The following is a 62,058-nucleotide window of genomic DNA, read 5'->3' as shown; positions in this document are numbered from 1 at the left end:
GATTAAAGTGCTCCACGCGGCTCTAGGGGTTAATAAAGGCCTTCTGAAGCAAAGCAATAATAATGATAATTTGTTACATTTATATAGCGCTTTTCTGGGTACTCAAAGGGCTTTACATGAAACCTGTGAAACCTGGAAAACCACCAAATCAATCATTGATGAATTACAAGTGTTCATTAACAATTGTGTCGGATGCATACTGAGGATTTGGTGGCCTTACAAAATATCAAATGTAGACCTGTGGAGACGCATGAACCAGGAGCAAATCCACATTGAAATCAAATCTAGAAAGTGGGGAAGTATCCGAGGAACATCGCAAGACAAGCTCTGGAGTATAATCCCCAAGGCTAGAGGAAGCTAGGGAGACCTAAATCCAACTGGAGGCGGTCCACGCTTAATGAACTGACCAAGACGGGGACCTCCTGGCAAGAAGTAAAGTCATTGGCACAGAGGAGAGTGAGGTGGAGATCCATGGTGGACGCCCTATGCTTTCAAGGGGGCCAAGAGGATTAAAGAAGAAGAAAGGGCTTTACATAGAAGAGGGGGGGAATCTCCACTCCCACAAACCACGTGATGCGTTCGTGTAAGAAAAATATTCTGATTTAAAACGTTATCGACTAAAATAACTAGCTTCCAGTCTTAGATCTTCAAGTCTTACTCTTTTTAGCATAAGTCAACTTGCGTACGGCCGTAGTAATTTAGTCGAAGTTTCGATCTCTTTAATCAGGGATGGATGCACTTTGATGGACATCCAAAAACAAAAACCCATTCACTCCCATTATAAAGCTTGGAAGAACCATTGTCTTCGTCTGAAAGAAGAATGGCATATACACACCTAGGATGGCTTCAGGAAGAGTAAATCATAGGCTAATTTTCATTGTTGGGTGAACTGTCCCTTTAAGGGCTATTTGCATGGTGTAGTTACAGCATCTACCAGAAGGGGTTAACTACTGAAACCAACCAGCCAATCCGTGGTGTGGATGCAACATGCAAATTTCCTGGAAACGGTACCTGTGTCCGAATATGCCTAATCCCCTACTTTACAGTAAACATTACATGAGAAGCATGTAATTCACAGTATTTCTAACTATTCATAAAACATTTGGGTACTGTACTATTTCCACAAGGATTCTGAAGTGCTCATCCATTGGACACTTTACTATCCCGTGGGGTTGTGAATGGCAGTGAAGGAACACAACTGATGCCGTAGGTCACATGACAAATGTGGTCCGTCTGGATTTACTGCACACATTCAGACGATATATTTAATGGTTGTGAAGTTCTTTTCTCATCAAATGTAGTACTAACTTCAGCATGCGATTTTGGATTAACTTCTTTTTGGACAAATGGGTTGAGAAAAATGTATAGGCCTCTATTGCGTGCCAAAAACAAAAGCTTAACAAGCCCAGTGAAGTTCTGGACTGAAGAACACAAAATTACATTAAAATGGGCAAGTAAGGTAAAAAAAAAAAAATCCTGCCACACCTTTTCATTAATATATCTTTATTGCTTGAATAGTTTTGATACAGAACAGCTTACATTTCTGATTCTGAAGCACTCATTCAAAGAACAAGAGTAGTGTACCAAAAATGTTCTGGTGATTCTGGTTCCATTCAAGTCCAGTAGAATTATTTTTGGGGATGTAGCAGCGACACGAAACTCCCTTTTACATCGGTCAACACGTCAAACAGTGACAGGTCTCCATTCTTCCAAAGAGACAGGGAGGATTAAAACAAGAAAAGAAAGAAAAACAGGGAAAAACGTGAACATATCTCGTAGAAAACCTAAGAGTGGAATGTGGATTTGATAACTCCACCCTGTTGATTTGAATTCACAGTCAAGTGCTAAAAAAGTAGTGATTGACGATTTAATATATTCAGAAATCATAGGTGAAGAACAATTTAGCAAGGAAATGAGGATTTGAGAAAGCCTTTTTGTACGAACCCTGAGAGTGAGACAGAGCGAGGCGGCAGGTGGGGCGAAAAGAGAGAAAAAACCCACATTTATAACTCAACAACATAAAAGGTTATCATGCAAAACTACCCTACAGATTCACCCATAGCAGAACAACAGTAAATTTCACAGTTTTACACTTAAAAAGAATATATCAATGAAAACAACTTGTATCTCTCTGTCAAACTGAAATAATCATCATCATAATAATATAATAAAGATAACAGAAACCGACCACACATTCTAAAAAATAAAAATGCATACAAAGGTCTACATAAAGCTTTCAGATCAAAAGTGATTTTTATCATCGAGAACCCAGATCAAAGCTGGGATGCTAAGTATTGAATTTGAATAATTTTTTTAATGCAGCATAATTGTGTTAATACATGGCTTCTCCACATTTACTTCTTCACCTGCACTGGGTCATAATAAATACATTAAAAACAAGTCTGTGAGCATTCTTACCAGAAAACCAACCACTTCCACGCACAACCAACACAAAACACACTCACATGAACCCAGGAAAAGGCATCGGGAGAAGCAGAAGTCCCGGAATACACAGATTGAGAAAGCGATTGCAATTGCATTCAAGTTCATCCAATACTAGAAGTCTCCTGCCTGAGCAGAGATGTTAGATCTTCACCACTAGGGGGCGCACACAACCTGATATCCAATCAGGGGCAAATTCTCTCTGTTCAATATTCCTTCTCACTCGCTTGCCTTCTTATATCATCCCGCAGGTCAACAGTCATTCGGTTGCTCCAGGAAATCAGAAGACGCTTACCAGTCCATGCGATTTCAAACAGTCTTCATGCCCTTTGAGGTTTGCTTTGTTTGTGTCTGAGGTTTTTTTTTTTTTTTTTACAACATGAGTTCATAAAACTGAGAAGAGATCCAACTCTACAAAAGAATGTGATTGACATGGGGTCCTCCTAGTTGAGGCACATCCCGACAGGAGGCAGCAGGGCGACAGGGTTCAAGTACACCATGAATTTGAGTTCATGAGCCCGGCAGAAAGTGAGACACCTGCCTAAAGCTCAGAAGAAAGAGTAAGGCTTAAAAAGTGATGTTTTTGGAAGACGGGTCACCCTGGGAACAGGTACACATTTTGTCAAGTACATCAGATTTACAACTTATGGGTTTCCTGTAATTCCTTATTGTTGTTTTGTGTGTGTGTGTGTGTGCTCATAAGTAGCTGATACAGGGCTTGAGGGACAGTAATTCATGAGCCCTTAAGTTAAAAACATGCCTTCCCTCATTAAAAACCTCCCCTTTGTGCCAAAAAACAAAACGCTAATGCTAAGGACATCGGACACAATCAGCACAGCTGGACATTCATCACCTATTTTTGGGCAAACATTGCCCATATACTTTACGTCATAGCTGTTGAACACCTTTCCAAGTATGACCCTCAGATCTTTGCTGGGCTGTTTCCACCAAATAATCTCTACATGTGACACAGCACCCAGAACAACAGAGCTCATTATTGTAATAAAACAATCACTCTGGAAGCCTTTGTCATTAAAGGATTTACACAAAATGGGAAACTACAGGCAAATAAAGGGAGGACAAACAGCCACGAAGAAGCCCTGTGGTGAACAAGTCGTCTTTGCGTATTCCAGTTATGCACTTGGGTGCGAGCCTCTCAGTAGAAATATCTCCTCTTGTTAGTCTCAGCCTTCGCTGAATAGGCTATAAACCTGCTTTTCATAAGACAGTTTTCACTGTCGCTGAACTGTACAAAACGATATGCAAATTTGTTCATATATTGCTTATTGTAGTTCTCTCAGGATTCCACAAAAAAAAAAAAGATCATTGTAAAATACTATAAAAATCAACTTTAGATCATGATAAATGCTGATAAAGATAATAGCAAAAAAAGTAGAAAGGCACTTGGAAACAGTCATCGCTTTTTTCACCGCAATGTACTTTTGTTATATGGCACTGCTTCTTGTTGCAGCACAATGTTTCACAACGTAAAGATAAACCAGGAAAGAGTCGCTCTTCACTTCACCCCAAGCATTGGCGGTTCGGAGGCGGGCAAAATGTGCTCAGTAGTGGGCTTGGTGTGGATCTCCAGTAAACCTTGGATGAATCCCTCCGACGGCTCTACGTCAGATGTGTTGGATGAATCTGATGCTTGTTCCTCTGCTGAAGGTTCTTTGGGTGTTTCTGGTCCAGTCTCGGAAGTTAGTTTAAACTCTTCAGTTTCCACAGCGGGTACACAGTCCTCTTTATCCATCAAGGTTGGTTCCCCCTTAACAGTGTCTGTTATTTCACTTTCATTCTCAGAGGGTGGATTGGTGCTGGTGGGGGTGCACTCGCCTTCGCTAGCCGAACGCCCACTGAAGCCCTCCTCGTCGGGTCCACCTGCGGCCCCACAAGTCGAACCATCACTATCCACTCCACGTAGTTTCTGGTGGATGCGCTGATGCCGGACCAAACTGTGCTTGAGGGTGAAGGTGCGCTCACATGTCTGACACTTGTAAGGCCGCTCACCTGGTAGAAACAAGGCATTTAAAACATTGAGCTTTTAATAAGAAACATTGGTAACACTTTATTTTACAGTGTCCTTGTTACATGTACTTACCATAGTAATAACAGTAAATTATGCATAATTACATGCAACTAACCCTCAACCAAATCATAACCCTACCCCTAAAGGGCCGTTCACACCAAGGACGATAACTATAAAGATAACGATAAAGAAAACTATATATGCGTCCACACCAATGACCGATAACGGTCTTTTTATGCTAAGCACGAGCGCCCGCGCTGCGGTTTCAAAGTAGCGAAAATGGCGTTTTTGGGTACACGATATCCTTAAAAGACGAGAGGAGTTGGGAGAATCCGTCACTCTGATTAGAGAGTTGTCATCTTTTGAAGACAAAATGTTAATACTTCTCACCATTTATTCCCAGGATACGACCGATTGCTTTCCATATATCCATCTTTTTTAACGCATCCTTGAAAAGCGGGTTTGACTTGTCAAACAGTGAAGGATTTTTTTGTACCTCGACGATTAACTTCTCTGCAATGTCATCTGACATTTTAAATGCGCGAGACCTTTAAATTAGAATGGATTCTGATTGGCTGTCAGTGTTTTATCGTTCGACAGCTGGAAAAAAATCGTTCTGAAAGTGATCCCAACGATATTGTTCCTCATATCTTTATCGTTATAGTTGTGATGTGAACTCTGTTATTCTTTAATATGGAGAACGATTTTTTGAATTATATCTTTATCGTTATCGTCCTTGGTGTGAACGGGCCTTAAAACCTATAGCAAGTGCATGTAGTTAATTAATATTACTCAGTACAGTAAATGTATAATTACACTGTAACAATGACACCTTAAACTAAAGTGTAACCGAAACATTTAGTTATCAAACAAGAGCTGTCAGTTCTTTTGAATGATTTACCAATCTAAGTATGTTTTCAGATTTGTCTTTACCTGTGTGAGAGCGCATGTGTCTGGTGAGATCCTGAAGGCTCCAGAAACGTTTGTTGCATATATTGCACACCTTTTTCCTCTTGTCTGGCTTGCTGCCAAGTTCTTCACTTTCTCCCTCGACACTCTTTGGTTCAGTTGCAGCTCCCTCTTCATCACTCCTCTCCTCCTTATCTTCCTCCGATCCACTCTCCACCACACTGCCCGTTCCCTCGTTCTCAGATGTGCCCTTCTTTAAGCTCTCCACCTCTTCGTCTGTAACCTCTTTCTTTTTTTCACAAGGCACAATTGGATCAGCCGATTTTGTGAGGCTTTGTGCAAGTCCGTTAGTTGAGTCTGACGCTTCATCCTGCTGATGAACTTTCTCATGTCTGGTAAGGGTGGCAGCGTAGCGGAAACTCTTCTTGCAACTTTTGCAGGTGAATTTGGACTCATCCTGAGGTGTTTTATCAGACATGTCACCATCTGCTGCAGGGGAGGACTGTGGCTGGTCTTTCTCAGTGATCTTGAAGTCCTTTGGCTTAGAGACAAACGTCAGGTCAAGGGTCTTATTGCTATGGGAATCACCATCCTCTTTTTCTGAGTCACTGTTCATCAATGACTCAAGGGCTGTTGGGTCCTCCTCCTCTTTGTGAGGAATAGGCTCTACAACAGCTGCTTCTGTCGGCTTAGCTGGTGAGGGTTTTTCAGCATCCATTGCTTCAGGCTTCTCAGGGTCTGATCTTGTGAGATCCATTGCCTCACTCCCAGGAAACTCTGTCTCAGATGTGCTCTCTAAAATATAAATTGACACATCAGGTAATAAAGTGCAGTTTTAACCTCAATGGTTAATCAACATTTAAAAAGATACCACCGTCTATAAGCAATTTAAAGTTAGTATATTATTTTTGATACCTGCACTCTCTTGTGAGCCTTCCTCTGCGTCTTTAGACTTGGGTATTCCACCATTGCGCCTAAGCACTCGGTTGGAAACGCCATGCTTGCGTAAAAGATGTCGCTCACAGTTGGACTTGGTCGAGAAGAAGGCATCACATTGGGCACAAGGATATGGCTTCTGACCTGTTTTAAGAAATTCAAAATAAAAGCAAGAAAATAAATTACACACATATTATGAGGGGTAACATAGCAGGTGTAAATTAACTCTGTACACCCTTGTAGTGCTGTAGTCTGTAAAAATGTACATAAGAGTCACCTGTGTGTGTTAACATGTGGCGCTGAAGCGAACTGGCCCAAGGGAAAACTCTGGGACAAAAAGGGCAAGTCATCTTTTGCACAGAATTTGAGTATGCATTCTTCTTCCCTTTGGACTGATGGGGTTGAATAGTCTGCCGGGCTGGAAAGTGTTTCTCATCTTTCACCTCTTTCTCGTCACTAGCACCTGGCTGCTGCCCGTCTTTTCTTGCCAACTCAATTGTGTTGGTCTGAAGATAGGCACTGAACTTGTTGGCATCAGTGTTCGCCAACATCCTCTCAACACTTGCAAACTCGCCACTAGACTCCAAATCAATACTCGGGTCTGTGGCATTTATCACAGTTTTCTCTTTCGTTATGCTTCTGGAAGCCCTTTTCCTGGACCTCTTTTTGGAGCTCTCTACGGAGAGCTCCTCTATCAAGGTATCTGTTGACTCTTGCTTGCCATGTGTATCAGAATCAGCCGGAAGGCTATTAGTGTTGTCCCGTTTTAGAAGGTCAGGGGCACCGGAAACAGAGGAAATGATCTGAGCAATGGATGCCAGTGGTGGAAGCTCCTTCACGGCAGCAGAGGAAGGTTTAGGAAGCAGTGGCTTTAGACGCAAGGGTCTTCCTGCAGAATTAGTGCTACCAGTAAGGGAGGTCAAGGCTACGGGGACCTGGTAGCATCCAAGCGGTAGGGGCTTCTCATCAATGGACTTATCAGTCTGAAGAGCCTGTGCAAGGATGCTAATGGTTGAATGTTCTTTCTTAATCTCTCTTGGAAATACAGCCTCAATGTTTTGTTTAAGCTTTTTCAGAGGATTCTTGGGAATAGAGAGGTCAATGGGTTCCATAGAAGAGTCATAGGAGACAGGCTCAATTTTGATCCCGGGTGATCCACTCACACTTCCAACACTGCTGCTCCCACGACTTTTGTTAGAGAAGTCCAGAGGTTGATCCATATCCAAGCCGTAGAAGTTGAGGTCTTCAACCTTGATAGGCTGCACCACAGTGCTAGGAGAAACCCCATTAAGAGGAGATGGGTTTGGGCTATTTTGGGTTGAGGCAGCTAGAAGAGTGATTATGTGCTCTTCAATATCCTGCTCTTGGACCTCTGGATGTTGTTTGAGAAGGTGATGAATACAGTTACGCTTGGCAAGGAAGGCTGCTCCACAACGCTTGCACTCAAATGGCTTTCGCTGGCAGCCATTATGTGTTCGCAAGTGAATCTGCAGGGCCCGGAAGGTCTTTAGTTCCTCCCCACAGAAGCGGCATGTAGTTTCACTAGTCCCAGCCTGCTCCAGTACATCTGCTGTGGACGTGGACGAGGTAACATACTTGATGTTTTTCTCAATCTCCCTGCGATTGTTTTTCATGTGCTTTTTGCGAAGATGGCGCTCACAGTTAGCCTTGACAGTAAATGGGTAATGACAGAGACGGCAGACATAGGGCCGCTCACCACTGTGCGTTCTCAAATGACGGATCAATGTAGCCTTGTCTGGAGCAACATAGTCGCAGATATTACATTGGTGGGGTAGGATGCCCAAATGATATCGCATGTGTGCCTGCAGCACACCAGAGAACGAAAAGACCTGGTCACAAAATCGGCAGGGGTATGAGCCTTTTTGAGTTCCTCCCTTCTTTACAGTGGTCTCATCTAACTTGCCATTCTCCTGCTTGATATGCCTTTCATCCATGTCCATTGGGGTATGGGCATCTCCCATGCAGTCTGCCTCCATTTGTATCCTCTCTGCAGAAGCCTGGTTGTTGGCAGAAGAGGGAGAGGAAGATGACGAGAGATCCCTTGCTGTCTTAAGAGGATGGCTGGCAGGGGGTGGGAGGCTAGGGCTGATGCAGCCCAGTGAAGCTTGCTGGGTGTTTAATAGGGGTGGTGGAGTTGAAGCTATCATACTGGTTCTAGGAGCCACCAAGGGCTTTGGCTTGAGAGGAGGCATCTGCTTGTAGCCCGACTGCACAGCACTACAGGGTGCCTTGGATAAGGGTGGGAGCGAGATTTGGTTAGGAGCAGCTGAGGCTACTTTGAGTATTTGCTGTATATCAGCAAGTTCCATGCCGGATTCACCACAAACAGGCTTTACCACCATACCACCATCTGGCTGTACCAGAAAACCGGTCTGGAAAGGCTGAAGGGACAGCAGTTTGAGAGCTTCTTGATGGGACAGTCCTTGAAGAGTTGCTGGGTCTACAAGAGACAGGTTAACCCCACCAACAATGCCAGCCTCTTGAGGTACGGTGGACTGATTCGGATCTACATGGATAACCCGGATGCTATCTAGCTTGGCCTGCTGGATATCCTCTTCTGAGGGGGCAGGCTTGATCTGAGAGATGTGCTGCAAGCCCAGGGAGTCCATGAAGCTACTTTTCTCAGGAGTGGGAGGCTCATCTTTCATAATTAAGGGTGAAGTGGTCTCTTGGGTGCCACTTGAAGTCTCATGTGAGGCTTTGTGCAAGTCCAGAGCTGAGCTAAGAGGGAATGCCTTATCACATGTGTCACATACAAAACGATGGAATTTGCCAGTACATCGGCGGAGGTTTGTTTCACACCAAATCTGTGGGTCAAAATAAAACTGAAACTTAACAAAATTTGCATATTACAGTCGAGACAAAGAACTTTTACAAACTGTGCAGATTAACCAAAGAAAAGTTGATAATGGCTTTTACCTGGGCAATACGAGGGAACTTCTGGCATGAAAAGTCAATGAAAGCCAGATCGTTAAAGCCAAGAGGGATGGATGGGTTATTCTGAATAAAGGGTCGTCCATTGGGGTCTGTGGGTAGCTGCTTATGGATGGCTGCATTGTGGCGGAGCAAACTTCGGTGTGTCCGGAATGAAATGCAGCATAAATCACATCTAGGAATAAGAATGCTTATGTAAGGTGTTGATTTCAAAGATACACCACACACATTGTTTGTATCTATTTGTAGATAATCTGCATGTTGTATATGCATAAATTCATGCTCAATAATTAATATTACTATCATTGCCCAAATTCTTCAAGAAACACAGTGCCCAATCTACAGTGTGCAGTGGAAATGCATCCTAGACATCCTAAATATATCTAGGTGAATTTGAAAGTCAATAGTAATCACGCCCTCGCCTACAATGGCTCTCGTTCAGTGTTTATTGGGTGCTGCAAAAGACAGCTGGTTAATGTCTGTGCACTGGTCTTGTCACATGTCCTGCCCCTGATCATGGTGATGACGCGTCCATAGGGACTATAAGCAGCTTTTATCTCAGCAGACATACACAATGCAATGCAAGGCAGGGCATAGCAGCGCATCCACCTGAGAAGCATAATGAGCTAAAGTGCTAACAGGTTAAAGATTACTGCTCGTGAATGATTTAATACATTTGGTTTGAGTTGTATGAGAAAATCATGTAAATCAAAAGCAAAATTTAGCTGTCTTGTTACAAAGAGCAAATTCCCTGTCGAGGATGCTGTTGTTTCTATTGGCTATTTTGCAATGGCTTCAAACGTGGCTTGCATGTATGGGAGTGTCTGCCTTACTTGGAAGGGCTGTTAGGGTGAGACAGATAACATGTCTGTATCTTGAAAAGCATTCTTGTGTCTGTTTGTACGTGTAAGTGTGGTTATTTAGCTGCTTTTAGAACTCTTCAGAGTGGAACCCAATTCACAGCAGTCTAGATCCTCTTAACTAGCACTCTTAGCTCTTGTGATTACACAGGATTAGTGCTAAATTTGCAGCACTTCCATACAACAATAACTCTGCTCTGAAACTCAGACAGGCCCTGCCAACTTCCTTTACCCAGAGCAATCCCATACAGCTATCCATTAACTAGAGCTAGCCATCGGTTGGGTGATTTTAGAGGGATAGTCTACAGACTGATGTCTCCAAGGATACAGATACCACCTCACACACATGCATGCACACACACACACACACTACTACAGAGATGTCCTGCAGAATGCATCTTGCTAAAGTCTCCTCCTGTGTCTCATTAAATCCCCCCCCCCCCAGCCACACAACCTCTGTGGTCCCTCCCCCCTCCATTTTCCCTTCTTTCCTCTACATGCCACTCCCTTGCCTTAAGCCTGGGGGCCACATGCGGAGGGAGGGGGGGTTAAAGCCTCTCCCGAGTGGGAGGGGGACACGTCGACAGGATTACACTCATGTAGGTATGATCATTCTCAGCCAATTACACTTCAGCATAACATTTCAACAAGCAAAACAAATATAGCTCAAAATCCAAACTCTGACACTCAGAAGGCCAAACCTGTAAAACAAGATTTCTATCTGAACCAAACAACTGTTTTTTTTAACTTGTAGCACGATATAAAAAGGCAAATCCCACTGGGAAAAAAAATCCCTTGCTTATATAGTTAATAAGCAAGAGGAGTTGCCCCCTCTGTATTCGGATGTGTTAAATTATGACTGTACCAGCACAAAGCATGCCACCATATCTCCCAGCAACTGCAGGGATCCAGCCTAAAGCCCCAGCTATTGGCGTCTCCCTGCAATACAACTCTAACCTCAAACAAAAGGGACAACATTCCTGTCTGAGCTTAATGGACAGCTATAATATACTGAACAGAAAACCGAGTGTAGGAAGGGCCAAAACTGTTCCATTGTCAAACTCTAAACATTCCTTTGTTATCAAGCCTGAAATACATTCATGCCTCTTCACAACAATACATTTACTATACTGATGCATGAGTTTGTACCTCAGTGTAGTGTCAGGATGGGTCTCCATGTGGGTGTCAAAGTCGTTTCTGCATGTGAGGTTCTTGAAGCAGATAGGACAGGTCAAGACTTCCTCCTGTCCTTTGTTCAAAGTCTGCTCATCTGCCCCACTATCCTCCAGGACCTGCAGCACACAGGTCACTGTCAGCTATTTGTAGCTTAATTTGAGAGCACCGTCCTGGGAGCACTGGGTAAGATGGTGGATCTACACTTACCTTTTTGCTGGATGGCTCCTCTGTCTTCTCTCGGTCTTCATCTGGGTTTAGTTTGCGTTTGGCTGCAGAGGGACGTCGTCGCTTAGGTGAAGAAAGAGTTGGACTGTTGGGGATGGAGCTGGCAGAGTCCTTCTCGTGGATCTTCATGTGTCTGAAAACAGATAAATGAGTCCTTTAAAAGTTAACAAACCAGCTGTCACAGATTGTTTAGCGATCATCACAAATGATTCTGATCTCTTAAAAATGTTTGGGAAGTAGTTGCATCTTGAGGACATTTCCAGCTGCCTCCCACTAGTTTGATGGATGAGTAATTAATGAATAATATTCTAGAAATGTAGGGTTGAGGAACCCCTGTTCATCCCATTGGGAGCCAACAGAAATTACTGTAATGGGAGGATGCTAATGGGCTGGAAACTCCTGCAATTATCCCACAGACTCTATATGTGCATATGTAGAGTCCAAGATGGCGGGTTGAGATCAGCGGAAGAGAGCGGTAATGTTGCATGGAGAAGGCCATGAGTTGATCCTCTATTTTCCAGAGAGATCCTGAGGAAACCAGTGAGGATACATGGGAAGTAAAGGCCCAAAGAAATCAGGATGCCCGACTTAAGTAATAGCTTCAAGCCCACTGTTGGCTTAAATATCACACACACTATTCGTTTAGTCTTTCACTGAACTCACACAGATAGTTTTATTGTACAATCAAAGGTTAAAATTAAAATGAAACATGTCTGCCCCATCCAAAGTTTATATATGTGTAGCTATACAAGTTAATCTATTGAAAGTACTTTGGAAGTGTACATGCATGTGTAAGTGTAAAAAAGGTCAGACATCCCATGGACTTGCAGGTCTCAGTTTTCACTCTGCAGTCAGTGGTTTATTAATAGCAAGCAGCATGTTGGACACTCGTGTGAGGATCTGACAGGCTGTTATATCTCTCTGCTCTGGACTCTGACCTTACCTTTGACCAATCACAGAAAACCAACACTGCCAAGTCAGCAAAACTGTGATTGGATGGGAATCGCCACCACTGTAACCTCATACACAGGATGACAACTTATCCACTGAAAAATACTAATTAGTTCAATATTGCTAGTTTATAATAAGGATATGACTGCATCTGAGTCATGCAGAACAGTTTCAATTAACTTGTAATGAGTAATGTGGCGGTAATGTTTTTTCAAATTGCACTAGACTGAAGTTTCCTCTCCTTGAATGAAGGATGTCAATATGGACATTTCATGAGCAGGCTGGCTAATCTGTAAAGGATCATAAAACTTGTTGATGCATAAACAGGTTCATTCCATCCAATCCAGGCATTCCACGGCGTTCCCGCAGAGCACAGACAGAGGGCACTGTGGTGTCAGGAAGTTTCCTCTTTTCCAAGCAATGTCAAAGCAAGGGCACCCCTTTAAACCTATGGCTGTTCAGTGGAGTAGCTAAGACTGGAGGAGTTAAAGCAAATAAAAGCAGCCAATCAGAACGCACTTTGACTGTCTTCTGTGAAGTTGTGACCTTTCTCCATGGCAACAGTGACTCCCTCCTTCTTCACCTCCCCCCCAACCAACCATGTGATGCTTTGGCACAAGATGGCTGATTCCTTGCCAACTACATGGACAACTTCCGTGGTCATACATGAGACATCATAACTATTAGTTAACTTGTGGAAAAAAAAAAACTTTCTCACACTGTATTCATGAACACCTGAAAAATATTTGAGTAATGAAGAGCAAAAAAAAAAGAAAAATGGGGGGAAACCTATGAAAGAAGTGAATGTAGCCAAATATTCTAACATACATTATCTAATTCATAACAAATCACAATTAAACTTTGGTATGTACCTTGTCCAGCACTGTTTGTGCTAAAGACTTAAGTGATGGGAAGTTTTGTTTGTTTGTACAACAACGGGCAAAAGAAAGAAAGAAAATCCAATTAGTAAGTAACCACCCAGAACACCCTAGCAACTACCCAACTACACACTAGCAGCATGGCCGTAATTTGATTTTGCATAGGCAGACAAGTGTTTACATTTTCTTTATACTCGTCAAAATTAAAACAGATTATGAAGACCACACGACGATGAGAAAGATGAGGAAATGTTATCAGGACAGTAACAGCTGATGTAGTAAATCCAGATTCCCTTCACATCCGTCACAGCACATTCCATGCATATCAAAGGTGGTGTAGTTCATCCAATTCCCCCCCTACAATTTCACTTTACTTCTGCTTACTACCAGATAACTGCAATTTACAGAGTCTCTATTCAAGCCATCCTACCCTGCAGGCCTTTAAACAACTTACTAAGAGCTGTCCACACACACAGATTCCCCATATGCACTTCACCATCAACCTCCACAACCTTGGGAGGAAGTTCATGTTTACCTCCTCCATCAGCAAGGCCTGCTGGGAGAAGATACCATGACCAAAACTGGGGAAGCGACGGGTGGGGGAGGTGTTTTAAAGTCACCCTTCGCTTCCTGCAACTCTCTATCTCTCTCTCTCTCCTTAAACAAGAGCTACATAGCTGACAAACCCCAGCGGTAGCACAAGTATATGACCACCAACATACACAAACAAACCAACGCCTTTTCATTTATCTTAGTGGCACACTCATCCTCTGGGCAACTCTTCAACGCAGGGCCAGGCAAAGGCAGGGTGAGGCCTAAAGGATGTAATCAACCAAAAAACTTTCACTTCTCTAAAAAAACAGCATGTATACTTGAGAAGTTCAACTTCTCAAATTATTAGGGCTGTCAAAGATAATTTAGGTCATTTCAGTGTTCAATATTTTCTATTTAACGTGTACAAACATTGAATGTAATTAACACAGCATGCCTAGCGCTACAGTATACGATCACATTAGAGCTGCACGACTCTAGATAAACTGAGAATCAAGATTTTTTTTTGTTTCATCATGATCCTCCCACGATTCTGAACAGGCACCTTAAAAAAAGTAATTTACCAGAGGTTCTGACAAATGTTAATTGCTGCAGGCAATAATAAAAAAAAAAAAGTATGAATCTGAATTAAAAAAAAAAATTTTATGGATTGAAATAGAGCTGCACTTTTAACGAATTAACATAATTTAGCCTATTCAGCCTCCCAGGTTAGGGTTAGTTAGCATGTTCTTTATGCTATTGTGCAGCTGAATAACTTAATGTGTTATGTTAACATACCGGACGCCTATTCAGCCTGTTGTTCTGTGCGCTATTGTGGAGCTGAATAACTTGCCTTTCCAGATTAAATGTCTGTTCTTGGTCTTGAATTTTGTGAAATAAATTTCTAAGAATGCGACTTATAGTCCAGTGCGACTTATATATGTTTTTTTCCCTCTTCATGACGCATTTTTTGACTGATGCGACTTATAGTCCGGAAAATACGGTAGTTACCACTTGGGTTTCCTTGTTTTAAATTTGGATCAGAATGAAAGCAATTAAGGAATAAAATAACTGCATATGACTTATTTTGCTTGCTCACAAACATATTAAATCCACTAAGACACAAAGTTAATGCTAAGCTTGGGATTACAGCTCATTGTTGAGTATTTAAGCAGAAGGTATGACGACACATTAGGGCGGATACTCCTGCACATCTCCCTTCTCTTAAATCACACACACATATACAGTGACACATCTTACTCAGAGCTATCTACAACTGCATTTAAGACACACTGAATTTTAATAATCAACCGTTCACAAAGGTGTGTATGAAATTATAAACTAAAACATGTCAATAATAAATGGATAATTACTCTATTAGCTGAAAGTCAGCATGAAATTAAAATTAACTTTCTCAATAAATGCTCAATTCATCAGTTTGAATTACATTTTTAAAAAGCATTTAAAAATTAACTAATCGTATTACACCCAAAAAATCTAAATCTAATTACTTCCCGATGTAAAGTCCCAATCCTACGTTAATTTCCACTGAATCTTCAATATTTCTCAGAAATTCATTGCATTATGGAGGTTAAATGTGAGCAGTGTCATGTCGTCTTTGAGCAATGCGATCTCCTGTTAAAACAAGATCAATTCTGGCGTGCCGTTCAAAATCTTCCACCTTAGGGACACCTCTTGGCTCCTAAAAGCAAAATGCAAATATTTTTGTTTGGAAACCAAGACTCACCTGTGCATGTTGCCATTGGTAGTGAAAGTCTGAAGGCACACACTACATTTGTAGGGTCTCTCTCCACTGTGCACTAGCATGTGACGATCCAGAGAGCTAGCCGAGCTCAGAGACTTCCCGCAGATACTGCAAGAGTGGTCCGCATTCCCACTATCGGTGTTGTGCTGGAAAAAGGAAATTTGGGTCAGCTAACTAACACTAACGGCCAGGTTCTTCAATATGTTGTCTGGTCTAACTCTCCCAGGATGTCTAACGAGGCAAATACTTGGACAAATGGTACTAGTCTTTATTCCATCTTTGCTGACTTGCATACAGACTTTAAGAAATCAACAGGTATGCAACAATATATCGAACAAATGAATTAGCTGTGCATGTTACCTGGCGGATGTGCATGGTGAGCTGGTGTTGGGTCTGAAAGCCTTTATCACACAGCGGACAGACAAGTAACCCGCTGTCATCTTTGGCTTCCTGAAACAAATATATACAAGGCAAGATGTCTGAGTTATAGATCTCCATAGTATACATGCAGCATTGTGTTATATTATGTGACAAACGGTGTTTTAAGGCAATTTCACAGCAGAGATTTGGTGCGGACGCAAATCTGATGTCTGGTCGGCACGAGAGCTGTTTTCAGGACTCGGATGCACACCAGAGTCTGTTTAAAAACAAATATTTCAAGAGGATATCTGCTAAAGGTTTGTCAACGTTTTCTGAGTACACTATTACCATACAGTAACACTGAACAATTTGGGGATGGTAAGATTTTATTGATGTTTTTGAAATGCTCACCAAGGCTGCATTTATTTGATTTAAAAAAAACTTAAAATTGTGAAACATTACCATTTAAATAATATAAAATATTTTAAAACGTAATATATTCCTGTGATGGCAAAGCTGAATTTTCAATTTGACGCAATTTTCAGCATCATTACTCCAGTCTTCAGTGTCACATGATCCTTCAGAAATCATTCTAATATGATATTTGAAGAAATATTACTGAATATTATCAATGTTGAAAAAAGATGTGCTGCTTCATATTTTTTGGGAAACCGATACATTTTGCAATAATCTGTTCAAAAGAACAGTATTTTTATTATGCAGTTACTGTCCCTTTTGATTACTTTAATGAGGCTTTGCTTAATAAAAAAAATATAAATTTCTTTATTAAAAAAAACTTTTGAACTGTACACACTTTAAAATAAAGGATCCAAAAGGGGGTTTTCACAGTGATGCTGTTAAGAACCATTTTTGGTTTGGCAAAGATCCTTTCTTAAAATAACCTTTTTTTTCTTTTTCAAATCTCATTTTGATTTAATTTAAGAACTTTTTTCACAATATAGAAACTTTTGTGCAAATGGAAAGATTCCATGGATGCTAAAGGTTCTTCATTGAACCATCAATGCCAATAACAAAAAAACAACAACTTTATTTTAAGAGTGTAGAGTAGATTAACTTCAGTTGCTAAAAGCCACAAAACATATATTAGAAAAATTAATAAATCTTATCCTTCAATGATAAAAGCCAGTCTTTTTGTATAAACCCCAAATGCCATCGTTAAAGCAACACTAAAGCACTTTTCCTCTTCGGTCCCCCTACAGGTTGGAAGTGGAATTGTCCATTAATAATTTAGCCTACCGTCGCACGCCGTTTATCCAGCGCCGGCTTTGAAATGAACGATGTCCACAGACAAGGTAGAGTTGCATGATTTCATGAAAGTATGATGTATTGCGACATCAGAAACGAAGAAAAACTAAATAATGACTATAGAGAGCCTAAGTCCCTCCCCTTCCGGTGCACCATGGGACCTTATTTCGGAAAAATATTGTATGGTAGTCAATGGCGAGAGACAACAAATATTTTGATCTCGTTTGAATTGTGCCCTGAATTACACATATGATGTTTGTTAATTTAAAAGATACATTTTAAAGTCTAGAAAGTCGCAGTTTGATGTAAAACTGTTGAGGTATAAGACTGTGAAAAAACGTAATTACAAAGACTACAAACCCAAAAGGCGCACGTGACGTCATACCTTTTCACTCAATAAATGAAGCTAACTTTACTGATGCTAACTTTACTGACGCTAACTTTACTGACGCTAACTTTACTGACGCTAACTTTACTGACGCTAACGTCTGTCATGTTTTCTATAGTCTTACGTTATAATCGTAACGTGGCGCCGTGATGCCGAAGTGTGTTGTACCAGACTGCACACACGAGAGGAACGGTGACGTATAGTGCGAGACGAGAGATGTAGTTCATTGAGCGATTTTCACATAAAACTAAACGTTACTCTTCTGTTTTTACACAAACTGCGACTTTCTTGACTTTCATAATTATCTTTTAAATTGACAAACATCATATGTGTAATTCAGGGCACAGTTCAGACGGAATAAAAAGATAAGTTGTCTCTCGCCATTGACTACCATACATATTTTTTCCGAAATATGAGCCGGAAGCGGAGGGGGCGGGACTTAAGCTCTCTATTATAACGCTTGACGTAAAGCAAGCCAAATTTGTAGTTTTCTTATGTCTCCTGTCTCCGATCTGGCAATCTCACATAGTGTGGTTATAGCAGATAAAGGACGTCCAGAAGTGACGTTCACCCTGTTACGACTTGATGAACCACTGATACGGTTTTGGAAACATTATTTTAAGGTAAAACAAATTCTTTAGTGTTGCTTTAAAAGAGCGTGGGTAAAACCCCATATGCAGGAGGCAGGGAGTGAGGCCTTGTCTTCTGACCTTGAATGTCTTGTCAGAACATGTTGTGTGTGTGAGATACTGAGCTAAATTCACTCTGTTAAATAAACACTTGCTCAGCCCCAGGAGCTACATCAGTCCCTGCTGCACAACCACTGCACTAATACTAATATACCACCAGAATACAGTTACACTTTAAAGTGCTCACGCCTTTTAAAGGGATAGTTCACTTTAAAATTAATTTTTGGTATGTTTTAGATTACCTCAAGGGCATCCAAGATGTAGGTGTCTTTGTTTCCACAGTATTTTCAATTTTGATATTTTTAGGTCAAACCGTTCTTGTGTGACAGTCATACCATGCAGGTCTATGGGGTCCACCTCAAAGAGCATGCACAGAGAAGTCCAAATTACACATGATTTAATGACTCGTAAATGTAAGTACACATTGATGGCCTAAGACACGAAACGAGCGGTTTGTGTGAGGAAACGAACAGTATTTATATAGTTTTTACCTCTTGTAATCACAGCCACGTCCAAGTGATCTGAGGGCGCGAGCGCATCCTGGTGTGTGACGTGTGCGCAGACTGGTGCATAGATATATATACACTAGATATCGCCTTGGCTACGGCAGTTCATTGGAACGAATGTCTTTAATGCGACATCTAGTATATATATATCTATGCACCAGTCTGCGTACACGTCACACACCAGGATGCGCCCTCAGATCACTTGGACGTTGTTTGAGGTGGACCCCATAGACCTGCATGATATGACTGTCGGACAAGAACGGTTTTGACCTAAAAATATCAAAATTGAAAATACTGTGGAAACAAAGACACCTACATCTTGGATGGCCTTGAGGTAAGCTAAAACATACCAAAAATTAATTTCAAAGTGAACTATCCCTTTAAACATGGACCACAATCGTGAATCAGAAGATCATCTGTACAGTTGACGTGGGAGTTTGTGTGTTTCATGAAAAGCATCTGGAAGGAGTGAGAACTGCTTCTTCTTTCGCCTTGAGTGGAGATCTGTAAACTGACACCACACATGCTCCCTTCCTCTCGCCGTTGTCGACCGTACCACAGATCATTAACTGAACATAACGGCACGGTCTCATTCAGTGAGACCAGTTCCTGTGCTAACAGATCTGATGCCGTCACATGACAGAGTGCCCTATATACTTATGATATGACGTCATAAAATAAGTGCGCAGACATCTCATAATATATATAAAAACAGGGAAGGCGCATGAGTCACTAATTCAGCTCTAAATAGACGCCCACGTGATCTGCAAACACACAAAGCGGTTCAACTGGACTGGAATCTTCAAAAACATCTCTAGGAAGAAACGAGCACTTCCTTTTCCTCTGATGGCACGTTGGCGTAGACGAGCTTGTTTTCCTCCCATGACTCTCTTGGCTTCAGTTCAGGACCGGCGAGAGACAATTGCTAAAGCTGACCGTGTTTACCGTTCAGCATGTTATGAGGGGAAGTGTCATTCACAGACTGTGTTTGCTTTTTTTACCTTAATTGACCCTTCGCAGGGAGTTTGATTGACATGTGATCTAACCAATCATAATCTGCCATCCGCAGAATCCGCAATTTTTTCCCGATTAAGCAGTCAGGAGAGTTAGTAGATTAATGGGAGGATTTGAACTTGAGAAGCGGAGTGTACTGACGTCTCTCCGCGGTTAAAACAACATTCCTTCTGATGTTCATTCATGTTTATTTGATGCTATAAATGAACTAGAAGGAAGAGATGATCGGTTCACGAGCGGCTTTAACTGAGGCGACACAGCGATCTGTCACACACATTAAAGAGCCACAAAACGGTATTTATAGTTTTCATTTCTTTAAAAAATGACCATATATGAAAGTTGAGACTTTGTTTCATATCAAAAGTAAGCTGGTCTGTGTCTGTCAGTGTGTTGTCCGTCTCCTCTCTGCCCCGCGATGTGTTTTTCACTGCGTGAGAACGTGTGTGTGTGTGAGAGCGGCGTGGCTTGTCGGACATAGCGACAGTAACTAAGGGGGGGGGGGGGGGGGGGGGGGGGGTCTTTGCGAACGGTCAATTGGGAGTAATAATTTCGTCATACACGGAAGTCTCATTCATTTAAATCGCTACAATTTATGCATACTGGCCTGCTTAAAGTTCATAGGTCATCAAATGTGTTATTGCACTATTATTACACTGCCGACAAAAAGTCTGGGGTCGTTAAGAATTTTCTTTGAAAGAAATGTAAAAAAATTCAGCAAGGACAATCACAAATGACATATAGATATTTCTATTTCAAATAAATACTGTTCTCTTGAACTTTCTATTCAAAGCATGCATTGCGGTTTCCACAAAAATATGAAGCAGCACAACTGTTTTCAACATGTTTCTTGGGCATCAAATCATCATATTATACTGATTTCTGAAGGATCATGTGACACTGAAGACTGGAGTAATGATGCTGAAAATTCAGCTTTGATCACGGGAATAAATTACACTTTACTATATATTCAAATGTACTTCACAATATTACAGTTTTTACTGTTTTTGAACAAATTAACAGACTTGGTGAGCAGAAGAGACGATAGAGTTAAAAAAAAATCTTCAAGACGAAGACTTCAAAAGATTATCACAGTTTGATTCAAAAAGTGGATGTAATTAATTTCCCCTGATTACAACTCATAAGGTGCACCTGAGCAAACACCTGTTTTGTTGCTGTCTGAGCCTGTTTGTGCTGCACTTTGGCACGTCTCTTTATGCTCAGTTAATCCAGTAAATTACACAACTCACGGTAAGCTTCTTTACTTTTCCTCAAAAGAAGTGAAAGAGGCCTGAGAACTCGGCTACCGCCTCTCCAGATGAAACAGACTAAAACATCCCAGCCTTTAAATCTCTATCCTGGTCTCTAGATATGACTGACAGCCTTTATAACACGTCTATGAGATTTTATAGCTTTTCCCCTCCAGACAAAATTTGCCGAATGCAGACTACCGTATGTAAATATGCCAAAAGAACAACACATTGGTGAGTTTTTCAAATGGGGAAGGAACTTTCTGAAGGGGGAAGGGTGGTTTGGATCCAGAACATCAGAGACTAAACTTCCCCCAGATTTCCACAGGGGTGTTAAGGGGTTAAAAGTGACACCTGTTGCCCCACACAGGAGTGTTAAGGGATGGATTGCATGCTGTAATGGGAGCCATGTGATGCAGCCGTGTGGACAAAAGGTGGATTGAGATGCCTGAAGACCATTTGTCACTTTTCATTGAAAAACAGGATGCTGCATCCATAAAGTCCTTCCCATCTGTACCACTTTCTGACCACAAAAACACATGTATATATATATACAGTCAAACCAAAAATTATTTAGACACCAGACGTCATTTTTTTTTACTAGTAGGTGCAGGACACTATAGTTAATTTATGTAAGTGAGGATAGCAAAATAAAAAGTAAACTGTGACATTATACCCAAAAAAATCTTCATACATTTGGACTACCAGTAAAAAAAAAAATGAGACCAAAGATTATTGACCTGACCATGTTTTGCTTGTGTTTTTTCTTGAACAAACTGATTGAACAAAATTAAGCATTGCTTTGACCTAAATTGGTATTATCTAATTGTTCAAATAACAATTACTATTAACAGCTGACAGCTATTCAACCTACCGGTAATTAATTTGTGAGACAGTCTACCAGAAGGATGGACAAAACCAGAGAAATATAAAAAAAATATAAAAATATCAACTGAGTTTTTTGTCTTATTTTATAACCATTTTCTAAACTATAGCGAATAAACTGTGATAATGTGAGAAATGTTGAAGGTGTCTGAATAAATCTTGGTTTGACTGTATATGCACCAGCTATTCATTATTTAGTGCTGTATTATTAGGATTAGTGCGTTCCATTATCCATTATAGTAAAGTAAAAATAGTATGTGAAATGTGCAAGGATGACAGTGGAGTGTTTGAATATATGATTAACAAGGAGTTTTAAGGTAATGAATATAGCTAGATTTTAAAACTTACATGCAAACACAAACAATGACGTGGTAGAAAGCCACAGTGGCATTCTGTCTCATTACAAACTCAAAACTATCAACTTTCTCATCAGCAGCAAAGTACAAACTCTTGTATAGTAGAAGTATGCTAATTAGAATGCAGCCAAGTCTCGTCTGATTGGTTCATTTGGGGAGTCAGCATGAGCTTGTTTGTTTTTTTGAGATTATGAATCAGTGTTAGAAATTCAGGGTTGAGTTTGGATCATAAATACTATATCTTCTGTTTTAGAAGCCCAAACAGTTCTTGTATCCGACAATAAAAGGACATCAATTGCACAAAATACTAAGAAGCATTTATGAAAATATAGAAACGTAATTCATTGCTTTTCTTATATTTTACTGTTTTATATATATATATCAATTGCATGTATGCATGTAAATCCACATATACATAACACTTCCTATTTTCTGATTCTATTTGATTTAGCACATATGTATGCGACCCTTCACCCTTACTCCTCATAACCTCTTACCTGGATCTTTCTTCCACTGCGGTTGGTGCTGGGGCTTTTGACTGGCACCTTATTGGGCGTGGTGTGGGCGGAGTCTACTACGTTGTTAAGTTGAGCTGCTTTCATCACAGTGCTCATCATGGAGTTAATGGGAGACAAGTCCACTCCATCGGCTACATGCATCTCTCCATCTGCTCTATTCTGTCCATTCTCCCATTCATTTCCTTCCTCCTCTACACTGGCAGAACCCTCTGTGGATGTTTTAATTTCTTTGCATTAATGGCAGACAGACGGATAGAACGATAGATAGCATGATAGACAGGTAGATAGGTAAATAGACAGAACAATGGATAGGTAGATAGAGCGATAGAGAGATAGATATAGATAGATAGAACGATAGATAAATAGATTTCTACCTGTGTGTGTTTCTGTGGGGGCGGGGCTCTGGACATCATCGCTTTGCTCCACCTTTTCTGCCGTTTGGGTGCAAATTGCGGATTCTGTTCTCGTCTCCTCCTTTGAATTTTCCATAACTATGGAGAGAGAGAAAAAAGAAAAACGGATGCAGATAAGCCAAGAGTGCACTGGAAGTCATGCTTATATTCAAATAGTTTTGCAATAAGTTTCATAAAATCATAACAAATATTCGAACTTTACGAGTAGAAAATAGCTAGTTAAGAGATCAGCTTTGTTTTCTAAAGCATCTAAATCAAGAGAGAAACGGCGTGAGAATAGAAAGCGGTTCAGCTGTACACTACACAGGGCACTTTCCCAGTCAGCAGAACATGATGTGTGTTCTCTAGGCACAGTACACACATTCTCTCGGTGCTTTATGGCTCCAGCACCTGTCCGGAGAGCACAAGCGAGAGGTAGTGTGTCTGCCCGGCTTCATGACCACACGAGCATGGCGAACGCAAGAGCATGAGGGTCGTCATACACAAAGTTTGATGTTTCATTCTGTATTCTACGTCCACACTTCTACAAAAGAACACGTTTTTGCATTCCACTTTAGTACTTTTCTCATTGTTTTACTATGTGAACACACGCACTATTTGAACAACCATTGCTCTTGCATTTCACATCTTTAGCAGAGACTCTCACATGACCGCGGTCTAAAAACAGGTTACATTTTAACCTAATAGGTTAGGTTAAAATAAGAAATAAGAGATGCTTGGGCATCTCAAGACCTTGCGTTTTTCTATTCCACGGGTCTCGCTTCACGTTTGTTTTTTCACGCCCTTATTGACACTGAATTTCCCATCCTTGACATCCAAAATCTTTGTGAAATTTACACAACTTATTACTTTCCAAGCCAAGTTTAAGAAATAACAGAGATCTGATTGGGTTAAGCAACTTGCAACATGATAGGCAAACTGAATAGGGCATGGCCTATGAAACTATGACTGGTTTCACCCAATTTTCAGACAACTACACACGACCACACAGGCACATCTCTTCTTTGGTGGGTGTTGGCCTGGCAGATGGCTGTAGATGCTAATCTGGATGAGTGAGGGGGGGGGGGGGGGGGGGGGGGGGATGTGTCTAAGCGGTACTTCTAAGATGGGGAGGTCATGAGGGGTTCGTTCCTGTGGGGATGAAGAGAGATGCTAAAGGTACTTTGTCCTAAAACATACTGGTTTTGATTCAACAAGTGTGCTAATGACTAAAGAGTTTGCTAAAGTGGTAAAATTAAGGAGGGGAAAGCTTTGGAAAGAGGAAGAATGGGAGGTTGGGAGGGGGAAAAGATGGAGAAAGAACAAGCAAGCAAGACGCTCTCTTTGCTAATTGCCGTTTCCCCATCCACAACCACACAGGAAGCTCCTCTGCAGTCTGGGCAACTTCCTCTTTTGGAGAGAGGATAAGGGAATGCAAGTGTGTGTGTGTGTGTGTGTGTGTGTGTGTGTGTGTGTGTGTGTGTGTGTGTGTGTGTGTGTGTGTGTGTGTGTGTGTGTGTGTGGGCAGTTGGACAACAGGATCTGCTGTTGGTTGGACCAGAACAGCATGGTTGATATGATCAGGGATGGCCAACTCTGCACCAATAAGTGAAACTTCACATATGCCTTGTAGCCAAATGGAGGTAAACCAAATTCCTCCAAAAACAGCCTGCTAGTCTAGCGCTAAATGCGGATCGAGCTCCTCTTCTGAGTCCTTACTCCTCAAAATAACAAAAGTGGGGGTTGACAAGTGTGTTCATCAAGCAAACATCACTGTAGTGACAACAAATAAAAAACTAAATAGAAAATTATGTCAGAGAAGACTCACATGAATGTCCTTGCAGTTGTTTTTAAAGTCATGAAGTTTGTTGCTCATCCAATGTAGTACCTACACATTTCGGACTCACCATGTGTGTCAAAGTTAGTAAGTCTTAAGATATTGGCTAAGTTGGCCTTTTTATGACAAGGCAAGTTAGTTCAGATTGTAAAATTTCATGTGGCATGACTCCCCAAAAATGTAATGGCAATTATGGATTAAAAACTCATGATATTTGTATAAAAAATACTTGATACTTTTTTAAAAACTTTTTGAAAATAACAATTGCCATGTGCAAGGAAAATTAATTATTTTTACTCAAGAGTTTTTAAACTAGTATTTCATCAGTTTGTCAATGCTTTTAGTTACATTTAAAAGAAAAACCTTTCACAAGAATAAAAAGCATCATCTGATAACTTTGAGTGCATTGAAGGGAAGTTGTATGCAAGCCACCAATCACACTAAAGCGTGGCTGCATGTCTGTTTTCACTCATTAGACAAGATGAGCCACTCCTCTGATAGAGCGTTTGCATGATGGGCGGGACGTTTTTGCTGGAAAAGGAAAAGCGGTTGATGTTTGGGGTGGGGGACATACTAGTACTATGTACTGAAGAGAAAAACAGAAAGACACTGAAAACAAGAAGATCACAGTGGGAAAAGGGAAAGGAGGGAAAACCTGTATTCGTAGAGATGGGTGTGGAAAGTCAAGTGAGATACTGTTGGGTTCTGTTGATGATTAGAGGTAGAAAGACAAGAGGTTACGCAACAGCAGGGCAGGTTTCGAGTTGTGCAAGGATTTGGGGTGGGGGTTTGGGGCGAGAGTGAGTGAGACAGAGTTGTACTTGTCATAAGATTCTCGCTCCTTTGCCGGGAGATAGTGGGGGTGGAGGGAGTTGGGGGGCTGCTGTTACTACATCTGTTCCCACCCATCACTCTCACTATCCTGCACACACACACACACACACACACACACACACACACACGGCAGAAAGAGGTTCTTGCACATCCTTGTTAAAACAAGTCAAACTCTGGGAAAGCAGAGATGATTTGGTGTGAGACTATGAGCAGAGAATATGTTGAGGATGTGTTTGCGTGTGCTTGAGTTTATGTGAGCTTCTCGAGTGTTTTTGTGTTAGTCAGAAGCACAGAAGGGTGGAAAAGTTCTCACACGATGCCAAACCGAGCAAGCAAGAATGCCTCTGCTGTTCCCTTTCTCTGTCTCTCTCCATCTTGTTTCGTCTTCCATCTGTCCCTCACTCCTTTTCCTCTTTCATCCTAGTTAAAAACATATTTTTTTCCTCTAAATTATTCTAAAATGAGTTGAGGTTGACAGCATTTCTTTACAACCCAATTTTTTTTCACGACACAGAGTCAGTTGGAATTAGCCACTAGCTATAACCATAGTTTTCTTCTGGAAAATCTTAAATGAGGTATTGGAAAAGTAGATTAAATATTTACTAAACTAACACGTGAAGTATTCAAATTGTTGTAATTCTGCAATTGCACATTTGTGCAGGGCTTGCATCACATAAATGCTGGCAAAAGTATCATAAATTTTGTTTATTTTGACACTATCAAGTTCAAATCAGTCTAAAACCAGTGGATCACCGCCAACTAGGAGGCCTCAACATGATTTAAAATTAGACAAAAGCTTAAAAATAAGCTAAATCAAACAAAACTTGAATTCACCCCTAAAAAATGTATTCTACGAATGATTATATGAAATTTAATTATTTATTTAATAAGTATTGGGGAATCAAATAGGTTGAGAACTGCTGTACATGTGCGGCCAATACATTTGTGATGCTACACAACTGGCGAAAAGTTGGGTTTCAGCTCGACAATTGAAATTTAGTCAACAGCTTGTCCTACTTTACCACGGGACACACATATGACACTGCCAAATAGTACAAATAGCACCTGACTATTTATTGGAGAAGCATTCCTAATCTAAATTTACCTTAAAACTTGGGCCTGAAGCCAAAGCATCCCCCTCTAGCCACAAACTCAAGTCACCAATGCATGATTTAGTCAAAAACATTACAAGAGCTTTCCTTATATGATGCCTCCAGCCTACATTTAGTAGGAGCTCTAATTAAAGTAATTGGCCTGGCTTCTGGGATGCAAATGACAGAGCCGAGGTGGGTTGGGCTCTTCAAGGATGGCTGTCAGACAATTGCTCCAAGCCAAACTGACAAAAGTGACACATGCACTTTAAAAGCAAACAGATATTGCATGAAACAACCGTTAGTTTCACTGTTTTGAGTCTTGAATCGCTTTTAGAAAGAGAAAGGATGGAGATATAAAAGTTCTTCCTGAGCGGGAGAAAGCTAAAAATGGGGTTTGTATGCTCAACAACAAAAAAAGCGCTTTGTGGTTAAATTGAGAAATAGTAGAGAGGTCTGCAATGAGGCGAGGGGGTTGAGATTGCAAAAAATCCAGTGACCATATGTTGGCTGTTCATTACAGCCTTCAGTGTCTTCCTTAACATCACAGCGCTCAAAAGGAAACAGAAGAAGTGCAGAATCTCTTGTGTGAAATAAGTAGTAGCTAACACAGATAGACGAGGCAGTAGAGGAAGGAAGCTACACTCCCGGATCTAAACATCCCGAGATCGTGGTGAAAAATAGAAGAGTTTCAGAGTCGCCATTCTCTCCCACCGCGCATCTGTCCTCCCTACCAATCATTATCACATGATCACATGAGTGACTCAATCTGGGGCCTATTGAGCCAGAATCTTGTCCTGACTTGCCAGACCGAGCTTCACAAATCCTCTCACACAAACTGACTCCCGATGACAAAGGCGGCGCATTCGCTCGTTTTAGTTTATGAAGTGGTGTGCAGTCTGCCAGCTTGAACTTTTCACGTTCAGTCTCTCTGACTCTCTAAGGGCAAAGATCAGGGTATCAGTAGAGCACTATGTTTACAGAGAGCAAGAGAAAGGGGGCTGGTTTGGGGCCAAACTAGGACAGAGTGGAAGGAATATTACTAGTACTCCCTCTCTTACTCCCGTAAATCACACTCTTTCGTCCGCTCATTCGAATGTCATTCGCCCTAGAGATGACTTGAGTCTTACACAAGCTCTTTCCGGACACACTCACACAGCAGCAGAATACGGTTGTCCGTCCTGTACTTGAGTTTTTAGTATGGTTACGGTCAGACACAATTCAATTATTTACAACTGCATTCTATCACCAAACTCACAATTTTTTTTCTGTTGTTCATCCCACGGCATAAACTATCATCATTTGGTAGCGCTGCCCCCATTCCCCAACACATTCGCGACCTTCCATCATTACATGATTTCAAAACCCACTTTAAAACATATATTTTTGCTTCTTGTTTCTCTGATCCCTGACTTTATGAACTGCTTCTAGTCATGTTTATCTATTTCAGTTTAATTATGTCACCTATTCAGTTGATCCGTATTGTTTCTTTGTCTACTGTCATGTTTATTTGTATCATATTGTAAAGCGACCTTGAGTTTGCAGATAGGCGCCATCTAAAATAAACGTATTATTATTATTATTACTACAACTTCATTCTCGGAAAACCTGTGCTGTGTGAAGGGAACTGAACTGAACAACTAGTTTTCTGTTATGTAATGCGTCATACAGTGTGAGAGATCTGCACAAACGTGTGTCTACTGTGTGTTTTGGGTTGTCATGAGTGGTTTCGGTAACTTACAGCGATGGCGATATGAGCTGTGTGTCATCTCAGGTTTAAGATCCAGTCACTGTTCTCCACTCCTGTCAGTTTTGTGTTCTACGCACGACTCAAAAGCTCAGCTCTCACAACACTAATATAAAAGCTGTGGTCAATTAATGAAGATTTGACAGATGAACTTGCACGCTTTGGACTCTTCTTGTGTCAAAAAAAAATAAGACTTTAGTTTTATGGACGCCACTATCTTTGATATTACCAGAGCCCGTCTACGGAGAGCATGGCCACTTCCTATTAAGTCCTATTGTACCAAATTTTGGTTGTAGTTCCACCAGAGTTCCACTGGGGGCGATCGCCCATGAGTGCAAAATGAATGTGAGTCTATGGCGCTAGACGGCTAAATTTGTCTCTTTCACCCGATTGCTGTTGAGAAATCTCAGATTTGATTGTAGGATGAACTTGCAAGTTCAACATGGGTTATAGGTCGAAAGTTGAATGAACGAGTACCTATGTCCTTTCGATTTCTTACAGGTTGAGTTGTTGTTGCCCATAACACGCTAGCATTCTGCTAATGAACGCTGATTGGTCCGTGAAGAACTGATTACGACCAGAGATACCGCTTGATGGCATCGTGGCATCCGAAGCGGGACCAGAATGTCTATAGCTGGGTATAATAATGGGTATAGCTCCATAGACCTCCATTCATTCTGCACTCTTCCTGTGAGCGCCCTCATATGGAGCCAGAGTGGAACTGCAACCAGTTCAGAAGCCGGAAGTTTACTGGGAGTGGCAGTTCTCCCCTTATTAGACATTCTCCGTTGAACGTTCATACAGACTGAATACAACTGTAAGATTCAGTTTGAACGGGACATTTCGAGACTCACACACCTCTAAGTAAAAGCAATTGTCAATCCCAAAAACTGACAGTCTTAAGGTAGCCTCCCTCTCTGAGATGGCGCAAACGGGAATAAGCCTCTTATCTTAACGTAATGGCCTACTGAACTAGCTTTGTGCTCGAGGGAAAACACAATGGGACTTTATAAACCCTGTCCAAGGTAAAAAGAAATGTCCTGAAGCCAAAAATTCTCCTTATCAGGGAGTATTGTCTAGCCATCCACTATGAAAATTACAGCAATCAGGCAAATCCTGTAACTTGATCCACTCGAATGGTGAGTTTCCAAGACTATTAAAAGCTGTAATTAAGCAACAAATTTGAGATGCGTCCTGTTAAATTCGGCATGGAGACTGCAACCGTCTTTTCTTCCCTATTGTGATGTATATCCGAGTGAAACCGCTTCACCAACAAGCAAAGAAATGTAGAGCTGGACATAATGTTGTCCATCAGGAATTGTAGAAAGTCTTGCCATTTTCTAAGTGTTGTTATAGTTTCATGGTGGCTAAGCTTTGAAATAGGGAGATCCAACATTGCAAGTCAGATACAATAAAACAGCAATGTTTATAATAGATGCACTTTTAAGGAAATTCATAAACAGCACAACACAAATGCAGAATGTAGGGGTCTCTAGATATGTTTTAGTACCCAGGTTTGTCACCAGGTTTCCAATTCAGATTAAAAATATGGTTCAGATAATTTATGGTAAATGCGACCTCAAGTCTTGTGTGCTTCATGTCAGTAAGTTGTGATAAGTCTCCATCTTGAAAGTGAGTGGTTTGGAGAATATGTAAGAGAAGGATTCAGGGTGTTAAAGAGAGTACATTGAACTTGACTAACCAAAAAACTACCAGACAATACATTTAAACCACCATGACTCCACAATTTATCACATGAGGCCAAAACAGTCTAAATCCAGTAGTGTGAGAAAAACAGACCTCGTATTAAATACTTCCTCAATCAAATCAGTTCAATGCCCCAAGAGCAGAACAGAAACAGATATGCTAAGCAAAAAAAAAAAAAAATGGGTGAACTAGCACAAACACACTGTAAAGATCTTCCAACAAACAACAGCATCAAAATAGTTTATGCTCTCATCTGCCATTTTTTAAAATCTCTCCGGTCTGGACTGGCTAATTTTTAATACTCAAAATGTTTCTCCATCACTGTACATCTCAGTTTAGCTTGTGGTTCATTTCATGAAAACAACTGTGACTGTTTATGGCGAGTTATCAGTATCACCTTTATCTCTGAACCTGCAGCCACTCAAACAGGTTTTTGGTGGATGACAGACTGCCTCACCTATCAAAGACGCCTCAGGCCCAACCACCACACAACCACGTTTCACCACCAGCTCAATATCCCACCAAAAACCTATGGAACAAAGTGAAAACCATATTACACACCATGATAGAAAAGTTTCACTGAGCAGAAAAGGTGTCGATTTGAGAGCATTCACTTTAATCTTGGCGACATCTAATGAATTCTGTTATCATTGTTACATGCCCTGTCGGTATGTGATGAATGGTGCGGTCCTGTTCAGTGACTTTTAACAAATGCGCCACAAGTCTGAGCTTGGGGAACTGCCGGCGCTCGAAAGCATGGCTTGAGCAATAGGCCATGACTCAGAATCACTGGAGTCAGAGGTTAGTTTGAGCACATTACCTCTTCGGTTTAGTCTAATAATAATAATAAGCAACAATCTAATCTCACCAATTGGAGAATTATATATTTGTGAGAGTGAATGAACGACAGTCAAAGGCAGCTTACTCTGTATATAATTCAGTTGCATTTTGTGTAAAAGAATGTGTCTTCGTTCGGGAGCATCATACTTTCACCTAGATAGCACAGCTGTTTTACAGAAGAGAACGTTGACCTTTGACCCTGCTACCTGAGAACCCTGCAGGACGAGCAGGGGAAGATGTAGCTAGCAACTCTCATTTAGGCTGAACTATAGACTGAAGCTAAATGTACAGCTAAAAAAACATCTTGCAATAGTTAACATAAAATAACAGCGATAAACGCTTTTACAGCATTTATCAATCTTGCTTAATGTGATTTTCTAGCTAGTTAGATAAACAAATACATTTAAAAATATATATTTATTAATTCATTAATAAATGCTGTACAATTGTTAGTTCATGTTAGCTAATGTTAAAAATGAGACCTTATTGTAAAGTAAAGTGTTATGACAATGGTAGTTTTTATCTTTATCTTTGACGTTGCACAGCTTTATCAATGCCTGAACTCAAGACAATTAAAGTCAACTTTCATTTAGTTGTAATGTTTCTAGCAACTCTCATTTAGGCTGAACTATAGACTTATATTTACAAAAGCAAAAAAAAAAAAAAAAAAAACTCTTTAAGGCTCATTTTGTCAACATTAATGCAATAGTTAACATAATAACAGCGATTAATGCTTTTACAGCATTTATCAATCTTGGTTAATGTGATTCTCAAGCTAATTAGATAAACGAATACGTTTAACATTTAACATTAAGAAAAAAAAAGAAGTGTTAAAAACTAAACTAAACGAATAACGTATTATGTACTAATTAAATTTCAACAACAGTATACAATAAATTAGCAGTCTACAATCATACATTTAGATTGTATTAATGCTGAAATTAACATTAAGTTAGAATTATAAATGCTGTATAATTGTTAGTTCATGTTAGCTAATGTTAAATTAGACAGTAAAGTGTCATGACAATGGTAGTTTCTATGTTTATCTTTGACGTTGCACAGCTTTATCAATGCCTGAACTCAAGACAACTTCCATTTAGTTTAAAGATTGGCCTTTGTCTGGAATTTTGTCTTTACATCTTTTAAAAAATGTTTCCTTCAAAGCAACAATCACACGTACATATTTCAGATTCCTTCCTGCATCTTGATGCGAAGTCATGTCTGTAACTTACCACCCAACCTGAACCAAAAACCATCTCATGTTTTCAGCACAAGAGTTTTAAAACAAGACGACGCAGCACTGATAGATCCCAGCGTCATGCAGAGGACGTTAGTGTGTGTGTGTATGAAGTCTCATGAGCTGAAAGCAGATTACAAGTTCAAGCGTAAGGGTTTCTGTGCTTTTATGAAGCAAAATAATAAACTGTAACTTGACAAACAGGAGATTCGCATCTGTTTTGTTTACCCAACTCAATTATAAACGGGTCCAAAGCCCATTGAGCTGCATACATGGCTAGCTTCCCTGTTTGCGGACCGCATGCACACTGCAAAAGAGCAGAACAGCTGAATTTGATGAATGATAGAGCAAAGGTATGCGAGCCAAGGATGTCAAAATGTGTGGGAAACTATACAGTATGAGTGTAGCTGTGACTTTAAAACAGCGCAGATGAATAGACATGGATGAAAGGATGAAATAAAAGGAGAAACTTGTGGGCAGGGCTTGATAAGCAGGCCAGTTTTCCACATGCTGAATGTGCAAACAGTGAGGATGCTCACTCGGCTTGGCTCGGACCGGACCGGACCGGACGGTGAGGTATATTTACCCGTCCTCAGACGAGGTTGTATAATTCTGCTGGCGCTCGGGGTTGAAGAGGGACCGCAGTGCACCTCGTGTGTCAGCAACCACTGCTCACACTGCAGGGAGACCACAAAGAGGGAGTTTAATATGCATGCCTATGAACACACACACACACACACACACACATATTCTTGTACATCTATCTTTATGAGGACATTCATTGACACAATGTAATCTCTAGCAGTTTAGCCTAACCTTACCCATCACAACTGAGTGCCTAACCCGAACCCTTAAGGCCATTGCACAGTGAGTCTGAAATTTTCGTATGCGTTTTTTCGTATTCGTGATTCGGTGGTTCTGAATTGTCAAAGCACCAAACAAACACCATTCAAACTGCTTGTTATGGATGCGAAAAACGCAGAAAATCGAACCCGTTTAATTTTTTTTTATGATGGACGAAAGTTTCGGAGGCAGTGTGCAAGCGTGATTGACATAACGTGAGGTCGTATTTATTTTTTAACGTGCGAAAATTCGGACTCAGTGTGCAATGGCCTTTACCATAAACCTCCTAGGGCTGGGCGATAAAACGATAACGATAATTATCGCGATATAATTTTTCTCGATAAAACGATATCAAGAGTTCGATAAATGTTCGATAATGTTTATGCGCCAAAAGCGGAACGAAATTCATTTGAACCGTGCGCCACACGGACCGTTTATCCGCTCGGCTCAAAGTCCGAACGGCAGCGCAGCGCGAGCTCACTAGCGGACGCCTTTACTCTGATCGGCCTCGGTCACGAGATCCAGTGAGAAGCGCTTGAATTCAGCGAAAAAGGTAATGTCTCAGTGATCTAAACCAGATGAAAACGGCGCTGACGAAGAGGAGGAACACTGTACGCAACGATACAGTCAGAAGCTTTTCCGTCTACACATTCCCATAATTCACCACGGATTTACTGTAACGTTAGCCTAGTAATATTAACTGCACCATGAAAAGGGTTGTATTATATTATTAATGTAGACAATGTATTAAAGGACTAATGGAATATAATTACAGTATTTAATAATTAGGGCTGTCAAAAGATTAATCGCATCCAAAATAAAAGTTTGTGTTTACATAATATATGTGTGTGTACCCTGTATAATTATTTATATATATATATAAAAACACACACAATCATGTATATATTTAAGAAAAATTGGTTATATTTATATATAAAACATTTATATATAAATTATATAAATGTATATACAGTATATAAATGCAATTATTCCTTAAATATATATATGAATGTGTGTGTATTTATACATAATAATTCTACACAGTATACACACATATATCATGTAAACACAAACTTTTATTTTGGATGCGATTAATCACGATTAATCTTTTGACAGCCCTATTAATAATGCATTTAGGCGACTGGTTATCATACAAATACCATAGAAACCATAAAGTAATATTTTGCCATTTTAACCTGTAAGTTAGGCTATGCCCGGTTTTATCTGTGGTTATCATGATCTAAATGCATGATGCTGGATGACCAATTGTTAATTTTAATAAAACTCAAAATGTCATAATATTACAGTTTACCAAATAAAAATGAGCACATGCAGAAACGTAAGAAATTATTTTTTCTATTAAGATATTTATTTTTTTATGGAAAAATGTCAAATGTTTGAATGTTCACTCAGATTTGTGAATGTTCCCCTGTTTGGCAAGAGTTTGTCATGATATGTTCTGACAATAAAGAGTAACGTTAGTTTAAAACCACAATTAACGCTCTGGTTTCTTTTTGCTCCTAACTTTCACTTAGGAGCAAAAATCTGCCTTTAAACTTGAACGAAATAAAGATTTGACATTTATCGTGATAATGCTCGATATCGACTGATTTCAAAAAATTAGGGCTGTCAAAAGATTAATCATGATTAATCACATCCAAAATAAAAGTTTGTGTTTACATAATATATGTGTGTACTGTATATAATTATTTATATATATAAAAACACACACAATCATGTATACATTTAAGAAAAAATAGCTATATTTATATATAAAATATTAATACATAATTTAAATTATATAATGTATATAGAGTATATAAATGCAAATATTTCTTAAATATATACATGAATGTGTGCTTATTTATACATAATAATTATACACAATACACACACATATATTATGCAAACACAAACTTTTATTTTGGATGCGATTAATCACGATTAATCTTTTGACAGCCCTAAAAAAAAAATATATCATAATCATTTTTTTTGGCCATATCGCCCAGTCCTAAAACCTCCCCTTAACCTAATTATAACCTTATCCCTAAAACCAAGTCTTGACCCTCAAACCGGCCATTAAAGGGGTCTCAGAAAGTGAGGACCGGCCAAAATGTCCTCACTTTACTCTCTTCGTCCTCACTCCAATGCTCTAAAACTCAAACTGGGCCTCACAAAGACAGTTGTACAAGTACACACACACACACACACACACACACGTTCGGGATGAACCAGACTTTTGACCTTGAAATCTGTTATAAAGTAATAAAATCATTGCAAAACTTGTTGTGTTGAATCACAGCGCTCTGAAACACAGAATCTCTATCTCAGTGGCTGGAGTTTGACCTGCAGTCGTGGTACAGTTTAACTCGATCTCTCCCCAAAGGCTGCTTTGAACCAAGAGACTGCGGTTCACTTCAATGTTTGGTATTGGGGGTCACCAGTTAAAACAATACACAGCAGAAATTTGTCAATCGCTTTAAATGTTCCAGTAACATTTCTATTCACTTCACAAACAATTGACTCTTATGAAGGAAGGGATTCTTTTAATGATTTCTTCAAATGACTCACGAAACTCTGAAACTACCAGTTTGATTCATTCTGACTAATCCGTTACTTGAATGAACTCACTGAATCATTCAGAGCCGTTACTGAATCAACATCTGACTCATTTATTACTATTACCTGCAGTGATTGTAATAATTAAACACGCTTTGTGTACTTGAGGTTTGTGAAACTTAAAATCAGAATCAAATGTGCGATGGGTTAACTTTAGAAATTGTTAAAAGGAGCATTTAAATAACTTTTCCATGATTAAATAAAAATCAAAGTGACAGTTCAGAGATTAAAGGATCAGTATTAAAACAAAACAGTACTTTTATATTAGCAATGATGCATTATTTTGATCAAAAAGGCAGTAAAACATTTATAATGTTCAACTATTCACAACTGTTTTCTACACCGATAATAATCATAAATGTTTCTAGCGTAGAAAATCATATTATACTGATTTCTGAAGGATCATGTGACACTGAAGACTGGAGTAATGATGCTGGAAATTCAGCTTTGATCACAGGAATTAATACTGAACATTTAAAATTATATTATATTTTAAATTGTAATAATTTATTAATATATTAAGAAACAACTTTAAAAAAAAACATTTGAACACTGGTGTATACTGTAATATTGCCAAAAATCATAGTTTACACTAGAATGTTTAACTAAGCTGCTAAAATATGAAAATAAAGAAAAATCTAGAAAAAAAATATATTACTAAATTACTTATTTGTTGGAACTAGTATTGTATAAAAGTATTTTATAATGTGTTTGATGTCACCCAATGTTTAAATAAATTCTCACCTAAAATCAGCATAAAAACATGTGGTCTGCTACTAATAAACAGTAAGAAGTTGTTGAGCATCATTTGTTGCATCACTAATCAGTGATTTGCCCGTTTAACGTCCGTTAGCCGCCCGAAGGATGGAGGGATACGGAGATGCACAGATGAAGAGGAGGAGAGACTTACGTAGCTTTATCCTCTTTGTGCAGGAGCTTTTCAAAAGAGTGGAGACGCGACGGAGGGGTGATGGGGAGAGAGAGAGAGAGAGAGAGAGAGAGAGAGAGAGAGAGGGAGAGAGGGAGAGAGGGAGAGAGGGAGGGAGAGAGGGAGAGAGGGAGAGAGGGAGGGAGAGAGGGAGAGAGGGAGAGAGGGAGAGAGGGAGAGAGAGAGAGAGAGAGAGAGAGAGAGAGAGAGAGAGAGAGAGAGAGAGAGAGAGAGAGAGAGAGAGAGAGAGAGAGAGAGAGAGAGAGACTTAACAGACTGAAGACAGATGACCATAAAAAGTTCACAGGAAACTTTGGCGTTGGTGGGGGATGGAGAGACAAGCGGAGGAGTCGTCAGAGGAGAGATGAGAGAGAGATGGAGGAAGGGATGAGAGAGAGATGGAGGATGGGATGAGAGACACAGGACAGAGATTATCAGATTAGTGGCTGGTAAGACTGCCTAATTGAGAGGCAAAGAGGCAGGTATAATGGCCTGGGTGGAGGAGACATTTTAGATTTTGTGTGTGTGTGTGTGTGTGTGTGTGTGTGTGTGTGTGTGTGTGTGTGTGTGTGTGTGTGTGTGTGTGAGATTTTTTTTGCTCTGCCCCTGTGAAACACACCCAGCCTCGGTGTGTTATCCCATCATGTGACATTGCTCTGATGATGATGATGGTGATGATGATGATTGGATACTGACTGTATTCAGCAACTGTGTTTGGCTTTGGTGTGAATCACACAATAGTCAAAGAAAGGGAGAAAACAAAAGGAGAGGGAATGAGCGGGCCAGATCAGTTTTACTGTTATTTTTTAAAATATATAAAAAAAAGTATATGGAGAAAACATTAATATGGAACAAAAACAATAAGCTTTGTAGCAAGTTTTTGCATATTGCGGTTTATAAGATGAGATTTTTAGGATAAATCTTGGATGGAAACGCTAAAATATAAATAAAATGGTAGAAAATGTGCATTAAAAATTTACCAGACCAAAGTTTTGGTTTGGCTGTATGATAAAAAAAAAAAAGCATATCATCAAAATTCACAATAAAAGTAATTTATTTAAAAAAAAAAGTATATATATTTTAAATAAATGCTGTTTTGAACTATCTATTCATCAAAAAATCCTGAAAAATAATGTTCCACAAAAATATGAAGCAGCAAAACTGTTTTAAACACTGATAAATTAATAATTATTTTTATTGATTATTCAGAAATGTTTCTTGAGCATTAAATCATCATATTATACTGATTGATTTCTGAAGGATCATGTGACACTGAAGACTGGAGTAATGATGCTGACAATTCAGCTTTGATCACAGGAATATATTACATTTTAAAATATAGTACAATAGAAAAGTAATTTTAAATTGTAATAATATTTTACAATATTACTGCTTTTTTATCAAATAAATGCAGCCTTGGTAAGCATGAGACTGACCAACCCCAAATTTCTGAACATTAGGGTAATTTCCTAGATATGCATCAAAATAGTCATGTGACGTTGCCTTAAGTAATGCGACTTAAATCGCTGTCACTCCCACTCATCATTACTGTAGCAGACAGTGCTGAATTATTCCACACATCTAACCTATACGCATCAGTAATAAAGAGGTTTTCTTTACAAACACAACTAATGACAGGGTTCCTACAGGTTTCTTCAAGTTAAATTCAAGTCTTTTTAAGACCTTTTTATGACCATTTATGTAAAAAATTAATACCTATTTCACGTCCCTACCAGCAAAGAAAAACAAAATCCTTGAACTTGTGTTCATTTATTTTTCAAATGTGGAATGGGTAAAAGATGAGAAGCCAAGCAGGTGTGAAGAATAAAAACATTTCAGTAAGTTTGCCGAACAATGTTAAGTTGTTTTTTAACATTAGCTAGCTACTTATTCCATGCTGGGAATATGGGGAACTGAGAGACCCCTGAACAATAAACATTGAAAATCAGAACTCAACAATAAATAAAGAAGAAGAATAAATAATAATCCTAAGGAAAACAATAGGGCCTTCGCCCATTCAGGGCTTGAGCCCTAATTGTCTGTGAAAAATACAATACGGAGAAGTTACATAATTTTTAAGACCCAGACATCAAAATTATGTGACTTTTCAAGACTTTTTAGTTAAGGTATTATTTCCAAATTAATAAATTCAATGCTTTTAAGGCTTTTTAAGACCCCGAGGGAACCCTGCAATTAGAGAAGTCAATATATGCTGTTGAAAAAAGTTTAAAAAAATCATCTAAGAAAGGTGCCTCGATTAACTGCAACAGGTCACATGTCGTTTCTGCATGACAGGAACCCGCTCGATTTAGGATAAAGTTATGTTTAATGAGCGCAGGTATAGCCTACATCCATTTTTGAGTTAAAGCTGTTTATGTATGCACACTATGTGATTACCTCCGCCTCCGTGTGTGTGTGTGTGTGTGTGTGTGTGTGTGTGTGTGTGTGTGTGTGTGTGTGTGTGTGTGTGTGTGTGTGTGTGAGAGAGAAAGAATGCCACTGCTCTGTTTCAGGGCTGGATGACAGGCACGGACAAGTGCATGAACCGACGTGTTTGAGAGCATTTGGCGCGCTGAGATAGTGCTGCTTTCTGCCTAGCACATCACCCCTCAATATCAGTTTCAATAGCGAGAGGCGAAGAGAAAAAAAAACAGTGAAAGAAAAGGAGGAGATTGGACCTGTGCAAAGAGAGGAAGGTTCAAAAGAGTTTAAAAAGAAAGGTTTGAAAGGAAGGAAGGGGGGAAACTGCAGAGAAAGAGCGAGGTGAGAATCTGGATAAACGGGACGGGCCAGTTTGCTTGTTTGAAAGACAGCACCAAGTTAACTGCTCACTCCCTGGCTTGTTTGCTTTGTTTCTATTAAACACCAGAGTGTGTGTGTGTGTGTGGGTGTGTGTGTGTGTGGGGGGGGGGGTTACCAGGACCTGCACCACCCTGAGGTCCCATATCCTTATCAATGCAAAGTGCAAACCGTACACCCTATAAAACAGAAACACAGCCTACATAAGGCCTGATACTAATTACTTCAGTTAGACTACGCCAAAAAAGACAATTGCCCACTGTATTAAAAGCGTGTTACCAAGTCCTTTTTGAAGAAAGTGTAGTTTCCAAGCAATCCCGTCGGAAGTTGGAAATGCGGTCACACTGAGATGTAAAGTTATAGCCAACACTATGCAATAACGCAGTCCCGTTATACATATTTAACATGAATTCATCCTCTACTAAGACATAATTAACCCCGAGGACTCAAGGGGGCGGTCGACTGTGCCATTCAACTGTGTAATTATTCAGGAAGCTATAGCTATAAATGTCACTGTCGTCAAACCGTTGTCTTTGAATAATTGCATAATGACCATAGAAGACGAGAGTTACAACACGGATTTGAGTCAAAGACTGCCATCATAATAAAAGTTCACAATGTTTCCATGTCCAAATAAAAATGGCTATACCACAAATATGGTGATTAAATGGTCCAAAAAAAAAAAACGCATCCCTCAGGAAGTTTCTCAATTATTCAGCAGAAGTGACAGCGCTGCAATCAAAAGCAAAGATGTAGCGAATTGAAATCATCTGATCAGCCATTGTGTGGCAACTTGGAAACTCCAGTGAGGTTTGAGTTCCTTTTACAGACGCTGGTTTATATCAGAGCAGAACAGAGAAGCACGTCACCAAACCCGGTATCTTTCTCAACAACGAGATTCCTTATAGCCTACATGATTATCTGCAGACAAATTTGCAAAAGATCCAGTGGCACCAAATACAGTTTAGTCAGCTGACAAGTTTTCTTATGGTAACATGACTAACAGGATGAAACTATGAATGTGAGATGTTTGTGAATACATCAAATTAGTAACTTTCGCCTTAACTTGACCAAAATGAGTTCTGCAAATTAAGTTGTGTCATCATTCCGTCTGTGTGCGCGACTGTTTTACTCACTCCACACCTGAGTCGAGTATACATCACAACAGCCGACAAGCTGAACTGCGCTGCGCAGGAAGTGGCTTTCATTTCCAAATCAGCCCTGGCTGCGTTGCCTTGGGCGAGCTTGCTTCATGCAAACCAGCTCTGTATCTGTGCGCGCATCTCAGGTTCAGTAAAACAAAAAAGTTGCAAAGCTTCCAAATCCGTCTCTTTGAAAATACAGGGCTCATCTTGTTAAATGCTTTCAGAAAGATCCATCCCAGCGAGCAATTTTGTGTTTAAAAGACAGCCGTCTAAACACCGCCCAGACGTCTAAAATAAGGCAAAATTTGGCTTTTGCTTCAGTTAATTTCTTTATCATCTAATTGATAACTAGTCTATTCTTTGGGATATGGTTTAGATGTCTATTAAACAGCCCAAAATCAGCCTTGTAGACGTCTGGGCTGTGTTTGGATGCTATTAGACGTCTTTTAAACACAGAATTGCTTGCTGGGTACAGTAGAGTTGCACGGATGCACAGGAAGATCTGGTTCTTGGTACGCACATGTTCTTTGGGTGTTTTAAGGGGGATGGGGACTCAGCTGTGGATCAGGCTCGATAGCTCCTGGCTTTTTAGAGGTTAAAGGGATAGTTCACTTTGAAATTAAATTTTGGTATGTTTTATCTTACCTGAAGTGCATCCAAGATGTAGGTGTCTTTGTCTCCGCGGTAGTTTCAATTTTGATATTTTTAGGTCAAACCTTTCTTGTCTGTCAGTCATATAATGCAGGTATATAGGCACTGTCTCCAAAAGCATGCAGAGAAAAGTCCAAATTAAAAAATTCCCCATCGTAAGTGCACATTGATGGCCTAAGCTCGCGCGAACTCATCCGGGAGTGTTGAGTTTTCACTTATTCCCAATTTGTAAGCCTTCTATCTTGACAAACTACTCGCTTCATTGTTCAGGCCAATCAAAGGCATACGTTGAGCCGTACAGCCAATCACACGCGTTTCTGCTGAGTTTAAAAATACAACGTCCAATCGAAGGCGGTTAGATTAGTTTCCGGGGAAGAAATTCGGTGTAAACAGATCACTTGGATGTGGTTGTGTAAAAGAGATAAAAACGATATAAATACTGTTCGCTTTATCACACAAACCGCTTGTTTCGTGTCTTAGGCCATCAATGTGCACTTACGATGGGGAATTTTTTAATGTGGACTTTTCTCTGCTTGCTTTTAGAGACAGTGCCTATAGACCTGCATTATATGACTGACAGACAAGAACGGTTTGACCTAAAAATATCAAAATTGAAACTACTGCGGAGACAAAGACACCTACATCTTGGATGCACTTCAGGTAAGATAAAACATACCAACATTTCATTTCAAAGTGAACTATCCCTTTAAGAGACGATGTTAACAAGCGACGGACGACTCGGCTGTCAAACCTCACAGGTGCCTGCGACAGGGACAAGTCTTTTGCCCTTCTTTTTCTTTTTTTTGCAGATGGTGGGTCTTTATTTGAGCCCTGGGACACATATGGTGCATTGGATTTGCCAGACTTCACAGTGGGGTGGTTGACTGGTCACATGGGTGAGGTTTGAGGACAGCACAGCCTCATCTCCATTTCCATGCAAATATGCATGGGCGGAAAGAGAAAGAACTGCATTCTCGCACAAAAGAGGCTGGTTTTTACCAAGATAGAGTTCTTGTAAGCGAAGACAGACGCTGGCTCTTGCCCGGTCTCTGTGAAGAGTCGTGGTGTGAGTTACAGAGGAGTGCAGATGCAGGGTCCATGCTGACAGATCAGTGTGCCATTGACAGCTGCCTGGAAAAAGCATACACTGTCCACCCCTCATTACAGATGTGTGTGTGTGTGTGTGTGTGTGTGTGTGTGTGTGTGTGTGTGTGTGTGTGTGTGTGTGTGTGTGTGTACAAGCTCTCTCAAAGAATATCGCTGTCCCCACCAGTCCATCCAAAACAGGGCAGCCATTTTAAACCTCTTCCTTGAGGGAGAAACAAGAGCCATGAATGAAAAGAATCACAACGATGCGAGACTACATGGGGACGTTCATCCCAGGCTCACTTTGGTTAAACAGTGCGTGAGGTGTAGAGAAATGAGTGAAAGGAGGATCTGAGCATCTAATCTCCTTCCCTCCTGTTGTTCTCGCTGTTATGATCACTTCTTTATTTAACAGACATGTTTCTGCAGGAAGACCAAGAGATCTTTCCCTGGGCCTTTGCTAAGGTTCCTTTCTCTCTCGACTTGTTTAGAGAACGGCCCAAGGATGTGAAGACGTTGTGCAATTGAAACTGTCACTGTTCACCGACATTGTTTTGAGTAATTAGAGGTCTTGAAAAGGTACCAGTTTTGTTTTGAATGCATTTTATTTGCAAAAATGGAACTTTTGATTCATACATGGAAAAATAAAATACTCTTGGGAAGCAGTCACCATTTTTCCCCAATCCCTCCCTCTCGGCAGAGCTGGCCGATGTGGCAGCTTTTATGGCAGAAAGGACGCAGTGGGCCCATGCCGTTCTCCTTTGACAGTTGTCTATCTGTGCAACAAATGGGACATTCATGGAGGGTCAGCAGTGACAGATCGGCTCCATAAATCCAGAGGCACACAGGGATCCGAATGCACCGAGAGATGCACCGAAATCAAAATTATGGGCCGAAACTGAATATTCTGGATGCTTTTTAATAGGGCTGTAAACGATTAATCGCGATTAATCGAATCCAAAATAAAAGTTTGTGTTTACATAATATATGTGTGTATTGTGTATAATTATTTTGTATATATATATATATATATATATATATATATATAAATACACACACATGCATGCATGTATTTGAGAAATATTTGCATGTATATACTGCATATATATTTTTATATGATTTATATTATATATAAATAGAACTATTTTATATATAAATAAATAAAAATTCTTAAATGTATACATGCATGTGTGTGTATTTATATTTATAATTATACACAATACACACTGACACATATATTATGTAAACACAAATTTTTATTTTGGATTCGATTAATCGCGATTAATAGTTTACAGCCCTACTTTTTAATAACTATGTATTTATTATTTTAAATAACTTTATACTAAATAAATAGCTTTTTTGTATTAACATTAGACTTTTTATTAAACTTCAATCATTTTAATGATACAGAATTTAAGGTATGCACCGATATGAAAATGACCAATAACTGATAATTCTTTATATTTGAAAGCCTATAACTGATATATTGACCGATAAATCTAAATCCAAATTTTTATATACTTTTGAGAGCCCGATTAAAAAAAAAAAAACTCACCATTAAAAGCCACGTCTCAAGTACACAATTAGCGTTCGCATGGGCCGTGAGCAACTGAGCCGAGTGCACGTGCAGAGAGCAAAATATTGAAGAAAGCATCACACTTTTTCTAGTGATAACGGCTACAGCGAGAGAGAAACCAGACAGCATATATTCAGACATTTGTTTCTCTTTTGCCAAAAAAATGACAATGCCATTTTCGGCCGATAATTATCGACATCCAAAATTGCAATGCATCCCTAGTGTATATGTCTCGCATCAGCTACTAGAACAACTGCATTATGTTTGGGTCCTGTAAACGTGCAACTCAAATCTACCATCTGAAAACTTGTGTTTGAACTAGGGCTGTCAAAAGATTAATCATGATTAATCACATCCAAAATAAAACTATGTGTTTCCATAATATGTGTGTGTACTGTGTATAATTATTTATATATATATAAAAACACACACAATCATGTATATATTTAAGAAAAACTGGTTATATTTATATATAAAATATTTATATATAATATAAATTATATAAATGTATATACAGTATATAAATGCAATTATTCCTTAAATATATACATGAATGTGTGTGTATTTATGCATAATAATTCTACACAGTATACACACATATATTATGTAAACACAAACTTTTATTTTGGATGTGATTAATCTTTTGACAGCCCTAGTTTTAACATCACTGGTGATAATGAGGGACGGAGAAACGGATGCATGAACAGTTAAGGCAAAAATTAATGCAGAGGATGCTCAAAGCTAACTTGGTTCAATAAAATCAGAGTATTGCAAAAAAAGAAAAGGACATTTTTTTTTCATGTGATATAACTCAAGAATAACTGAAAAAGTACATTTTATTTAGCATACTGTGCACGCATAACATAGCAGTGGGCATGAATGCAAGTAAAATAAAAATCTAATCTTAAAAGCCATATAATGACTGACTTATGCTTGCCAAACGTCGCAATAAAAGTATAGAGACACTTGTGATAACCATCTCTCTTTTATGCACCGTTGAGGTATGGGTGTGGCTGCTGGTTTCATGAAATAGACTAGATTCACTGTACACCTGAGAACACAAGAGACGGGGAGTAGGAAGAGGAGGTGGTGTGGTGTGGGGGGGGGGTACCTCCAGGCCTTTTCAGTCCTGTAAAAACGGCAAGCTCCTACAAGTCATACTCAAAAAGAGGCCCACAATGCTGTGCACGCATCCTGAAATTGTGTGAACGTACCATTATTGCAAAGGGATTCCCTCATACAAACCAGTGTTAAAAGAGATCAAAATATCACGAACAAACAAAGATGCTAATTATGAAAAGAAGTGTGCAAACAAACCACACTAACATTTTATCCAGTTCAACCAAAGTCAAGACAATTTGATTCACTGTGAATATGATAAAATGCGACTGACGCACTTCTGAAAGTCTAGCTGGTCAAGTTGAGGCTGGAGAGCCACCACAGTGAGTTCTCCATCATTTATTTGAAAGGACTAAAGAAAAGGAAAACCATTGGAGGGGTGTTTGACAGAGAACTAGGCAGATATGCCTCTTACAGCACTTATAATGGAGCTCTTTGTAAAGCAAAGAAGAATACGGCCTTCATCGAGCTGATGCTGAGAACATCTCTTTGCGGCTCAAATGCGCGCACATAAACAGACATGCAGTGAGCACGCATGATTTGTGGCTGTCAAGAGCGCTTTTTCTCCTCTCCTGAAAAAGAACGCTTGTTTGGTGTGAGAAAAGATCTGTGAAAGAACGTATTGGACACCTCGAAGGCCCAGTTCTGACAGCGGTGTTATGGTCAGTCAGTGTGCATTCCCTCACTGCCTCTTCTTTCACTCAATCACTCCTGCACCTCCCCTCCCCTCCGGCCCAGTTTTGGCTTCTGTTCCAATGTTACATGGCATAAACTCCAAAAGCAAGGATGCAGGCCAAAGTACAAGGCCAAAACATCAGCCAACTGGTGCTGTGACGGCCGACCACCACCCACTTTTAAGGCCACGCCCCCAAAAGCCAACCCATGTGACTCCCTTCGGCCAATCACGCCTCAGGCTGCCAGCTGTTTGCTATTGCCGTTCGCCTGAGTGACAACCAGGCCGGCGGTTGCAGAAGGGGTCATCCATCACACTCCAGTGTGTGCTGACGTGCACGGCTTCTCATCTGTGCTGAAGCGACTCCCTAGCCTAGCATCACATCACGTACAGACCCCCCCCCCCCCCCTCCCCTCCCCTCCCTGAAATAAGAGTCACATTGTTTTTTCCAGAGTTGCTGTGCAGGGCTCTCCCCTACATAGGCGTCTGCCTGAGGACACGCTCCTACAAGGGAGCAATTCATCTAGAATGGAGGGGGGGGGGGGGGGAGGCACTGGAACTTCAGAGGGGAATTTGCAGGCTGAGAGCGTTAAAGTCCCAATTTTTTTTTGTAAATGTGGCAGCTTGGTGGTTAGCATCAGGCTGACCATCCTACAAAAGGCTGTAGAGGGAGTCTACAAACAAAGAACGAGGCAAAAGTGAGAACTTTGTGTCATTTCACACGAGAAAAGGGGTCAATTATAGCCTGACTTCGTCATACTCATATTCTAGGCAGAATGTGAGTCTGATACTGCTCCATAGGGCTTTGATTATGAGGCGTGTCTTAACTCTGCACTCAATTGGATAGACCTACAACCAATCAGAGCAACGAAGTAAGTGACGTAGTTGTCAACAGAGCTCAACTGCACGCACGCTGGAAGAAGTAGTAAATTAATGAGTGTAAACGATCTTTGCCGTTATTGTAAAAATAATTTAAGGATTCACGGAGTACTTACAAGCACGAATAGCATTTTTGAGATAAATACAAAAGGTGTATGTGTATACGAACAAGTTCTCCGTTTAGGATTAGATCTCGACAATAAAGCAAATAAATCTTCTCGCATTTGTCGGCCCTGTCTCAACTTTATAACACGGTTGCAACGCGACTTGACTGATTTAAAAAAAATGGAAAGACGCTGAAAGAGAGCCGGCTGAAGAAGCGTGTTCATCTGAGGCTTCAGAGAACAGAGATCGTGAGCGCATCCCTTCCATTGGTTTTAATTGCGTCCCGTCTTCTTAGCCACCATCGGAGCAGCTGATAAATTAAACTTTTGGCGAATCCCGTAGGAAGGACGGCAAACACATCTTTCCGATCGACAAATGCCTTGATTGCGGTTCTCTGTTCGTCTTTTAAAATTAGTGCGCTGTCGATTTCTTTTATAACAGACGCGATAGCGGAATCTAAACATCTCGATCCTCCAGCTGCAGTCGTCTTCATCTCTGTTGAAAACCAATTCAACCCAAGCGCTCTTTGATGACGTGGTGATTACGTAACCGCAGATCAACTGTCCATCATCGATTAAAGCCCGCCCTGGCAATTTGATTGGCTCGGCCTTCTGGGAGCCGAGCATAATTACTCCTCAACGGATCGAGTCCAGACCGAAATTCCCGACCAAAATTTTTTTTTCATTGTGCAGCAAATTCTGATTTAATTTCATTGGACATCATGTTAGTCAAAGTAGCTTTCAGAACTGTAATGCTGACAGTGAAAATAAAATATATGTAATTTAGAGTTCCAACTCTGTGTAACGATTATGTTATTAATTGTGCATATGGTGTCGCATAAAAAAAAGTATGCTAGGTGTCACCTTCTACACAAATAATTGAGGTCTTTATTTAAAACACAATAGACTAAATTTGGGAGTAAGCTGCACAAATGTACATTGTTATCCACAGGACATCACAACATGTTATTCATGCTTGTATTGTTCTTTAAGTGTCAATTAGCTTGAAACCACCTTCAAGTGACGAATCTGAATGACATCACCCGGTACAGAAATGAAAGAAAGCACACAAGCCCTGAGTGTAGCAGTCAAAGGACGGCTGGTCATTACAGACCAATCTCTTTTGTTATTCCATTACAGTGCTTTAGAGGCGTTAGGGCACTAGCGTTTCGGCTGCAGGGCCGCAAAGGCCTCATTTACATCTCTATGGGCCCCCTTAATGTTTGCCCACACATTGATAAAGAGGGTCCCCATCAGATGTAAGGCGGCACCAGAGTGGGTACAGATTGGTGGGTGGGTGACAGCCCTCAACATTGTGAGGTCCTGAAAGGATAAAAGGGGTTAAAACACGCAGGAAGGAACAATTACAAGTTTCAAACAAAGGCAAGCAGGCTTAGCTGAAACCGTCACATAGCTCAACAAAGGAAAAAGTTCTGGTTTCCTCCACTGATTTTGGAGAACTTTAAACACTTATTTTGTCCCTTGGCGAGAGGTTCTTAGAGGACAACCTGATTAAGCATTTAATGTTGACCATCTAATAGTAATGGGCGATATAAACGATACAAAATTAGCCTACGATATAGATTTTAATATCGCGATAATGCATGTTGATGACGCAATCTACCCGCGAAATTTAGAGCCATGAGCTGCAACGGATCATCGTATTCTTGAGTAAACGGGTGAAAGCAAACCGGAGGAGCTGGTGAAAAAGAACGGTGCAACATCCATTATTTGGACTTGGTTCGGAAGCCGTCCGACGAGCAGCAGCAAACTATACTCTGTAGAGCAGGGGTCTCCAACACGTCGCTCGCAACCAGTAGCCCGTGGCCTTATTGGAGGTAGCTCGCCAATGGGGCGTTCACATATCGCGTCTTTTGCACACTCAAGTTCGTTATTTCAAATGTAGGCGCATGGCAAGCGATTTTATTTTTTCAGGAAAAAAAAAAAAAATTATTAGAATTCCGCAAGCGCACCACAGGTCATGTGACAAGAACCAACCAATCAGCTTCACCTTTTCCGTAACAACATTGAAAGCTCAGTCAACATGAAGGATGGGGGTGCACCCAAACACTACGGGTGTTTTTTCTCTTATCCGTAAATAAATCTTGTAGCTGAGCTTCAGCAAGCGTTACTCGGGGGTGGAAATCCATTAGCTACTAAAACCTCTTTGTCGTTGTGGAGAGCGCAGTGCATGGTTGCATAGCAACGACAGACGCCACAGGAAAATCGGACCGAATTTTACTCATACTGTCTATGATTTTACTATTAATTATAAACGAGAAGCTAATGTGCATTGTACATGTCAGTAATTTATCTTTTTAGACTCATTTTTATAAAAATGATTTAAAGGTTGAAATATGTGAGGTTTATCTTTTTATAAAAAAAAAAAAAAGCCTGTTGTCAAAACTTTCATAAAAAAAAAAAAGTTTGACTTTCCTTAGGGTCTATGTAACCTGTTCTGAAATTGTTCTATTATAATTAACTTCTATTATAGTTCACTGGTCCCATTGACTTCCATAGAAGGAAAATAAATATAATATGGCAGTCAATGGGACCATTTGGTTACTGACATTCTTCAAAATATCTTCCTTTATGTTCAGCAGAAGAAAGAAATTCATACAAGTTTGAAGTAACTTGAGGGTGAGTATATGATGACAGAATTTTCATTTTAAAGTGAACTATCCCTTTAAAGTCGAAACCTTTTATTTTACCAGTTCTGATGAACAATTCCCTTAATGTAGCACAATAGTTATCATAACAGTAACATCCAGTATCCACCATTTCCTGTTCAGCCGAGGTTTAACAGACTCGCACACAGCCTTGTGGGATAGGCCATTTCCTTAGCAATCCATGACACAGGCAGTTGAATCACAAACACAGACGTGCAGCTCGAAAGTGACCAATCCTGACATCACAAGGCGAGGATTTAAACGAATTAACACCTGAAATCTGGGAACAAATCTATAGTGGTCTAAAAGCCAGAACACAATGCAGAAGTGCAACAAGTGGCATTAGTTAAGTTTCATACAGGCCCTGAATTTCTTTATAACTTATCAACTGCCCACTGACCCTGTTCAGAGATTATGGCAGAATGAAACGACTACAATCTAACAGAAGACATTACAGAGACACTATCCACTTTATGACAAGTTATGCAACGTTGATGGAGACAAAACAGACACTTTGCACATCTAACACAAGGGCGCTTCACCCAAATGAGGATGTTGTATGTTTTTAAACTTTATGTGCTGACAATTATGACCCTTCACAAGTCTGTAAATGTCAAAATTCATAAACGAATCAATTTCAACTTGCACGACCCCCCAAAAAATCAGGTTAGTAGTACAGTAACCCACAAGGATGAGCTAAGCAGCCATTTTATCGGATCTAAGACATGCAACATGCATTTTGTGAAGGCTGTACTTTCAGACGGACCCTTGATCTGGTCTTCTCATGAGGCAATCAACAGCCTGGTTATCTTCTCTGCTCTTTGATTAAGTTTATTATTGCCTCTGCTCTACTTTTCCCCAAGCACTTGGTAACAAAGTTCATGAGTGGAGTCTAACTCCCTGGTTAATGATAACACTCCTTGGACACTGACATGTTTTGTGGGATGCTGTGGATGGATGGAAACTAGATTAAGGAAGTAGAGGTATCCAAAGCATTTACGGATGACTAACTCAGATGGAGATGTCTTGAAATGTTAGCGCTCATCCCCTCTTATAAACTCATTGACAGGCACAGACAGGTTGGATGATACTGCATTTGAACAAGCAGTTGTTTTGAACCACACAGCTGTTGTACAGGAAAACGTTAAATACCATTAGTGTTTGTTTTAAAACAAAGTGAGGCATGGGAGACCAGGTCTGGTTCAGGTTTAGTGTCAGGTTTGTTCGGTTAGTGGGTGAAAATGTCAAGAAATGTCTGGGCCGTATGTATGTAATTGTAAAATACCTATATATGATTGCAACAAGATTCCTCCAAGTAGACTTGAACAAGTAGAGTCAGACTTTTACATAATTTATTTGACTTCATGGTTTTCCACATGTCATCTGGGTGGGTCCCTCAGAAATATCCGAGCGTGTTGGCTTGCTGTGAAGTAGGTGTTGAAGGAGGGCAGCGTTTCTGTCTGCTCATTGTGTATGTAGCCCCTGATGGGAAAGGCCAGGTTTCAGGAGAAGAAAGAACCCAGCTCGCTGTCTTTTGTGCCGTCTCCTCAGGGGCACGTCAGCAGAGCCTGCCCCATTGACTCCTCGTTTCCCATGGGAGCCAGACGGTGTACCATTAACCCCAGACCAGTGAGGCAGACACACCTCTACCTTTTCACCTGGCCATTTGAATTTGCAGCTCAAAATTGGGCTTGATCGCCCACTTTAGAGCCCGAGACCTCGCTAACCCAACCCCCTCACATCACATCAGCCGGCTCCATCACAAAGACGCATTTATTTTGGAAACAGCAGCCGGCATATCAGCATTTGCTATCTTTTCTAATGCTGATGTCCCTAAACAGAATCAGCGTGGCCTGGTGTTATTTGGAAATGGCTGACCTGTCATCGAGGAGTGTTATTCTCCTGGTGTGATGACTCTGTTCAGGTTTTTGAGGTGGATTCTGGGAGGTTTCATTTTTTTAAGTGAACCGGGGGTGTTTTTTTTTAGGAAGAGTTCTTCGTCATTGATGCTTGCATGGTATAACAGTCACGCATCTTAGGCAACGTCTACACTAATCCGGATATATTTGATTTCTGTACGTTTTGGTCTTCAGTCCACAGTAATAACGTCAAGTCCAGTCATTTGACGCATGTGCCTACTAGGTATTACTTTCACAGTGTTGCTAAAGATAAATGTTACTTTGTACAATTTTCATATTAGATTACTTCAAAGATGACTGTAACTTGCAATTGTTGTTCACCAACAAAACATGAGGACGATTGCTTTTTAGACCATAAATGGAATTGCGAATGAGTGCGACCTGGACGTACCAGTTATTGGTGCAATATTTTGCTAATAAAATTATTGTATCACGTCAGTGAGCTTTTATTATGTTTTACGCATGCAGACTGCACAGTAAGATCAATTTAAGCATTTTCTAACGTTTTAGTTTGGATGTGAAACTTTAAAAAGAAAACGGCAAGCTCATACTACACAACTTTTGGTTGAATTTTGCTGTCGCACAGATTTCCATGGTCTGCAACAAACCCCGCGGATTGCGGCTAAATTGTTGGTCGCCGATGCACGTTAAGTATGAGCAGATCAGCAACATGATCTAAGCCTGTCTCGACCAGTCACAGACGCGGCAATATTTTCAAACCTCTTTGATATTGCCACATAATCATGTAGTGTGTGCAATGCAACGACAAGGTGGAACTAATCCATCCAATCACAGTGCAGATGGTATAAAATGAAAAATCTCGTAATCACTTGCGTGAATTTCTCACGTAAATTTATCTGTTTTTCTCCCGCTGTTGATTGGAACTGCCCCAACCAAATGTCTTGAACTTTGTGCCCCTCGTCAGCATTGTGTTGTGTAGTATGCGCGCTACTGTGAAATACCTACGACACGAAACCTCGTTGTGTAGTGTGCGCACACCACAGCAATTAAGCTAGTCCACAGTCCTGTAGTGTGAGCTTGCCCTTAAACCACACTGCCCTGACCGTGATTCTGGACGTGCGTCAAATTCGAGACGACGCGAAAAGTCGAACGTGACCAACTGTTTTGTCTAAACTTGCAAGATCATTTTTACAAAAGAAAGTGGGAGACAGGAATGCTGGTGGAGCTCTAAAGCCTTCCTCCCCTCCGAGTCTTCATTTACTCCCGGTGTCTCCGCCTTCGTCCCAAGGCCAGTCCAGTAATCTCGTCCTCCCATCCCCCCTACGCTCTTAGCAGCTGTGCAAAGGGATGCTCTCAGGTGGAGGCCTGTGTGTTTGCACAAGAGGTTGCAAGAAGGTGTGTGGTTGACTTCTTTACGAGCCTGAGGTGCAGTAGGACTAGGGGCATGAGCTCCGGTCTCTGTGGATACGAGGTGTGTCCTGTGTTTGCAGAACAAACAACAGTACCTTTTCAGCTCATGAGAGGAGATGGCAGGACATTGTGTGTGTGGGTGTGGATGGGTATGTATGGTTCGGTTTTGAAAAAGGGGGTGAGTGGGAAGGTTGTTATGCACTTGAATTATCTGTTTCTTATCCATCACTGTATGAAGAGCAACTGGAAAGGTTGATTATTTTATTCAACGTGGAGCGACGTCAAATAAGAACCAGGGGTGGACTAAAAAAAAGCACAACTTTTCAACACACCATGGCACTGCACTTTAGTAAATATGCTAAAAGAAACTAAAAGGAAATGTGAGTGAGGCACACGTAAAATTTGCCATCACGGTGCCAGGATTAATCAATTTGGTAAACAAAATGTCTTAAAGATAATCACGCCCAATATTTAGCTTGGACAGTATGAGCAACACACAAATGACAACAAAGACCATAAACATCACCAACAGATCTGTGGTCACCGTCATGTTTGCCGAGCTGCATCTCAGGATTACATCTTTTCCCAGCATGCACTGTGGCTGCCAGGTAAGATGTCATTAGGCCAGCTCATCCTTGAAGGCTATATTTGTTGTCTGTCGAGTGGCAAGGTGGCAGACGGGAGCAAACAGCCACCTCTTGGCTTTCGATTAGCGCCAGACCAGATTTGCGCTGTTTACACAAAGGCCTGTCTGCATGTCCTCAAACGTGTCAGATGCAGAATATGTGTTGCGCCACACATTGTTAAGCTGCAACAAAATACCCTTTTTGGGTCACAAGAAGTCCCAACTCAAGACGACACATTAATGCAGTGCGTTAGGGGTGTAACGATACCCCAAATGTCAAGATACATTATCACGATACGATATTATTGCGATACTCCAAGAGTGATGATAAAAGGTCAACAAGATAATAAAAAAACTAAATTTGGTATTAAATTGTGCGTGTAAATGAATAGGCTTGGACTTGGTGCTGGTAACCCAATTCACAGGATAGTGATAGTGGCACCAGAATATGATTCTGACGCTAAAAATATAGAATTATTTTAGACGAATATGCTTGCACTGTCACTGACTAGATTTATTTAAAATAATGTAGGCCACTTTTTACTGGTAACAATACATTTGGCATTATCAGGACCCATAAATATCCCCCATTGCATTATATTCAACATTATAGTTTAATGTAGTGACACTTCTCTGAAAACTAAAACTTTTCTCACACAGTAATTTTTATTTTTGGGTGAACTATCCACTATACATATTGTCACTATCCACGATACATTTTGTTGCATTTTTGTATTGCGATAAATTGTGAAACAATATACTGCTACACCCCTAATTTGCGTTCTACACGTAGCCGGGACAGAAACTGGTTGTGCGATGCTGCTAGCCTCTTTTTTTCCTTTCTGCAAACACCCTCTTCTTGTCTGTTCCACCCTTTCTTCCCTCCCTTCTTTTCTTTCTCTCTCGGCCAGCTCCACTAAGCAACAAGTGCTGCCTGTGAGTACCACCCTCCCCCCCGTCCCAGCCTCCAGAAGCTATCGCAAATCCTGCGAGCAACTGCCAGCTGACAAAACTGTTTAGTCAGCAAGAGGGAGGGAGAGAGCGAGCTTCAGGCTTGAGAGAGCAAACGAGAGCAGAGACAGAAAGAGAGGCTGTACATCAGTCGGCCCACTCGCTTAAATTCAGCATTAAACAGAAGTTGCGATAGTTATTTATTTCCCTACTGTGACGTATAACCAAGTGAAACACAAAAATTGTAGGGTGGGACTTGATTTTTTTCCATTGAGAATTGATTGGATGGTTGTGGTTTGCTATTGGTGGATCTAATGTGAGTGACAGGTTGCCTCGCGCCAGTAAACACATCATCAGAGATTAGTAGAGATGCTTGCTCCAAAAAAAGGGATTGGTTCAATTATGAATAAAAAAAATAATGGTAAAGCTTTACAATAAGGTTTATTAGTTAATGTATCAACTAATGTATGACCTAACAATGAGCAATACATTTGTTACAGTATTTATGAATCTTTGTTAATAAAAATACAGCTGGTGATTGTTTGTTCATGTTAGTTCACCGTGCATTATTTAATGCTAAATAATGCATGTTTTAATAATGCATTATTAAATGTTGAAATTAATATCAACTAAGATTTAGGGCTGTAAACGATTAATCGCGATTAATCGAATCCAAAATAAAAGTTTGTGTTTACATAATATATGTGTGTGTGTTGTGTATAATTATTTTGTGTGTGTGTGTATATATATATATATAAAAATATATAAATACACACACATGCATTTATATACTGCATATATATTTTTATATGATTTATATTATATATAAATAGAACTATTTTATATATAAATAACATTTTTTTCTTAAATATATACATGCATGTGTCTGTATTTATATATACAAAACAATTATTCACAATACACACACATATATTATGTAAACACAAACTTTTATTTTGGATTCGATTAATCGCGATTAATTGTTTACTGCCCTACTAAGATTAATAAATGCTGTAGACGTATTGTTCATTCTTAGTTCATGTTAACTAAGGTAGTTCACTAATGATTGTAAAGTGTTACAAAAAATAATGTGCACGAATAAATAATTTATACAGCAATGTTCAATTAAAAACAAGAACTGTCCATTATGACTTTAGTTTAAACACTATAGGAAACAAGACAGGAGAGTTGGGGAGGGGGAAGATACGTGGAGGATCAAATGGCAGTAAATACAGGGACGGTGGTGTTAAAACCACTAGCTCTGTCTGAATCTCAGAGAGGGAAAACAGTCGTGCTGCTAAACTCGCTATTGTTCGAACACTTCCTTCATCTCTTTCCCCTCCACCTCAGAGAAGAGGCAAGTTTCACTTCCCGTCTTTCCTCTCATCTCCTCCGCTCAGCGTTGCTGGACCTCCATTTTCCCTGCCTCCCTCTCTCCCTCCTGTCCTCCATTGTGGCATTCTTTCACATCGGTGATAGCCGTTGGGTTAGACTTTGAACTCTTAGCAAATACTAACTTTATTTGCTGGTTGGAACGGCTCGGGGGAGAAGCCGGGAAAGGTGATAAGACTGGCTGCAATAACAGGGTGTTTGCGATGCATCGTCAAAACCCAAAAAGATGCATTCAGCCTTATGGCCCATTAGCCTGATGACTGCTAAACACGGCGAATGATTGGGTCAATGCTCTGATGAAAGATTCTCCACGATCCTAAAGCTACAGACTATAAAGCATGGCAATCCGTCACTTGAATGAAACTTTTCAGCCAATTAAAACAATAATACTAGATTAAAAAACATTGTTATGCAGGTGTTCAGTCTTTTTTTTGCTACTGTATTGAGTGTTTTCCAACATGTTCCTTTGTGGTTGCTAAAGATGTTGTGAGTGGATTTTAGATCGTTGCTATGCAGTTGCTAGGGTGTTCTGGCAGTGGCCCACAATGGTAGGATGTTGTGGGTGGTTGCCATGGCATTGCTACGTGGTTGCTAAAGTGTTTTTTTGTTTTTTTTCTCGCTGTTACGCAGTTGCTAGAGTTTCGATTGGTTTCTTTCTGGCTCAAGTTTCTAGACAATTCCAGTCTGGGATTTTTCAGTCAGAGAACAATCATCAGAAAAGGTGTATCAGAACATCTCTCCTCTACAAGCCACGTGTTTTGAGGCATCATACACAACTACAGCACCCACGTTCGAGGGTTTTAAAGTCATCATGGAATCAAAATTGGCAATTCTTGTTCTTTGACGGAATCTTGCACTAGTTATAATAAATGATTTATCCGTGCACATCTGTTTTTTTATTCTTGTGCCTTGCCATCAAAATATTTTCCCCTCCCTCTTGCAACATCTCTTCTCTGATGACGAGGGCGGGGCAACCTGTCACTCACATGAGATCAGCCAATAGCAAACCACAACCATCCAACCAATACCCCACGGACAAAATCAAGTTCCCAGTACGTCACAATAGAGAAGAAAAGAATAATAGACATGCTTGTCTTAGCAAAAGTAGTTCAAATCATTTTGAATAGTTTATTTTACAATTTAAATGGAACTGTTTCTCAAATTGATTTAATCTGAATTGTTGTTTTGAGCTATATCTATTGCAGCTGCACTGTTACTGAACCAAACATGTTTTTCATGTTTTCACAGCCAATGATAAGTGCTGCCTGTGTGGGCCATGACAGCAATCTCCTGCAATCACAGAAAGGATCGGTTGAATTTTTGAGGTTAAGCTTTCAATCCCATATTTGACACATCTAACGATAATGAGCCACGGTGAGGAGGCGGCAAGAGCAGCATTCATGAAATATAAGCCCAAAAGAAGTTGATTGTAGGGACCATTGGTGGCGATTGTTCTACGATCAACTTAGGCTTACGATGCTTTTGGGAAATGCAGTCCTGGACAACCACAAATATAGCCGGGGCTAAAATGTCAGCACCCAACACTATTCTAGGGGCGTCCCGACAGAAGCATGCCCATGTCGCGCTAAAATAAGCCACTCGTTTTAATAAAACACAAGTGAATCTGTGATCTAATACCATCAACAAACCCCTGAAACAATCAAATACACATCTCTGCCATTCTAGATTGTGTTTTTCTAATTGAATATCTAGTTATTTTGTGTGATGTTCATACAACAGCATCCTAATATTAATGGATAAACACCCAATTTGTGGGAGGGGGACTAAAAATAAAACTTAGAGCTCATTTTCTCCATCTCTCACTCCACCCAAGTGGTTCTCCTGCTGTGTCCCTCCGCCACACAGAGGGATGGAATATAATCTTATCTAAAAAAGGCAGGATAAATATAGCCTGGGAGCCAAAGGGGCAACCAATTCTGCCCTAAGGCCAAAAGCAGGTCCCTCTCCATCAGGATAACCGGACCACCACTACACAGGTCCCTTAATGCACGTGTGTAAGGTCTCATTTAGACTTCAATGGTATTAGTAACCGATAAGATGCACCTCATTCATCTTGAATGAATGGATGGATGGATGTATAAGAATTAACCAGGTGCAGCCTAACATGCTATAAAAAGTATAACAAGACGTGATGTTTAAAAGGCTAATTGAATCTGAGATCAATTATTTACAAAGCATTCCAGGTACAACGGTCTGACTATCTAAGATGGACAATCAAATAAAATGAAATGTAAATCTCAGGAGGTCATTGATGCAAAGCAGTGCTGTAAAGTGTTTATCGTTTGGCAGCCACAACCGAGGCCTGCTGTGTAGGTATCTTGGGAATTACTATAACAAATTTAGATAATGTCAATAGACACTCACTGAGACCCGAGGGAGGGTGATGTACTTTTAATTATCCCTTATAGAGAAATCCCAAGAGGGACTGGGCACCAGATTTTCAGGTGTTTGAAAAGCATTAACAATGAAACAATTAAGTAGGCTGAAGGATGAAAAGAAATTCACACTGGGACATTATGCATGGGATTCAATTCACTGGGAACTAAAATGGAATCTGAAAACTTCCCATATAGTTCTCCGTTTCCTCTGGGATCTCATTCACTAGATCTTGCATGTGAAAACGGCAAGAAAACACTTCACAAACTCTATTAGCATAGCCTAGAGAACAAAAAATAATAATAATAGAGCAACAGCATACTTCAGAAACTCTAGAATGCAATGCATCGCAAAAATATAAAAAGAACAAATATGAGTGCAAACTTTCCTATTAGCCTCAGCCAAAGAGGAAACAAACAAAACTACATGGAAACATCCTCCTCCTTTAGCCACAACATCATCAAGCTGATCCTTTAATACCGGCTGCAAGGCCTCCGCATGGCCCTGCTCATAACACGGCTATTCTCTGCCAAACTTTGACATCTTTCATTTGAGGAAAAACCTCAGAAAATGTGCAGCTAAATACATCAGATGGGGCTTTTATTTGAAAGGGTCGCATACGATCTTATATTTAGAGATGGAGAGAAGGCTGTGAAGTGATAGTGCACTGCTGCAGCTCTCGACTCTCTGCTCGTCTACAGTGTTGAATTTCGTAATGGAATGTGAACCTCTCATCCGGATCTGTCCTCTCCTCCCTTCCTCTAAAAGAAGGCCAAAGAGGCAACGGGAAACATCTTTATTTGCCACGACCCCCGAAACTAGTTTTTTGGTCGCCTAATGTGATTGGTTAACAGTAATTGGACTTTTGATTATTTGTAGTACCAATCCACTCCAGACCAGGGTGGTGTGAAGTGGAACCGGAGCAGGGAATGGGTGTTTGGAAAGTCGGAGCAGCTTCTCCTGTGTGCGGGGATTGCAGAACGGAAAACCTGGAGTGGAGCCGGAGCGATTATAGAAATCTCGGTTGCTCCGTGTCATTTGGTATACGCTTGTTCCAGATCGTCTTTTCTGTTTTTGTGTTACTTGGTGACACTTAAAAGTTGTGTGTGTTTGTTACACTGTAAAAAATTTGATGAAGTTATGAAATGTTTTTCATCAAAATAAGTTAAGCAATTTTAATTAGATATACAAGATTTTCAGTTTAATATAATTTCAGTTGAAACGACTTAAACATCTAAGTTGATTGTACTTAATGTAAGGAAGCAACTTTTTTTTTTAAGTGCACGGTTTATTGTTCATTATTTAACCAGGCCTACATCTAAGTTCAAAATAATGGAAAATATTAATTTATATAACTTATTTATCTATGGTATCTAAATGCAACTAAATGTGCATGTAAGTTGAGTGACAGGCATTATTTGCTACAGCTCACTGATACTCTATATATAAATTACAAATCATATTATATATATTATAATTTCTGCAATGTATCGAATCGGCCAGCCCCTTTTAACATCACAAATCAGCATTACAAGAGTTTCCCACTTGTAAATATTACTTCACTTGAGATCATTCATGTGCTCAGATCTCCATGTTCATTGATGAACAACAAATAACAAGCCGATTTTACCCATCACTTCATATTGATCGAGCAAAATCTCACTCACAAATGTTGCTGATGTCCTGTATTTTATCATAACTATGGTCACCAGAGGCCTCGTGCCTACCATTGCTTAAAGGGATAGTACATCGAAAAATTCTGTCATCCTTTATTTTCCATACTATGGAAGTGAATGGTGGCCATTTACAAACATTCTTCAAAATATCTGTCTTTAAGTTTAGCAGAGCAAATGAAATGTATACAGGTTTGGATGGAACAACTTGAGGGTGAGCAAATGATGAATTTGCATTTCTGGATGAACTATCCCCTTTAAATACTAATAACTATGTTACTTTTTTTAAATGCATAACTCTGCAAAAAGCATGCAAAAAAGCATATAAGGAGAATGAGAAGGATGCACAAAAAGTGGCGAGTGGATTTGCCACGTTTACCTCGGGCTCTCCTGAAGTTTCTGCCTCACCGAGGAGGGGCGGAAAAGAGACGGAACACAAATGCCTAGCAACCATTATCTAACCAGCGCGAGCTCTCTCTGCTGCCCGTCTCCCGAGAGACCGAGCGGGCTCATCCATTCCTTCAGTTCACCACAAACTTTCAATAAAACTCGCAGAAACACTTTAAAACAACATTTAAACACCTAACGTGCTTACTTTGATGATGCACATCTTAACCAATCCTAATAATAAGACAAATATTTCGCTTTCGACGATTAAACGAACCGTGTTTTTTTTTCACGTTACTGAAACTGCAACTAAGTTACCTGAACAGTTTCGTGATCAAATACAGGCCAACCATGAACAGATGAACAAACTTTATGACGCAACAGGTTGTTGTCGAAGTAGAACAAACAAGCAGACGAACAAACAAAAACAAATGATATGCATTAAAAACGACATTTTCGATGGTCGACAACTATCATGGCAGAAGCAGCTCGAGCCGAAGCGATCAAAGTGCACGCGAGATGAGATGCTCCGCGCGACAGCAGCGCGTTAGCTTAACGCTAGCTAACAGCAACAGGCGTTCAACCCCATCACCGCATGCAACAACTTCCATACAGCATTAAAAAGTTGTTAAAGACCAACATAAAGTTGTGTGCACCGAAACACGCCGATGTCTTGGAGAAACGGAGTTGTTTGGGGCAGGTTTGGGCTGTGCGCGTGAGCATCAGGTCTCGCGCAACGAGGAAGCTGAAGTTGGGGGAAAAAAAGTGTCCTCTAAACTCCACATTAACTTTAACTCTTGTCTCTGACTCCAAAAGCTAAAACACATCAAATAAACACACAACGGCGGTACAGCAGAGTTTTAAGGAGAGCCGTGTAACTTACGTTTGACTTTGTTGGGGTTGGGTTGCTTTCGCCGAGACATGATGATGATGATGATGATGGTGGTGGTGATGAGCTGAGGAGAGAGAGAAGAAGAAGAAAAAAAAGAAGCTGCAAAAGTTGTTCCGGAGAGGAATCAAAATGGCGTTCGTAAAAGATGTGCAAAGTTCGTCAACTTTGCGTTTGAGTTCCCCACTCACTCTCCCAAATCCCCCCCACGCCGAGATGCTTTAGGGAGGAGAGAGGAAAACGCTTATTACTGCGTCTCTCTCTCTCTCTCTCTCTCTCTCTCTCTCTCTCTCTCTCTCTCTCTCTCCTCTAAAGCTGATCAGTAAGGCGGAGTGTCACGTGTTGCTCCTGCTCTAGTCTCCAAGGGGACGCGCGTTACTGAAGCTGCCGACACACACAAGCATCAGACACACACACACACACACTAAACTAAAGTCACCCTGTTCTTTTCACAAATACTTTCAAAACTATCATAAAAGCACACTAAACTGAATGTGGGTAGTGGAAGACACATTGAAGTTTCTTTCCAAAAAAATTAAATTGACATAGAAAGGTGAAAAATTATGTTAGACTTAAAGATAAAATACAATATATTATATTAAATTATAATAATAGTAGTTTACCAATGTATACAGCACAATTAAAATAACACAAGTTGACCAATGTTTTTTACAATGTCACACCGAACACAAAAAGAGGAAAGAGCATCACATAGGCACACATTTGATCACATATAGCCTACTGTAATATTAAAAGCTATTGAAATCAGAAGTGTTTTCATTAAAATCCTGT

At 40.2% G+C, this 62,058-nt stretch overlaps 1 protein-coding gene across 10 annotated transcripts; it reads right to left on the bottom strand.

Moving 5' to 3' along the window:
* Window positions 1-1,472: 1,472 nt before the first annotated feature.
* On the bottom strand, window positions 1,473-61,532 carry rreb1a (ras responsive element binding protein 1a). 10 transcript variants are annotated; one of them, XM_079602282.1, is made up of 15 exons: window positions 61,458-61,472; window positions 61,261-61,333; window positions 33,158-33,248; window positions 30,952-31,023; window positions 23,261-23,377; window positions 22,866-23,095; window positions 16,018-16,107; window positions 15,640-15,803; window positions 11,515-11,665; window positions 11,281-11,423; window positions 9,257-9,446; window positions 6,594-9,144; window positions 6,296-6,460; window positions 5,405-6,175; window positions 1,473-4,452 (listed from the first exon to the last, which is right to left on the bottom strand). In XM_079602282.1, exons 5-15 carry the CDS (start codon window positions 23,373-23,375, stop codon window positions 3,959-3,961), a joined length of 5,064 nt encoding a protein of 1,687 aa, XP_079458408.1. In that variant the 5' UTR covers window positions 23,376-23,377; window positions 30,952-31,023; window positions 33,158-33,248; window positions 61,261-61,333; window positions 61,458-61,472; the 3' UTR covers window positions 1,473-3,958. The 10 variants fall into 10 exon arrangements, with proteins under 10 accessions (XP_079458408.1, XP_079458407.1, XP_079458412.1 ...); XM_079602281.1 differs by lacking the exon at window positions 33,158-33,248 and having other exon boundaries at window positions 1,474-4,452; window positions 61,458-61,532; XM_079602286.1 differs by lacking the exon at window positions 30,952-31,023 and having other exon boundaries at window positions 1,474-4,452.
* Between the last annotated feature and the right edge of the window lie 526 nt (window positions 61,533-62,058).

This window comes from Phoxinus phoxinus (genome assembly GCF_949152265.1).
Source record: "Phoxinus phoxinus genome assembly, chromosome: 24".
NCBI lineage: Eukaryota > Metazoa > Chordata > Actinopteri > Cypriniformes > Leuciscidae > Phoxinus > Phoxinus phoxinus.
The sequence above is the reverse complement of the archived record's forward strand: the minus strand, read 5'-3'. Positions and strand labels throughout refer to the sequence as shown.

Excerpts from the sequence above, each read along its gene's own strand:
- rreb1a (XM_079602281.1), bottom strand. The coding sequence starts at position 61,300 with ATGTCTCGGCGAAAGCAACCCAACCCCAACAAAGTCAAAC. Across the intron at positions 9,447-11,280 it reads CATCCTGACACTACACTGAG|ATGTGATTTATGCTGCATTT; the intron begins GTACAAACTCAT and ends TCTTATTCCTAG. Across the intron at positions 9,145-9,256 it reads AGTTCCCTCGTATTGCCCAG|ATTTGGTGTGAAACAAACCT; the intron begins GTAAAAGCCATT and ends TTTGACCCACAG.